General features: G+C 37.4%; 4 protein-coding genes and 1 pseudogene across 5 annotated transcripts; 4 read left to right on the top strand and 1 right to left on the bottom strand.

The window, feature by feature from the left end:
• Positions 1-20,631: 20,631 nt before the first annotated feature.
• On the top strand, positions 20,632-21,540 carry LOC143621982 (uncharacterized). The gene has a single exon (XM_077093246.1). It carries the CDS (start codon positions 20,632-20,634, stop codon positions 21,538-21,540), a length of 909 nt encoding a protein of 302 aa, XP_076949361.1.
• Positions 21,541-31,898: 10,358 nt separating this feature from the next.
• On the top strand, positions 31,899-37,258 carry LOC143622021 (filament-like plant protein). The gene is made up of 3 exons (XM_077093277.1): positions 31,899-32,074; positions 34,856-36,090; positions 36,703-37,258. Exons 1-3 carry the CDS (start codon positions 31,903-31,905, stop codon positions 36,952-36,954), a joined length of 1,659 nt encoding a protein of 552 aa, XP_076949392.1. The 5' UTR covers positions 31,899-31,902; the 3' UTR covers positions 36,955-37,258.
• An 863-nt stretch (positions 37,259-38,121) lies between these two features.
• On the top strand, positions 38,122-42,190 carry LOC143622020 (F-box protein 7-like; annotated as a pseudogene). Its single transcript, XR_013151620.1, has 11 exons — positions 38,122-38,182; positions 38,241-38,333; positions 39,657-39,769; positions 39,851-39,967; positions 40,070-40,166; positions 40,235-40,308; positions 40,394-40,447; positions 40,539-40,640; positions 40,897-40,955; positions 41,596-41,806; positions 41,933-42,190. The product of XR_013151620.1 is annotated as an F-box protein 7-like (transcript).
• A 4,122-nt stretch (positions 42,191-46,312) lies between these two features.
• Positions 46,313-52,045, top strand: LOC143622019 (serine/threonine-protein kinase MPS1-like). The gene is made up of 6 exons (XM_077093275.1): positions 46,313-46,524; positions 47,715-48,101; positions 48,321-49,048; positions 50,907-51,107; positions 51,185-51,346; positions 51,423-52,045. The coding sequence occupies exons 1-6, from the start codon at positions 46,377-46,379 to the stop codon at positions 51,975-51,977; spliced, it is 2,181 nt and encodes a 726-aa protein (XP_076949390.1). The 5' UTR covers positions 46,313-46,376; the 3' UTR covers positions 51,978-52,045.
• A 373-nt stretch (positions 52,046-52,418) lies between these two features.
• LOC143622018 (uncharacterized) lies at positions 52,419-55,245 on the bottom strand. Its single transcript, XM_077093274.1, has 3 exons — positions 54,995-55,245; positions 54,793-54,882; positions 52,419-52,712 (listed from the first exon to the last, which is right to left on the bottom strand). Exons 1-3 carry the CDS (start codon positions 55,238-55,240, stop codon positions 52,599-52,601), a joined length of 450 nt encoding a protein of 149 aa, XP_076949389.1. The 5' UTR covers positions 55,241-55,245; the 3' UTR covers positions 52,419-52,598.
• Positions 55,246-72,089: the final 16,844 nt, after the last annotated feature.

Here is a 72,089-nt window from a genome sequence, read left to right as displayed (position 1 = left end):
ACCCGTGTAAGGTAGGGGTTCTGCCAAGTATTATTTTATTATTATATTATATGGCTTAGACCATAGTCAGGGTTATAGCCCAAACCTTGATCATAATTGTGTTTACATAAGCTTTTACATACAAGAAGATATAGTCAGAAATAGTTTCTTCACGATTAAGAAACATTGTATGCAAGAGATATAGTTAAAATTTATGAATCTTCATGATTAAGAAATGTAAGGTTTTACGTACAAAAATTATAGTCATTCAATGTTTCTTCTTGAAGAATAAACCTATCAATATATGTTTCTTCATGAAGAAGAGACTTAGCACATGATTTGTAAATAAATTGAAGGGCTATAGGTATAAATATTTTACAAATGATCAGTCAATGTTTAAAGCTATCAAAACCAAACTAAAGGTCTGTAGCTGGATCAAGAGACGATCCGGGAATTTATATAAACCTATTTTATTATAGGTCAATCATCATTCATTCACAAAGGTTTTCAAACGAAATCACCACATCATTCTGAAAAGACAATCACATGTGAATACATTAAACCTTTTACAGTCAGCCATTAAGATAAACGAGTTGTTTATCTTAGCAAGTCAGTCAGATGTTTATATGAGAGTACATGATCTCTAAATTTAAGGGATTACGTGATCCCTAAGTCACAAGGTAGAAAATAAAAGCAACTCAGACCGAGTACACATGTGTCTGGATCCAAACATATTTGTTTAGCCTATCAATCAAGGCTATGTGGCCGCAGGCTGGCAGTCATAACGAAAGTTCTCCAATGGGCATCAGTTCCTGGAGAACCATAATTGTGTGTGTACGGCAAATGGCACAAGTTCCTAGAAATAAGAAGTGTTTCTGCTGAGTTTGTTCAAGAAACTATCTTGTCAGTCAAAGATTTATTAAATGTTTTTAGAGTCAACGATTCACCAACATATCGCTGACGTATTTTTCCCCTATATTTCAGGGAAACAGATGTAGCACAGATAGCAAAGAATTAGAGTCATTCATGGAGTTAGATGCTCACTTATGGAGATGGCTAAATTTTGTATTATTAAAATATTACAAACAAGATCAAACAAGGTTTGTAAACCAATCTCTCGGATATTTATTATCCGAGAAGTTCTCAAAATAAATTAATATTTTATTATAACCAAAGACTTCCGCTAAATTACCCGCTGCTCTGATATATTTACAAAACATGTACCAACTATGGGTAACACGCCTAGTCCCTATGTCGGGGTGTGACACCATAGAACTTCTGCATTCGACGGAATAGAAAATGATGAGCGTGAAAGTCGTTTGCAGAGAATGTTGTTTAAATTAGGGCTTGTTTGGTTTACAACCAAATGAATGGTTTTTAACAATTTTTTAAAATAAATAACAAACTTAAATCAACAAGCATTAATATCATTAATTTTTAAAATTATTTTTAATAACGTTTTCCACATAAATGTAAACAACTTATATTAAATTTGATCCGGTATTAATTAATGTATTTATGGAAAATATAGCTTTTGGTTATTAAGATTTTTTTGAGTAAATTATTATTTTCTTTTTAAATTATTTTATTACCAAAAAATTCTAAGTGTGTTTGTTAATTTTGGAAATAAAGCAATCAATCAACCAATAGAAAGAGATCATATTGTATTCCTTTAATAGTATAGCAGGCTATTGACCTGTGTACGATACGGGTGGAAATATAGAAATCGTCTAACAAACACATGTAACTTTAAATGACAAGATAATTTGTAGCATATTTTTTGGGATGGCAACATGATATTTATTACGTGCGTAACTTAAATACACAAATAAATGTAATATAAAATATAGAAACATGAAAAACTTGTAAAAATATATATAATTCAGAAATAAATGTTGTAATAAATACTGCAAACACATAATATAGAACTTAAGGACTTAACATAAGAAATTATATTGCCAAAAAGATAACTAAAACTTATCATGCCGGTCGTCCTTACGAGACATCATGCCGAAAAATACGTACACATTATATAAAAATTATATTGTAATTGGATTTAGGTGAATTGGCTAAGTATTTATAATGGATACAAAAAATATTGCCAATTGCTATGATAATTGCTTATAGGATTGTTTGACCTGTTAATTGTGAGAAAGCATACGTTTTCCCTTAGTTGAGTCACACTGGCAGGGACCGTTTGATAACCAGTGCCGTGTGTTAGCGAGCGTGGATGCCTAAGGTTTAACCGGTTAGTCAGTCTGTAGTTGACACAGGATAGTTTATGAGTTATGTGCATGAGTTTGCTGTTAGTTTGCTTACTTGGTTTCTGGGTGTGATTTGCTTTATCTAATTGATTGAATACCTGATTACTTGTTTGATTATTATAAAACTCAATTTCATTTGCTAGTGTGATCAACACTTTGATAGAAGTCACTTCATAATGTTAGGAATCGATTTCACTGCACACTGACCACATACTCCTCGTGGTTCGACACCCTACTTACCCTACCTAGTTTAAGGTGATTAGGACACTGATTTAATAGTTTTTGACTAGATAGCGACAGTCTAGCATCAAAATGGCGCCGTTGTCGGGGAGTTAGTGCGCTTAGTGTTTTTGTGTTAATTGATTTCTTTGTTTAGTTTAGTTTAATTTAGTTGTTATTTTTAATTTTAGTTTAGTTTTATTTTCCCATTTTACACGGGGTGTGTTATTTGTGCAGGTAACAGGATTATGCACACTCGTCATTCAGGAAGAAATTACCCACTGATTTACGAGCCAAAAATCGAACGCATAGCTCGGCAGAACCGAGCTCAGATCAGATAGCCAGATATGGAAGGTCAGAACCAGAACCAGGATCAAAACCAAAACCCACCACCTAAAGGTTTACAACCCGAACAGAATCCACCAAATAACCAAAATCCACCTAATAATGACCTATCACCACTACAAAATTCAGCCCGACAATCCAGAAACCGAAACAGAAACCATGACAGACCCGGACCATCAGCCCCGAACAGTACCCCTCATCACCGATAAACGATTATTCGAGATTTAGATCATGTCAGTATTCACACTGAAGACGAAGAATAGGGGGATGAGGAGGAACGAGAGCCAAGAAATGTAGATCAGGGTATTCGGATTCAAGAGGTTGGAGAGGTTCAGGAACCGGTTAAGGTGACAGGTGGAGGAACAGAAACAGAGACAGAGATGGTATTGGAAGAATTCGGGAGGAACGCAGACCGCCGATTCAGGTTAACAGGGGAGGCTTTAAGGAACCGAGGGCCAGACGAAGTTATTATGGGCCTCCGGCTCAGGGTGTTAACAGTCGGTTCAGACCGGCTATTTCAGATGGTGCTTCACCGATTGTCCCACAGGTTCATGAGCCGGGGCAGCCGACATTTAAATCCCGTCCATCAGACATTAACATAGTTCCACATTTTCACGGACTGGGATCGGAAGACCCATATTCACACTTGTCAGATTTTTCAGCTATTTACGGGTCTATCGGTGATGGTACATATGATCAGAACGAGGTTTGGTTGCGGTTGTTCTAGTTCTCATTAAAAGACAAAGCAAAACACTGGTTCAACTCGCTACCGATGCACAGTATTGAGAGCTGGGCTGAGATGCAGCAGGTTTTCCTTAACGAATACTATTCGCAGTCGAAGACTAACGAGGCCCGGATGGAGATTCGACATTTTTCACCCGGGTGAGTTATTTCATGAGGCCTTTACTCGTTATAAGGAGATGATTAGGAAGTGCCTGCACCATCAGATTGAGTTGTGGGAGTTGGTCAAGTGCTTTGTTGATGGGTTGACTTATGAAGACAGAAAATATTTGAAATCATCGTGTAATGGTATATTATTGAATCAACCCGAAGAGGACGATTGGGATTTTCTGGAGTTTATGAGTGAGGGTTCCAAGTCAGAAGCAGCTGCTGAACGAAGACGAAAAGTTGGGGTCACCAGATCAGTTAAATCAGCCTCGAGCGAGTTAGATAGAATTTTAGAATTGGAACGAGAACTCATGGGTTATCGAAAGGAGAAGAAGAAAGAGGTTGGTAAAGTCGGGGTGAAATTCCCGGTTTGTGCAGATTGTGGCGAGTTGGGGCATAAGGTTGAAAATTGCCCTGGGTTTGATGATGACGAGTATACCAATGAGGAGGAAGTCAGTTACGCGTACAGGGAGTCCAAGGTCCAAGGGTTCAATTCAAACCCTTATCACCTGAGCCTAAGGAATCACCCGAATTTCAAATACGGGAACGCGTCGAACCAGTCGAACCCGAATTTTCAGGGTCCAGTCAGAACCGATAGCAGAACATCTACCGACAGGGTGGTTCGAACAGTCAGTATAACAGTCGGGGATATAACAGAGATGGTTACCGGGGTAACAGTTCGTCAGGTAATCAGAATCAGGACCAGCAAAAGGGTAGTTCGGGAAATTCAGATGAGTCAATACATTCAAAGTTAGATGCGCTGTTAAAGGTCGTGACCGATAATCAGAATGAAACGCAGAGACAGTTCGAGTTGAGAGACAAGTCAGTAGAAGCAATGTCAAAACATATTGGTCGGCTCGCAGCAGACATGGCAAAGTTGCAGAAAACCGCGGGTCAGTTACCGAGTGATACCACAGTGAACCCGCAGCACCTCAGTTCGAGTTCGAGTTCGAAGAAGCACGTCAATCAGGTAATATTTTAAGAAATGGGAAAAGTATGATAATAAGGTTGGGGGTCCACCATCTCGGGTCGATGGGGTGGTGGAAGATATTGATGAAACAGTCGTCAGTGACGACGAACCAGAACCGGTTTTAATTGAAAATAATAAAAGTGAAATTAAAATAAACGAATCAGTTCTGAAGATGGTAACAACAATTCTAAGTACACGGGGAAGGCTAAAACCGTCCCCTATCCCGATGCCTTGTTGTCACCATCAAAGGCGAAGATGGCATCTAAACGGGGCCCACAGCAGGAGGAAATGTGGGAAACATTTAGACAGGTTAAAATTAACATTCCTCTTTTAGATGCCATAAAACAAGTTCCCGCCTATGCGAAGTACTTGAAAGATTTGTGCACACAGAAACGGAATCGAAAGATCCCTAAACAGATTGATTTAACAGATAATGTGAGTGCAATTCTTTCGGGTGCTCTTCCACCAAACCTACAAGATGCGGGAATGCCCATTATATCCATTCAAGTGGGTGATTTTAAAATGACACGGGCACTCCTAGATCTTGGAGCTAGCATTAGCATCCTCCCGGGAAGTCTGTACGATCAGTATGACTTCGGTTGCTTCTGGCAGCCGCAACTACGGTTGTTCTCTCGGATCAGAACGAAACTTCCCCGGGGAATGTTACATGACGTGATCGTTAAGGTGGAAGATTTTTACTATCCAGTTAACTTTTTGGTTCTCGATTATATTTCAGGTGAGAGAACCAAACAGCCCACGGTTATCCTCGGTAGGCCAATTTTGGCCATAGCAAATGCTAAAATCGATTGTCGAACCGGTACTGTAGACGTGGCATTTGGTAACCATAAGCTTAGACATACTGTTTTCACACATGTAAATAATTCTCCGGTCGATGATGAATGCTTTATGGCGGACATTATTGACGAGTGCATTCTGTTACACGACTCGGTCGTGGATCCTGAAGGCACAACGGAGACGTGTTTTATGTTTAACAGATTACAAGTGGAAACTGATAAGTAGTTGGAAGAGGAGGAGAAGAAGCTGGAGATTGCAGCTTTACGGGGAGATCGACCCCCGTGGTCGGTTCAGGTGGAACCGCTTCCCGAGAAGATCGATACCGGGTTGAAACCATCTTTACAGGAAGCACCGAAAGTCGAGCTGAAGGAGCTACCGAGGCATCTGAAATACGCATTTTTGGGTAAGAATGATACATTTTCAGTTATTATAGCTTCTAACTTGTCTTTGGAATAGGAATCTGATTTACTGAAGGTGCTGGTTGCGAATAAGGAGGCGATCGGGTGGATCATCACGGATCTGAAAGGGATTAGTCCCTTCAGAGTTATGCACAAAATTTTGACAGATCTGGATGTGAAACCCGCGCATGATGCACAGAGACGGTTAAACCCGAACATGCGGGAAGTTTTGAAGAAGGAGGTGCTGAAGTGGCTCAATGCTGGAATTATTTTTGCCATTTCAGACAGCACATGGGTGAGCCCGACTCAGACAGTCCCAAAGAAGGCGGGCATCCAAGTCGTCAAGGATGACTCAGGTAATGAGGTTGCCACCCGGCCGGTAGCCAGGTGGCGTATTTTCATTGATTATCGAAAACTGAACGCGGCAACATCGAAAGATCACTTTCCGCTTCAGTTTATCGATCAGATTGTGGAAAAGCTATCAGGTCAAAAATTCTATTGCTTTTTAGATGGTTATTCAGGTTATAACCAGATAGCTATTCATCCTGAAGATCAGAAAAAGACTACGTTCACATGCCCGTATGGTACTTTCGCATTCAGGCGAATGCCATTCGAACTGTGTAACGCCCCCTGCCACCTTTCAAAGGTGCATGATGAGTATTTTTTCCGATATGGTGGGGGAGTCTTTAGAAATCTTCATGGATGATTTCTCAATCTTCGGCACATCTTTTTAATCTTGTTTACATCAACTTGAAAGAGTTCTTGAAAGATGTGTTGAAACAAATTTGGTTCTTAGCTGGGAGAAGAGCCATTTTATGGTCCAGGAAGGTATTGTATAGGGCCATGCTGTGTCGAGTCGTAGGATCGAGGTGGACCGAGCTAAGGTTCAAGTTATTTCCACCCTACCTCATCCCAAAAATGTCAAAGGCATTAGATCTTTCCTCGGGCACGCCGGGTTTTATAAAAGGTTTATTAAGGGTTTTAGTGACATCACCAAGCCCTTATGTAACCTATTGTTAAAGGATGCCCCATTTGATTTTAATAAGGAATGTGCTAAGGCCTTCAACATTCTGAAACAGAAGTTAGTGGAAGCCCCGATTTTGCAATCACCCAACTGGAAATTGACTTTTGAAATTATGTGTGACGCGAGTGATTATGCTGTCGGGGCTCTTTTGGGTCAACGGGTTGAGAAAAAACCCGTTGCCATATACTATGCAAGAAAAACCCTCTCGAACGCTCAGTCGAATAATACCACAACCGAGAAGGAGTTGCTTACGGTAGTGTATGCTTTGGATAAATTCCGTTCTTACATATAGGGTAGCAAAGTAATTGTTTATTCGGATCATTCTGCAGTTAGGTACCTCATGGACAAGAAAGACGCGAAACCCCGGTTAATCATATGGGTTTTGTTGTTGCAGGGATTTGATTTGGAAATCCGGGGACAAAAAAAGAACAGAAAATGTCGTTGCACATCATCTATCCTAGATTGTTTTAGAGGATGGAGACCGGGACGGACCCATAAACGAGTCTCTCCCCGACGAACAGATTTTGGCGGTTTCTCAAAACCCTTGGTTTGCGCATATTGTCAATTTTAAAGTTGCAGGTGATTTGCCCGAACACTGGCCAAGGAGGAAGAAGAAACATTTGGTGTCACAGGCGAAGCAGTACATTTGGGACGACCCCGATCTGTTCAATATTGGAGCTGATCAGATGATTAGGAGATGCATACCTGAGGAGGATGTTAGATCAGTGTTGGAGCACGTGCATTCGTCTGCGTGTGGTGGTCACTTCAGCGGACAGAAAACTGCGAGAAAAGTGTTAACTAATGGCTTTTATTGGCCAACACTGTTTCGAGATGCTCACGAGTTCACGCCACGTTGTTTAAAGTGTCAATAACTCGGGAGTATTTCCAAGAGGGATGAGATGCCCTTGAAACCGATCCTAGTAATTGACATCTTTGATGTGTGGGGGATCGATTTCATGGGCCCATTCCGGAACTCGTACGGTAACTTATATATCCTAATGGCTGTCGATTACGTGTCTAAATGGGTCGAGGCTATAGCTACTAGGACAAATGATCACTCTGTAGTTTGTAATTTCGTACAAAGCAACATTTTTTCAAGGTTTGGAATTCCCCAAACTATTATTAGTGATGGGGGTTCTCATTTTAAAAAATTTAAATTTGGAAATTTGCTTAAAAGATATGGAGTGGATCATAGAATTGCAACGCCTTACCATCCACAAACGAGTGGACAAGTTGAGGTTTCAAACCGGCAGATTAAACAGATTTTACAGAAAACTGTTCGGACGGACCGGAAGGATTGGTCAACTAAGTTGACCGATGCCTTATGGGCCTACCAAACCGCTTTTAAAACGCCGATTGGAACCACACCATATAGACTTGTGTATGGAAAGGATTGCCATTTACCAGTTGAGATTGCACAACGTGCTTATTGGGCTACTAAGGAAGTTCATACAAGCTATGATGATGCAGGTAAAGCTAGGAAATTAGCGTTGTGCGAGATCGATGAGTTGCGGGATGAAGCGTATGAGTGTGCATCGGCTTACAAGGCGAAAATGAAGAAAGTTCATGACGCGAAGTTCCGGTTTAAAAGCTTTGGGATTGGTCAAAAGGTATGGTTATACAACACTAGGATGAAGCTTTTCCCGGGTAAGTTGAAGAGTAAATTGACGGGCCCATTCTTGATTGTTGGAGTTGGTAATCATGGACAATTTTAGATAGAGGACTTCGATGACCACATTCGGCAAGTGGTAAATGGCTATAGGTTGAAGCCATACTTAGAGATGGATGATATTCATAAGATGGACAAAGAATCAGTGAGCTTCATTGTGACCTCACCGGTTTATGAGGATAATTGAAGCATTTGAGGCAGTGTCGAGTTGTAGACACACAATTCAGCGCTGACCGGGAGGCAACCCGGGCTTGTAAGTATGTTCCATTTTATTTTCTGTTTGTCGAGTCGTTGTTTGACTTTTGTCTCGAGTTATGTGAAGCAAACCCAATGTGTGGGGAGGCTTTTGCTGAAGTGTGCATCATGGAGATTCGGTAAGTTTTTGGTCAATTTCACGGTGTTCTAGGTACGCATTGCAAATTTCGACTTCGGCAACGTGTTCAGGGTGATGTCGGGATGTCAAAAAGTGACCGGGTCAGAAAATGCCCGACGCAAAAATGGCAAAAACTTTTTGTTCACTGGGTACCATCGCGCTACGCGATGGTTGCTGAAACATCTCAGACGTCTGACATCATCGCGTAGCGCGATGACGCCAGATCAGCCACCATCGCGCTACGCGATGGTGGCTAAACCCTACAATGATTCAAATTGGGTTGCGTAGCGTGACCCATGCTTGCCTGACCCATCACCGCTACGCTATGGGTCGTGGATAATCAGATTATTTTTATTTTATTTAATATATTATAATTATATATATATATATATATATTTCCGTTGTCCTTCCCTCTCCCTCTTCTCAATTCATCCCTCTCTCCGACCACCATCAACCACCACCAATCATCATCATCATCTTCATCTCTCATCTATCATCATCATCTTCTCACCACCATCCACCATTATCTGGCCACCCCGTCCTCACCACCGGCGACCACAGTCACCACCACCATCGTCCGTTGCCACCACTGCCAACACCACCACAGTTGCCATATCATCACCGAGCTCATTTGATTTTATTGTTTCCCGTCATCAAGGTTAGTTTGATTCTTAGGTTGGTGATTTAGAGTTGTCGGGTTTACTCGGTGTCGATTTAGTTCAGTTAAATTGTTAAACTGTGTTTATGTTAGATTGTTAACAACTATGGTTCGAGTTTGATTGTGTTTGGTGTAAGACGGATTTTAATCAAGACATTGATCGTGATGTTAGTTGTGATTATGTTGCCGGGTTTTGATATTTTTGTTAGATTTTGGGAGGGCGGTCTCGGGTCGAGTTTAAATGTAAAGATACGGGTCGGGTTTCGTAGTTCGAAAAGAAAGATAATAATAATAAAAGTAAAATAAATAAAGAAAAAATAAAAATTTTAAAATTTTAATATTATTTAATATATTTTTATAATATAATATTATTTTAATATAATAATTTAAAAACTTAATTTTAATATTTTAATAATATATAATATAATATAATAATATTTTAACATTTTAATTAATACTAATAATAATATTAATAATATTTTTTTAATTTATTAATATAATTTAATATTATAATAATAAATAATCTAATATAATATAATAATTTTATAAAATTTTATCATTAATAATAATATCATTAATCATATCTTTTCATAAAACTTAATATTTTAATAATAAATTATATAATATGAATTAATCTATAATTATAATAACTTTTTAATATAACAAAATAATTTAATTTAATTTAATAATTTTGTAATAATATTAATGGATTTCGAGACCCGATCCGTCCGATTCTGTGAGTCCCGATTGTGTTAGTTATGTTGCACGTTTTTCAAGACAATAGTCAGTTGTGTCTATTTTCATGTCGTTTGAGTCAATTTTATTCGATTCGAGTCGTATGTAGTGTCATGGTTCGGGATTTGGAGCGTAAATCATATTTGGGTTATCCGCCCGTACTCAATCTCCATTCGGGCGGAGATACCTGGTTATTTTATTTGTATATAGGATATCCTGAACTTTTTTCTCGTTTTTCGTGTCTTTTGTTGATTTTCTATCTTTTTCGTGCAGTATGTCAAACATCCCAGGACCTTCATCATGCGCCGCCGGGCGCAAGAGACAGAGACCAGCCGTCGCGGGACGACGTGGTCCAGTAGCCCGACCAAGAGGTTCTCTAGAGCCCCCATAGCCCGTGGTGCGCCCACCACGGGTCATCAGGTACAACATAGATGAGATCCCGATCACTCCCGATACGGTTCAGGAGTGGATCGTGGGGAACGACCGCCAGATCCCTCATATCATTCTTCAATTCACTCCCTTATCGGAGGAGCAGACATTGTATCATCGTTTCGCGGCGATGCAGCTGTTCCGACATCGGACGATCGACTGGCCACTGCTCACTGCAGTGGACCAGGAGGTGGCCGTCCTGGCTATGCTGAGTGCTCGGTGGGTTCAGGTCCTCACGGTTGGCTCGGCACAGTACGTCGAGCTCACCCGTGAGTTCTTCGCCACATTCCGTCATGCGCCCACCAAGTTCTCCGAGCCCCATGCGGTGTCATTCGCCCTTGGCCGACAGACATACGAGATGTCCGTTCCTAAGTTCGCCATGGCCACCGGCTTTTACACCGCCGAGGAGGTGCTGACCCCGGCTTCCTTACGAGCGTTCGGGGTTATACTCTCCGATCACAGACCGATCGGGAATTATGGCTGACAGAGGCCCAGTTGGCCCAGTTTTGGGCCACGATAGCGGACAGGGCCCACTCGAGCTCTGTTGTCGAGTCGTCCATTCGGGACCCTGTCCACAGATACCTCCACCGCGTTGTTGCTTGCTCTATCGTGGGCCGTCATTTGGGCCATGAGAAGTGCAGCAACATCGATTTTTTTTGTTTGCTATCGATGATCACCGGCCATGAGGCCAACATAGCGACGCTGCTTCTCGCGTCGTTCTCCCGGAGCCGAGGTTGGCACGGGCTGTCAGCCCAGTTATCTATGGGTCCTTATATCACCTGCATTGCAGAGAGCCTGGGGGTATTCGATCGATATCCCCATGATTATTTTACCCCAGGCCCTGCTTCGACCCCATATGGTTTGGAGGATGCTCGGAGGGCCGGGTATTGTGAGCTTCATGATCCACCCACGCTCGTCCCGGCCCGACAGGGTCCTCAGGCACCACCACCTCTGGGGACAGACGCGGCTGTCGCTCTCCAGATGGGCATTCCTACGTGTCGACAGCCCGTATATGTCCCCCACATCATGAGACCCCAGCAACAGCATCCTCTCCGCCAGCCACAGCAGTTGCAGCCGCCAGTCACACTAGAGAGCATACATCAGCAGTAGATGGAGATGCGGGCCCACATGGCCCGCCAAGATGAGTATTTTCATATTTTATTCACTCATCTGCAGGTACCGATCCCAACATCTTTACAGACAGCAGGCTGGAGATCAGGCGGAGGCATTTGGGTTATGTCAGGCAGCTGATCTGCCTGACCCCGCGGGAGGAGATTAGTTGGCAGCAGACTCCGATTATAGTTTTTGGTTGTTTTTCCTTTTATTTTGTCTTTATTCATATGGTCTGTATAATATTATATTATATTTGGGAAAACATGTATGGGTAACCGGTTGGGTAACAGTTGTATATATATTTTGTGATGTTTGTCTGCTGTATTTGATTTGTATATTTGTATAGTTGTATATATGTTTGTGTTGCTTTTGAAACTTTGTGGGTGTGTTCACTATAAACCCTCACGAGACCTCACTCGTCCACCCGGGCTACCGAGGGTCTTAAAGGGCTTGTTGCATAGCTAAATGCAACCGTGATTCCTATGAAAGTGAGTTAGGTTTTTTATTATTTTTAATTAATTAACAAATTTTTTTATGAAACTGAATAACTCGGCTCGGTAATGATTTTTATAATATAATAATAATAATAACTCTCGAAAGACCTAAGTCTTATACTTGTGATTGGTTGCTTATATATGTCTCGAGATTTGTGCAGATTTGGTTAGACAGTATTGGTCAATGGTGGAGACGTGTGTCACGAGTGTGTTGAGAGTTGTAGGCTAAGTTTAGCATTGCGTTGTCATTGTTATCAGGTGATTTCAGTTTCATAAACTATTTTGTTATTTTTTATTTTAGTTTTTAGAAATGTAATTGTATAATTTGCTTTAGTTCATCACATTTATTCCCCGAGTTTTTAAGTGGTCAAACTGTCAGTTCAACCCCGTCCCCCAAATGATTGTTAATTATTTTATTATTTTAATATTGAGGACAATGTCAATCTCAAGTGTGGGGATGGGGAAAAATTTGAAAATTTTTAGCCCGATAGTACCTCGAAGAGTATTTAGAAACTTAAGTTGTTAACTGTCACTTATTGCTATTAATGCCAAGTTAGAGGTTTTTGGTCATGGTTGGTTTTTCAGCTTCTCGATAGTTTTCCCGAAAAATGTTTTTAAAATGAGAAGTTGAAAATGGAATCGTTTAGGCGGGGATAACGAGTCAAGGGGACGGGTATACATGTTTCATATCGGCAGCCCTTATTTCCAGACATATTGTGAGATTAGCCCCTATACTTAATACACATATTATATAGTAAATATAAAACATGTCTTGTCATTTATTGAGGGAAACTGGTATGTTTTACAGAATTAGAACTTGCTTGTCACATGCTTTTCGAGATCTTAATACCACCACCTGTATGGAGATTAGGACTTTAGAAAACCCGTTCCGTACATATTTTCCTCAATAAATAGATTCCTTACCCGACATTATCCCCTAGGAGCCCGTTTGAACCATATTCCTTTTTCGTTTGTTAAACTCAACATTACATACCATTTCAGCCTTGGCCTTTATTTTATTTTTACCCGTGTGACGAAATCCAGTTCGTTATCGAGTTGTATATATCAAGTTGTACTTAGTCAGACGAGTTGTAAAGTTGTCAAGTTCTGAGTTGTAATTATCAGTTAATTCAGTTATTATTGATGTCTAAAAAAAATTGAAAAATCAGCAAAAAGACAAAAAGAAGTTATCAGTTTGGTATTTCAGTTATTATTAGCAGTCGAGTATGTAATTAGCAGTTGATTGTGTAATTAGTCCGTTTGTATTCGTGAGTTTGTATATTGGTTTGTTTAACTGGGTTTCATCCACCTGAGTCACTAAATACGCCTAATCTGCACCCGAACCTGAGCCTCAGCAAAACCCTAGTCCGAGTCTTTATGCAATCGGTGGTTAATGGGTGGAGATAAGACTGACCTGCTAGCGTATTAAGTTGTAATTCATATTAGGTATTTTGAGGGCAGAGACATATACTAGCACATCTTTTGCTAGTCAATATATTAAACCGAGAGAAGTATTGATAGTGTGAGGGGTGTGAACATGTATGCCCTAACTGGAAACAAAGTACACTTGTCTAGGCGATTCTAGGGTTTTATTGTAGCATTAACTTGATTTGTGGGTTGTCAATCTAGAAAGTGTAAGTCTGGTAAATTGGGTATGACCTTAAACCTTACTAGTATTAATGGTAATAATTGGTTGACCTATGATGGCGGTTAATGTTTACTTTAGAGTTTTGCTTGAGGGCAAGCAAAAGATAAGTGTGGGGATGTGATGTTCGGTTTATTTGTACATATATTAACGTGCTAACTTAGTTGTTTTATTAGTTTAGTTTTGGAACTTTGGTACTTCATACATGTTTATTGTGTTTCAGGTAACAGGTACTTAGCACACTTAATTTGGACTTGTACGAGCATGGAATGAAGACTTGGGATGTCCAGCACGCGAATCGAAACATTGATATGGACTTGTTGACTGAAGTGACCCATCGTGTAGCGTGATGGGTTTTGAAGGTGGGGCATCGCGCTACGCGATGCCCTGTAATTTATTGGCGTTGACTTTGGTCCATCGCGTAGCGCAATGGACCAGGAGAGGAGACCATCGCGCTACGCGATGGTCCCCAGAATCATGAAAGTTAGGGTTTGAGTTTATATTTCATTTTGACGACCTTAGACGCCATTATTCACCATCCAGACGATTTTTAGAGCAGCAAGGAGGAGAACCATTGATCCAATCATCTCAAGGCCCCGTACATGATCCAATCCATCATAACCGAAGCCCGAGATATGCCGAGACGCGGCTAGATCCTTCGAGTCATACCCGGGATGTATAGTTTGTAATCTTTCAGTAATTTTCTCATGTACTAGAACGATTGATTGTAATTATTTTGATGTTAATCTATGAGTATTGATGTCTAGTATTATTGTGCATAACGTCAGTTTAGGTTTATTTCGATCAGAACGATTAGTGTGCCAGTTGCTATGATAATTGTTTATAGGATTGTTTGACCTGTTAATTGTGAGAAAGCATACGTTTACCCTTAGTTGAGTAACACTGGCAGGGACCGTTTGATAACCAGTGCCGTGTGTTAGCGAGCGTGGATGCCTAAGATTTAACCGGTTAGTCAGTCTGTAGTTGACACAGGATAGTTTATCTGTTATGTGCATGAGTTTGCTGATAGTTTGCTTACTTGGATTCCCGAGTGTTATTTGCTTTGTCTAATTGATTGAATACTTGATTACTTGTTTGATTATTATAAAACTCAATTTAATTTGCTAGTGTGATCAGCACTTTGATAGAATTCACTTCATAATGTTAGGAATCGATTTCACTGCACACTGACCACATACTCCTCGTGGTTCGACACCCTACTTACCCTAACTAGTTTAAGGTGATTAGGACACTGATTTAATAGTTTTTGACTAGATAGCGACAGTTTAGTATCAATACCTTAGTCTAGTGGATACGAAGAATAACGGTTAACTTCAAACAGCATAGAGGAATATAAAATCATTAATGTAAAAGTGTATAACCCACCAACATTATGTGTTAAATGTATATGAACAAAAGTTTTAGAGTTAAATAGTATTCAACTTTCAATATGTAATTAGGAGTTACTATTTTATTTAATATCATAATTATTAACATTAATATATGAATTGAATGGTTTACTTTTGAATAATATTATTTACTTTTGAATTATTTAATTATCAAGAAAATTTAAGAAGACTTAGTATATATGAAAATTATAGTGATAGACCAATAGATAAATACCATTTGTCTAAAAAATCTATTGTTTTAATAGTATAAGTAGATATAGATATAGATATAGATAATGATGGCATTTACATGAAACCTTTTGCATCCCATAAGACAGAAGAGACATTTCATAAATGGATGAAGCTTCATCAAGTTGCACCAAACGCTTTAAAAACGGGTCACCATGTTGGTAAATTACTTTTTCTACCCAATTATGAAATACATTTTTTTGTTCTTGGCATGCAACTGTGGCTGTCTATCACTCCTTGTTTATATATAAATATAGATTAAATTATTTTTAAAATACTTTTAGTCGTTGCAATATACAAGTTTTTTTTTAATTTGTAAATTTTATATTTTTAAAGTCATTTTTCTGGTTTTGTCGATTTCGCGTTTAATGGCGAACCGTCTAACGTTTTCCTGTCAAAAATTATTATTTAAAAGTATATAAACACCTTTTTTAAAGTTAACATACATAAGTTTTATGATTTTTTTATAAAAATACTTTTCTTTCTGGTTTCGTTATAAGTTTCACAAAAACAATTCTTTTTAGCGGGTTCGCGTTGTCTTTCACGGCATGAACCGTCTAAAAACACGGTTTACTAACTTGGTTTATTATATGCATTAGTTTGTATAAAGTATATCATATTTTATGTTTTAGAGGCTGTTTTAAAACTGTTTTAAAGCCTTATCAGTTTTGCGTTAAAAAATTGAACTTTTGACTGTTTAAACAAACGACTATCAAATTAAGCAAGGTAAAGCATGTAAATCATTTCCTGGTCATTGTGACACATCTATAACACTTTATTAGCAGATTTTTATGTCATAAAATATTCTCTAGGTACATTTTAATGAATGTGGCAAGTTATGCCTTTTTGAAGATTTAATGTTAACGAACAAGCACTAATCATGTGTTCATCAAGCAAATATTATTTATATGAATGAGCCAAACTTATGATTACAAGATCATTCATAATATTCTATCTTTAACCATCTAGAAATGATATAATCTTACTTTTGTTCAATCAATGTTTGTTAGGGTTTCAAACCCACACGATCTTCATCTATTTTCTTTGTATGGATTGATTTTAGTGTGACATTCGTCATTTTCGTTTAATAAATGTATTTGTTTTATTACCCATCATGTAATCGGATCTCTATATTTATTAAAAACGTCAACTTATCTATTATGTCTTTCGTTTTATCTGTATTGTGTTGATAAATCATTAAAGAATTGAGCAATTGCACTTTTGGACCCTAAACTTCAGTTTAATCAGTTTCTGGACCCAGTCCAAACCACAAGGACTAATTTGCAAAATATTATTTTCTTTCCTTTTCTCTTCTTCTTCCCCGTCAACAGCCGTCAACCCCACCCCCCCCCCCTTCCTTTTTGATTCATTTAATTCCATAAATCAAGATAATTTGATTAATCCATAACCTATGCAAATCATAATCATCATTAACATCGAGTAACGACCGGTTAATTAAGTTAATATAATCAAAAATCGCAAGAACATAGGCCGCGGACGTTTTGATCTTGTTAGCCTATATATATACAAGCCAAAAATCCAATTCACAAGCACCACACCATCGTCTCACTATCACGAAACTAAGCCCCATCCTAATTGCATTATTGTATCAGTTCTTGGACTCGTTTGATCTCACCCTTGGCCGAAAACCCTAGGCCCTCATTCTTGATCAATCCTTAACCATTGCAGGTAATTGAAACATGCTTATGGGTCACGAATTCATCCTCTACAAAATCCCTCTGTCAATTTTGATTTACAGAGGATGTAAGGTCCGATTGCTAATTCTAGGGTTCTTAAGGTCTGGGGTTTGTTTGATTAACTTGTTAAATATATTTGTTTTGGTGTCTATTAACGAGTTAGACACTGGCTCAGATGGCCAGTGCATATTACACTAAAACACATGGCCGGCCAGGGGCGCAGGTTCGATTCCCCCTGGCCCGGTTTTGGTTCTTTTATTTTATTTTGTTTTGTTTGTTGTTTTATTAATATAAAAACTATATATTTATATTAAACCCATATTTTTGTAACACTTGTTTAAATAAAATGAACTCCGATCAGTTTCTAAAATAAATTTTGTATACACACACACACACATATATATAAACACTCATAATCATTTATATATATTAAAAATAACAATAATAATAATAACAATAATAATAATAATAATAATAATAATAATAATAATAATAATAATAAATGCATTTCTTAGCTTCTTTCCTTCATTAACTAAATTGAATCTCCTTAAAAACTATTACATAAAGCATTTTCATATGTCGGTGTATATATTATATAAAGGATTTTCTTTAATAACCAAATATGACTTGTTAATTATTTTCTAATGATTATTTAATAAAACTTAATTACATCTTTATCAATATTCTATAAAGTATAACTAATACGTTAACGACCCCAAATCCGTTGCAAACGCATCTCCTTGTGTCTTGTTCATTTAGTTTGTTTAAATATTTATTTCATTTACACTTTAATAATTAGGACAAATTGTCGGAAATTCTCGCGGGACCAATTAGCTTACTTTAATGAACAGGAGGACGACACTATTTGATTTCATTTACTTTACGCTTTAATACTTATTGCATGATGATTGTTGAATCGCGAGTTTTCTATATATATGTATACGCAAAAACTTATGAAAGCTCGCCAACTTAATTGTTGACAAAATATATTATTTTCAACGTGCTACAGGTTGAATCGATGGTGTGCTAAGGACGAAGATCATTAGTATGCCTTAGGATATTGAAATAAAGAACTTATTTAGTTTTCTGATGAAGTGTTATTGTTTTTCTTTTATTTATGAACAATGTGAGTGCTTTTGATTACATGAAATGAATTTATTATAATTAATGTCGCTTTAATAGCGTTACAAGCTTATGAATGATCTGTACGTTACACCCGAGCGTAATCCGCTTAAAGCCGGGGTGTTACAGATTGGTATCAGAGTCGTAACTATAAGATTGGTTGTTAGACGTATCGGCCTAGTATAGTTATAGTTTATTTTAGGGTCCAAACTGCATGAATACTCTATGTGCTAGGTGCCCGCACTTATATTAAAGTTTCATTCATACGCTTGAATTTATAACATTTCATAGCGTCTCCTGTACACATGTTCGCACACAAACTCCAAGGGATAGGCCTAAAACAAATATTTTCAAAATATTTTTCAATCAATTTTATTTCGGTTTTCCGTTTTCTGCATAAAGACGGTTTTGCGTGGCGAGTATGTAGTAATTGTAGGGGGGCGTGCTTGTTTTCCGAACTCTTGACACCAAGGTTCATGAAACCTAAGGATAAGCAATGCGCATATATCCAATCAGAAGCAGGACCCGCTTGCTTACCTAAAGAGTTCGGAAAGGGCGTGAAACCCTAAGCCAAAGCGTACGACACAAACGCCATACGAATCGTAACTTTATGTTTTCAAACGTGATCATGTCCTCTTTGTGATAAGGATATGGTTACACTCCTTAGGATGTCATATAAGTCATGGTGGTTCATGCGACACGTGACTCCGACCCTCCATGTTTTACAATGTGTTTTAACCAAAAGTCTGTCAAGTCGTGGTGATACACGAATACCCAGCTTTGGTTCGATTTAATTTGGAATTTTGATTTTTGTGCTGGAACATAAGAGTCCATGGTGGTTCATGAAAACTCTAAGTTCCACACAACACTTATTTTATTTTTACAAGTTTTCATATTTAACAAACATTAACAAGAACTCTTACACCACATACAATTCCGAGACTCACGATTCTTATAACGCTTGTTCTCAGAATGGCCTCTCGTCATCTTAACCGTCGTCCTACCAGCCGCAAGATGACAGCCCAGATCGCCAAGCAAATGGTTGCTGTGCTCCCGTAGATGGTGGCTCAAATGCACCAAACCATTGCTACCAATTCGAACGCAGCTGCTTCGGGTTCAAACTCCAACTCTTATCGCTATAAGAATTTTACCGATGCGAAACCTGATAAGTTCGATGGCTCTGAAGGTGCCACTGCCCTACTGCAATGGTACCAAAGTATGGAGAGTACTTTCCTCCATATCGAATGTCCCGATGACAAGAAGACACGCTTTGCTTCAAGTGTCATTGAGAAAAGAGCCCTAAATTGGTGGGTGAAAGAAAAATCCACATGTGGTGCCGATGTAGCCATGGCCTTGCCATGGGAAGAAGTTAAGGAAATCATGACTGCTGAATTGTGTCCACCCAATGAACTTATGAATCTGGAAGTGGAATTTTGGAACCTCAAACAAGAGGGTGCTGATAAAGTTGCCTACACTGCCCGCTTCAACGAACTTAACATCCTGGTGCCACACCTTGTCACTCCTCTCTCTCGTGGGATTAGCAAGTATATTCGGGGTCTACCAAGGCAAATCTAAGATTCAGTTCAAAGTAGTGCTCCTAAGACTCTTCGCGAGGCTATTGTTCTTGCTGCATCCTTGTCTGACAACCACGTCAAGGCAGGAACCCTCAAAATCAGCAAGAAGGCTGCTGAGAAAACCGAGGCCGAACCTTCCAAAGAGGTCAAGGCCAAAGCCACACCCAAGCAAACCGCAACAACAACAAAAACCACTCCAAGAAGCGAAAGTAAAACTATGCCTTAACCCAACCAAACCCACCACAACTCCAATACCCACAAACCCAAACCCAAAATATACAAACTCCCCCTCCAAAGAAGCCTTACCATGGTCCCCATCCGTTTTGCCAAATCTGCCAACGACACCATCAACTTGGCATCCCTTGCCGCCAATGCACCCATTATGGTCGTTATGGACACCTGCTAGGCGCATGTTTCGAATTCATGCGTACCCAACCAACCCTCACCAAACCACCCCGTACTCCCCACGCCTTCAATCAAAACCGTGTCTTAACCCAAGCTCAACCTATCTCTTAAGCTTACCCCATCCCTCGAGCCTGTTTCAATTGTGGAGATCCTGGTCATTTCTGCAACGCGTGTCCTCGACTCGTATATCAGGCCCAAATGATTGCTCAGCCTGTGTATTCTGCTCAAGCCTATCAGGTTCAGGCTTATCAACCCCCGGTTCCCCAGATCATGGAAAATCAAGCTGTTCAATCGGTTCAAGCTAACCAAGCCTCAACTTCTCAAGCTGCACCAGCCGTCCCTAATGCTCGTGAGAGGGCCTTTGTGATCAATGCATATCAAGCTCAGCATAACAACGATGTGGTGAACGGTACGTTCATGGTTAATAACGTCTATGCATCCATTTTATTTGATACCGGTGCCGATATGAGTTTTGTCTCGTTCGATTTTGAGCCTATGCTTTCTTCGTCTCGTTCCAAGCTCGGAAATTCCTTTACGGTTGAAGTCGCAAACGGTAAAACTATCTCGAATGATTCAGTGATTCGTGGTTACACCCTAAATCTCAATGACTATGATATCTCCATCGACCTTATTCCTATGCAACTTGGGAGCTTCGATATCATAGTAAGCATGGACTGGTTAGCTCAACACCATGTCGAAATCGTGTGTTTTGAAAAGTATATTCGGATTCCTCTTGATGACGGTCGGATTTTGCGTATTTTCAGCGAGAAGCCTTCCAAAGGGCTCAAATTTATGTCGTGTACCCAAGCCCAAATATACTTACGTAAAAAGTATAAGGCTTTCCTTTCCACCGTTGTGGAAAAGAAATCAGAAAAGAAGGCAATAAAAGACATCCCAATGGTTCGTGATTTTCCCAAAGTTTTCCCTGGCGACGTTTCTGGTTTACCTCCTACTCATGAAGTGGAGTTTCGTATTGATCTCGTGCCTAGTGCGAATCCTGTTGCCAAAGCTCCCTATCGTCTCGCACCTTCGAAAATGCAAGAACTGGCGAGTCAACTCCAAGAACTCTCCAGCAAGGGTTTCATTCGCCCAAGTTCGTCACCTTAAGGCGCATCTGTTCTTTTTGTTAAAAAGAAGGATCGTTCTTTTCGAATGTGTATCGACTATCGTGAACTCAACAAACTCACGATTAAGAACCGTTACCCTTTGCCTAGAATTGACGACCTTTTAGATCAACTTCAAGGCGCATCTTGCTTTTCAAAAATCGATCTTCGTTCGGGTTATCACCAATTGCGCGTTCATGATGATGATATACCAAAAACCGCCTTTCGAACTCGCTACGGTTATTACGAGTTTATGGCTATGCCGTTTGGCTTGACCAATGCACCTGCGGTATTTATGAACCTTATGAACTGCGTGTGCAAGCCTTTTCTTGATAAATTTGTGATCGTGTTCATTGATGACATTCTCATTTACTCGAAATCTAAAGTTGAGCATGAAAAGCATCTAAAAGATATCCTCGAATTATTGAAGAAATAGAAACTTTTTGCCAAATTTTCTAAGTGCGAGTTTTGGTTAAACGAAGTCCAATTCCTTGGTCACATCGTTAACAAAAAAGGCATTCATGTCGACCCCGTTAAAATCGAGGCTGTTAAAAACTGGAAGACTCCAACTTCACCCACGGAAGTTTGATCCTTTCTTGGTCTTGCCAGTTATTACCACCGTTTCATTTTGAACTTTTCCAAGATTGTTTTGCCTCTCACCGCCTTAACTCATAAGGGTAAACCTTATGAGTGGGGGGCTAAGAAAGATGAAGCCTTTCAAACCTTAAAGCGTATGCTTTGCGGCGCTCCGATCCTAGCCCTTCCCGAAGGAAACGAGGATTTTGTTGTCAATTGTGATGCCTTGAATCAAGGTCTCGGTTGCATTCTCTTGCGACAAGGCAGGATTATCGCCTATGCGTCACGACAACTTAAGGTTCACGAGAAGAACTATACGACACACGACCTTGAGCTTTGTGCTGTTGTATTCGCGTTGAAAATATGGAGACACTATTTGTATGGAACGAAATGTGTGGTATTCACCGACCACAAGAGACTCCAACACATTTTCGACCAAAAGGATTTAAATATGAGGCAACGACGATGGGCCGAATTCCTTCGCGTACCAAAAGGATTTAAATATGAGGCAACGACGATGGGCCGAATTCCTTCGCAACTACGATTGCGAAATGCGTTACCATCCCGGTAAAGCAAACGTAGTGGCTGAGGCCCTTAGTCGCAAAACCCATGTTAAGAGCATTCTTCTCCAAAGCGTTGTTATTCCAACCGACCTTCAGCTATGCATCTTTGAAGCCCAACACATCTCGGTCACCGAAGGCAATATGTACAAAGAGATGTCGTGTGGTGCTGAACTCCAACTCGAAACCAAGCGTGATGCTTTGCTTTACTTTCTTAATCGTCTTTGGGTCCCAGATCGTGACAATCTTCGCATGGTTATCATGGATGAGGCTCACAAGTCACGATATGATGTCCACCCTGGTGCAGATAAAATGTACTTCGACCTTCAAACTACTTTCTGGTGGCCTGAAGAAAGATATCGCTATCTACGTTGGGAAATGTCTAACATGTGCCAAAGTAAAGGCTGTGCATCAAAAGCCTTCTGGTTTGCTTGTGCAACCTGTTATTCTGGTTTGGAAGTGGGAGAACATTACGATGGTCTTCATCACAAAACTTCCAACCATAAAAAGGCAGCATGATAGCATTTGGGTAATCGTCAATCGGTTAACCAAATCAGCCCATTTCATTCCCATTTGAGAGAAACTTCCAATCAATCAGCTTGCTCAAATCTATGCCAACGGGATTGTTTGTTGCCATGGTATACCTTTGAGTATCATCTCTGATCATGATGGTCGCTTTATGTCTCACTTTTGGAAATCGCTTCAAACTGCTTTGGGAACCCGCCTAGATCTTAGCACCGCTTATCATCCTCTAACAGATGGTCAATCGGAATGAACCATTCAAACCCTTGAGGATATGCTAAGAACTTGTGTACTTGACTTTGGTGGTAATAGGGACACTCATCTTCCGTTGATTGAGTTTTCATACAATAATAGTCACCACTCGAGCATCAAAATGGCTCCATTTGAAGCACTCTACGGCCGCAAATGTCGCTCTCCTATTTGTTGGAACGAGATCGGTGAATCCCAGCTCACCAGACCCGAAATGGTACAAGAGACCACCGACAAAATTGCTCAAATCCGTAATAACCTGCTCACTGCTATAAGTCGCCAAAAGTCTTACGCTGATAAGCGACGACGACCTTTGGAATTCGAAGTTGGTGACCTTGTCCACCTCAAGGTTTTTCCTTGGAAAGGAGTAGTCCGTTTTAGTATGAAGGGCAAACTAGCACCTCGTTATGTTGGCCCATTTAAGATTCTTGAACGAATCGAAGACGTAGCCTATCGCCTAGAGCTTCCGCAAGAACTTCAAGGCATTCATCCCATGTTCCATGTTTCAAACCTTCGAAAGTGTCTAGCCGATGAGAACCTTCATATCCCTCTCGACGAAGTGCGTATCGATAAGACAATGCACTTCGTTGAGAAACCGGTGGAGATCGAATAGATAAGGAAACCAAGCGTAGCCGAATCCCTTTGATCAATGTTCGTTGGGAATCTAAGCACAGTGCAGAATTCACTTGGGAACGTGAAGACCAAATGAGGACTAAGTATCCGCATCTTTTCGCTACGGATGTTAATACCTAATTTCAGGTCGAAATTTCCTAAAAGTTGGGAATGATGTGACATTCGTCATTTTCGTTTAATAAATGTATTTGTTTTATTACCCGTCATGTAATCGGATCTCAATATTTATTAAAAACGTCAACGTATTTATTATGTCTTTCGTTTTGTTCGTATTGTGTTGATAAATCATTAAAGAATCATGTAATTGCACTTTTGGACCCTAAACTTCAGTTTAATCAGTTTCTGGACCCAGCCCAAACCACAAGGACTAATTTGCAAAATATTATTTTCTTTCCTTTTCTCTTCTTCTTCCCCGTCAACAGCCGTCGACCCCCCTCCCCCCTTCCATTTTGATTCATTTAATCTCGTAAATCAAGATAATTTGATTAATCCGTAACCTATGCAAATCATAATCATCATTAACATTGAGTAACGGCCGGTTAATTAAGTTAATATAATCAAAAATCGCAAGAACATAGGCCGCGGACGTTTTGATCTTGTTAGCCTATACATACTAGCCAAAAATCCAATTCACAAGCACCACACCATCGTCTCACTATCACGAAACTAAGCCCCATCCTAATTGCATTATTGTATCAGTTCTTGGACTCGTTTGATCTCATCCTTAGCCGAAAACCTAGGCCCTCGTTCTTGATCAATCCTTAACCGTTGCAGGTAATTGAAACATACTTGTGGGTCGCGAATTCATCCTCTACAAAACCCCTCTGTCAATTTTGATTTATAGAGGGTGTAAGGTCCGATTGTTAATTCTGGGGTTCTTAAGGTTTGGGGTTTGTTTGATTAACTTGTTAAATATATTTGTTTTGGTGTCTATTAATGAGTTAGACACTGGCTCAGATGGCCAGTGCATATTACACTAAAATGCATGGCCGGCCAGGGGCGCAGGTTCAATTCCCCCTAGTCCGGTTTTGGTTCTTTTTTTTTATTTTGTTTTGTTTGTTGTTTTATTAATATAAAAACTATATATTTATATTAAACCCATGTTTTTGTAACACTTGTTTAAACAAAACGAACTCCGATCAGTTTCTAAAATAAATTTCGTATACACACACACACACACATATATATATATATTATATAAATATATAAATACACATAATCATTTATATATATTAAAAATAACAATAATAATAATAATAATAAAACCATAATAATAAATGCATTTCTTAGCTTCTTTCCTTGATTAACTAAATTGAATCTCGTTAAAAACTATTACATAAAGCATTTTCATATGTCGGTTTATATATTATATAAAGGATTTTCTTTAATAACCAAATATGACTTGTTAAATATTTTCTAATGATTATTTAATAAAATTTAATTACATCTATATCAGTATTCTATAAAGTATAACTAATACGTTAACGACCCCAAATCCGTTGCAAACCCATCTCTTTGTGTCTTGTTCATTTAGTTTGTTTAAATATTTATTTCATTTACGCTTTAATAATTATGACAAATTATCAAAATTTCTCGCGGGACCAATTAGCTTACTCTAATCTTTACCGTCTTCTCAATACAGTATTCCTCATTCCATGTGAGTTCTTCATAACCCCATTTTAACGTTTTATAATATTTTTGGGGTAGCATGTCACAAGTTTTTCTTTCGTTAGTTATGTGATTGTTTACAAACCATTCACTTATATCGTACATGTTAATATTATTCATGTATATTGTTTATAATTATACGTGAACTTGCTTGCAATGTGTTTATTGTTTTTATGGTGGAAGTTACGCAAACGCAAACGCATACACATAGTGGGAGGGTCCGACGGGACGTACCCGCGCCGTCTAATGTTACGACTTCGGTTTGTTTACATAAGGTGGTTCTCATTTCCCCGACTTCAACGGCTTCGGCTAAATGAACGGGAGGACGACACTATTTGATTTCATTTACTTTACGCTTGAATACTTATTGCATGACGATTGTTTAATCGCGAGTTTTCTATATATATGTGTATACGCAAAAACTTATGAAAGCTCACCAACTTAATTGTTGACAAAATATATTATTTTCAACATGCTACAGGTTGAATCGATGGTGTGCTAAGGACGAAGATCATTAGTATGCCTTAGGATATTGAAATAAAGAACTTGTTTACTTTTCCGATGAAGTGTTATTGTTTTTCTTTTATTTATGAACAATGTGCGTGCTTTTGATGATATGAAATGAATTAATTATAATTAATGTCGCTTTAATAGCGTTATGAGTTTATGAATGATCTGTACGTTACACCCGGGCGTATTCCGCTTAAAGCTGGGGTGTTACATTTAGTATTAAGAACCTCGATTACCAGTTTATAACACACTATTGAGAGCATTGTAAGATCTTTCCCTAACCACCAAGATAATCTTCTCCCTTCTTATGTAATGGGCATATGAGAAAAACACGATCCAAATCTTTTTCTTATAGCATACATAACATGCAAGTAGATGATTGTAAGATGGCACTCTTTTAGCTAGATTAGGGTTTAGAGGAATATGATTTTGGACTAACCTCGATTGAAAACATGCAATTTTGCTCGGGTTCCAATTTGTCCATAGGTTTTTTTTCGGCAGTCATTGATGAGCCGCCTACTACCCTGCTTAAGCTCATTGCTTGGTAAGTTGATCGATCACGAATCTTATATCTATCTCATGTAAGATACACGATGAATACATATTACATAGAATACACATACTTCTATTTACGTTTAGGCTTAGGTTATTCAAACACCATATAGGTTATTTGGACACCAGGCACGCCTATACGACTCATATAGGGGTTATACGAGTCGTATAGGTGCAAAAGAATATCTTTATGTTTGAGTATGTCAGATGGTGTACCCTTGTATCGTATAGCCCCTATACGAACCGTATATGGCTATATGACTCGTATAGCACCTATTTGACTCGTATAGGTTTTTTTTAAATTACTTTAAAAATACAAAATATTGAAAATAACAGCCGAGTTGATTATAAAACAAAAACACATAATTTAAAATAATATATTTTGCTCCATACTAAGACCATTAGTGGTAGTGAGAGAATGGGGGAGAAGGGTCCCACGTGACGCCCAGTTAGTAAGAAGACGGATTGTATTTCAGGGTGTGGTGGTGGAGAGATTGGAGGAGAAGTGTCACAGTTTTAGTGGTTATGTAAATAAAAAATTAATAAAAGTGAATAATGCTTTGGCCGAGAAATATTTCTTGTCACTCCTCTTTTTTTCCCAATCTCCCTCTCTTCTCGTCCATTACGGATGGTCTAATCAAACAACCTACAAACAACATGAGCGTTTCGGGGGTACCGGCTTTTTAGATGTCGGCATACGATCCATTAGGGGTTGACACCTATATGAGTTATCTAAGTTTTCAAACTATAGTTGTTATACAGGTCGTATAGACCCTATACGACTCGTATAGGTCAGATGTGATTGGTGCGTCTATACGAGATAGTAAGCCTATACGGCTCGTATAGAGGCTGTACGACCCGTATAGACTAAAACAGCTGTCACAGTGTCCCCTCCGTACATCTGTCAAGCATGTGAGGGCTATACAACGCCTAATAGAATTACTAATACATGTACATCTGTCACGCATGAGAATGGTGTGTGAATATAATAACCCTATGTTTATTATATTAATATAAAATAAAAATGCAATTTAATAGGTGGCGGCCCATAAAAGTATATTTAAATTTCAACCCTTAAATGCTAAAAAAAATTCAAATCTTTCAAAAATATTGGTAGCTGTTTAAATCAATGTGAGTTGTTGTAATGCATTACAAGCCATCATATTATAAATTCAACCGTTTTATTAATTGATACTTTTCTTTTTTTCTTTTTTTTAACTATCAACAAAAAAAAGGGTTGACGTACAAATTAAATTAACGTGCTAACTGTAAAAATTAAGTAGTATAATTATATATACAAGTAGTGTAATTATGTAATTACATCGTAGTGTAACTAAACTATGTTGTAATTGCACTACATTATAATTAGGGGTGTGCATGGGTCGGTTTGGGGCGGTTTTGAGCCAAACCCATAACCATAACCGACCCGTTATGGCAGTTTTGGTTAATCAGTATTGTAGGTTATAGTGAGTTGGTTATGGGCGGTTAACTGTAACCAAAACAATGTAATTGGCCTAAAGTTTAGTACTAATTATTACAAAAAATGGCATAACATAATCTTACAAAGTATATAATCCTAATATTAATACCAAATATTCAAAAAAAGAATGATATCATGAAATTCAACTTAATTTGATAACAGGGGTTGAACCAAAAACTTTTAATTGATATAATCCAACAATATGTTTGGTGGAAGTTAATCCCAAACATATTGTTGGTTAAATAAATGGGTCGGTTCGGTCATGCCGGTTTTGGAATTATCTTTAACCAAAACCGACCTACATTTGGCAGATTTTAAAAATTCATTAACCGATGAATTGGCTATGTCGGTTATCGGTTAAAATCGGTTCGGTTATGGTTCGGTTTAACGGTTCTGGCGGTTAAGTTGTTCACCCCTAACTATAATTACACTATGTTGTATATACAGTTGCATTACTTGATTTTCACAATTAGCACGCTAATTTAATTTGCATTTGATCCAAACCCCTATCAACAAAAGATTGATTTTATTAATAAAACACAACTGGATTTAGCAAGCAGCTAACCACACCAACAACACCAAACTTTTGACCGTTCGTAGTAAGGAGGGGAAGCGCCCCCTACTTTTTCTCTATTGGTTCACTTGTAAATAGCCCCACCATCAAGAGCATGAGAGCGTTTTGTATAAAACACTGAGAGATGATTTGAAGCCCAAAACGCCCTGAGGGGCGGTGTTAGGAGCGTTTTATCACTTTTGGAGGGTGACAGCACCCGCCACATATGGTCTTACAATCACCCACCCAACAAAAAAATACAAACACTACGCCATTAGTTACCCTATTACATTTTTATCATCAATTGAATGAACACCAGCTCTCCCAAGTCATAGTCAGCATTCTCAACCTATTCCAAACCCATAAAAACCCGAACACTTTGATCTCACCAAATACATAATTTAACTAGGTTGATTTCAAATCAAACATCGTCACATTTCGAGCCCTCCAAATATAATTACTAATTTGTCAATTGACTTAAAAAAATAAAATTTGAATTATATCCTCACTCTATTCTCTAACTAAACTATGACAAAACATCAAAACTAGTCCTTTATGTTTGCACGTTTTTTCAGTAGGCGTGCTTTCGCAAACTTAATAACAGAAAACGTACTTAATGTTTCAAATTCCTATCACTTTACGTCCTTTGACACTAATCCCGTTAATTTATCTCGTTAAATATACTCATGTGCACAAAGGATGAGGGTAGTTTTGTAAATTTACATATTTATTTAATAATTGAAAATAAAAATCATTAATGTATTTAAAAATAAATCTCTCTCTCTCTCTTTATTGCACTTCACCCACCAACACCACCAACACCCACATCCCTCCGGCAACCACCAGTATCCCCGCCACCGTCCCTTTCTGATGGAAACACCAAACCTTGTTTCTGATTTGGATTTTGAATCGGGTATAAATCGCCACGGCCTTGTAACAGATTTGGGTAAAGAGTTTGACTGACGGGAGATCTGAGTTTGACAACTATCAGTAAACCTTGTTCTAGATCTGTCCATGGAGAGACAACTGAGTTCAACATCATTCAAATCGACAACCCCAAATTGAGGTAAAGTCATGCCTGAATTGAATCTTTGCTTGTGGGTTTTGACCATACCATCAAAAAACGGTTGATCGGGTTTTGGGGCTGGAGTTTCCAACTCATTTTTCAGACGTAATCAGGCGGCAACAGTGGCTGCCTTGAAAACTGGTTCATTACCTTTGAACTGAAAAAAGCTATGATCCTCTCCCCTACTCGACGATGAATTGATATAGGGGGGTTATTGGCCGGGTAAGAGAGAGAGAAATTGAAAATGAGATAGACAAAAGTGACTTCGGGCCAAAGATTTCGTTTCATCAGCTCGACAAGTTCGTTTCAACAAACGAAGTCAAAAGTTGCAGGCTTCAAGCTTGGTTTTGAAGGCGATGTCGGGGTTACACAATGGCTGGTTTTAAAAGCTGGGACCCCTCACCGGAAAACCGGTTGTGGTGGTGATTGATTGAATGGAGATGATGAAAAGGAGGAGGTGTTGACGATGGATGGCAAAGATAAGAGAGAGAGAGAGAGAGAGAGATTTTATTTTTAAATCTCTTTATGTTTTATTTTAATTATTAAGATAAATTTACAAAATTACCATAATGTGCAATGCACATGACCATATTTAACGAGAAAACTTAACTAGGTTAGGGTCAAAGGACAAAGCGTTATAGAGTTTTTGAATACAAATGATGTTTTATGCCATTAAGTTTGCGAAAGGACGTCTACTGAAAAAACGTACAAACATAAAGGACTAGTTTAGATGTTTTGTCTTAAACTATATATACCATAATTAAAAATTACCCAAAAAATATAAATGATACTTTTGTCTGTCTAGGATACTTGTATTCTAGACACGTGGTGTTCCAAGCGATATGTCTTGCGGCCACGTGGTATATTTGGAAAAGGAGAAACGATTTGGTCCACAATGGGGGTTCACTAAATCTCTCAGGTTTGGTTGAGGAAACCAAGATGGTAAGTTACCTTTGGATCAAAAACAGAGGGAAGATGCGCGAACTAACTTGGGATGATTGGCGTCGATTCAAGGTGTAATTTCTTTATTGTACTTTGGTGTTTCTTTTGATATTGGCGTTGTACTCTCTTTCTAACTGCTGGCTAGTGTTTAACATATTTTATTAGTCGTTAAAAAAAAGAAAAAAAAGATACTTGTACCTGTTGACCAAGTCAACACCAGCAGCAGAGAAACCTAATCCACGCGGCTACAAGTGGTGTCAGTGTTAGTGTCAGTGTGAGTGTCAGACCAAATCAGCATTCCACTGTTGAGAACCCCAATCCAATCCAAGACAGGAGCGTCTGGTCTGCTGCTATTCATTTCTTTTCAACTTCCATGGGCGGGAAACTAAACCCCAAATCTTTTTAAATTCATTATCATTTTCCTCTATTCAAAGACCACCCATTTCCACTCTTCTCTATCCACCTTTGATGCTGCTAATTAATCTCATCTTCTGGCTCACCATTTAAAGGTTTATATTAACTCTGCTCATCAGATTTGTTTCAAGTTTGTATCTTTTTGGGTATTTTTTGCTTTCATTGCAATCTTTATTTGATTTGCTTATGTGGGTCAGATTCAATTTTGTTTCTTGACCACATTTTGATTTCAATTTGAGTTTAAAGTTAGGGCATTCATTGACTCTGTTAATCAGATTTGTTTCAAGTTTGCATCTTTATGTGTATTATTTGCTTTCAATGCAATCTTTATTTCATTTGGTTATGTGGATCAGATTCAGTTTTGTTTCTTGATCTCATTTTAATATTAATTTGGGTTTAAATTTAGGGTTTTGGGTGAGATGGAGAAGAAGAGTTGGTTGTGGAAGAGGAAGTCATCTGACCGGAGTCCCGGTGAGACCGAAAGCTCCACATCTGTATCGTCACATTCCGAGAGCAATTCGGATGAAAAGGTACAAAATAAGTTGAAGTTTATAACTTCTAAAGAGAGATTATGGTTTTAGGTCAATTTAATGAGTTATTATTCACATATTTAGGCTGAGCAGGAGAGTTTGAGGAAATCGATGAATCATTCGCAGTCACCGGAGGTTAGTTCAAAAGCATCCAACACAAATTCGGACGCTAGTGACAGTTACAAGAGTTTGACCGAAAAGTTGTCAGCTGCTCTTGTGAATGTTGGTGCTAAAGAAGATTTAGTTAAGCAACATACTAAAGTTGCAGAAGAAGCTGTTGCAGGTACTGCTGCAGGACTGATTATCTAGATTCACATGAAAATTGCCCGTTTGTAAACAAGCTGAGCTCGAGCCAAGGTTGGCTTGCTTCTTGGCTCGCTTAATTTAAAGCCCAAAATCACAACCCAAATTTAATACGTATGAATTATGAATTCAATAGTTTATGAGTTTTGAGTTATGTGTATGTTAAAAATTTTATTTTTTTATACATGTCAATATGCGTAATAAAGGTATAAAATTTAGATTTTAAAAACAAACTAGACAGCTTAGCTTGGCATGTGGCTTGCTCATTGGCTTGTTTAAATTAAAGCCCAAAGAAGGCGGCCTTTAAACGGATGTATGAAAGTCTAGAAACAAAAGAGGGGGAACATGCTATGTTTAAGATTGCCAAAGCCAGGGAGCGTAGAAGGCAAGATCTAGGACCGGTGAAGTTCATAAAGGATACAGATGGGCATGTACTGGTCAAGGAGCAGGACATCAAGCTAAGATGGCAAACCTACTTCCACAATCTTTTTAACAATGGGAGAGCTTACCAAGAAGAACATGACAACACAAACTTTCAACGACAACAATCGAATACCTGCTACTGCCGACGGATCACACGAGAAGAGGTGAAGGATGCACTTAGGAGGATGGGAAGGTCTAAGGCGGTTGGCCCAGACAACATACCCATCGAGGTGTGGAAGTGTCTGGGGGAGGAAGGAGTCATGTGGTTAACTACTCTGTTCAATAGTATTCTCAAATCAGGTAAGATGCCAGACCAGTGGAGGAGCAGCGTTGTAGTTCCTATCTATAAGAACAAAGGAGACGCCCAATGTTGTGGTAACTACCGAGGAATCAAACTACTAAGTCATACTATGAAGCTATGGGAAAGAGTGATTGAGGGTAGACTTAGACGAGAAACTCAGGTTATGGTCAACCAATTTGGCTTCATGCCGGGGCGTTCCACCACAGAGGCAATACACCTTATAAGAAGATTAATGGAAAAGTATAGGGAGAAGAAGCGTGATCTACATATGGTGTTTATTGACCTAGAAAAGGCCTACGACAGTGTGCCACGACAGGTGCTCTGGGAGTGCTTGGAGGGTAGAAGAGTGCCCAGGAAATACATAGAGATAATTATGGATATGTATACCAGGAGTGAAACAAGTGTCCGTGCGCCAGTGGGGGATACTGATTTCTTTCCTGTAGAGGTAGGTCTTCACCAGGGGTCAGCGTTGAGCCCGTTTCTTTTTGCAGTAGTCTTGGATGAGTTGTCAAAGTCGATTCAGGGGACTCTCCCGTGGTGCATGATGTTCGCAGACGATATTGTGTTACTTGCTGAGAAAAAATAAGATCTAAACATGAGGCTTGAGGACTGGCGAACAACCTTAGAGACAAAAGGTTTAAAGATTAGCCGATCTAAGACGGAGTACCTCCGCTGTGATTTTGGTGGGATAAACGACAATGAAGACGCACAGATCACAATTGAAGGGCAGGTGATCCCGCAGGTAACGAAGTTCAAGTATTTAGGATCATTTCTACAAAGCGATGGGGAATTAGACAGTGATGTGACCCACCGAGTTTAGGTAGGATGGTGTAGATGGAAAGCAGCCACAGGTATATTGTGCGACAAGAGTTTCCCGACTAAACTAAAGGGAAAATTCTATAGGGTGGCAGTTAGACCTGCAATGCTATATGGAACAGATTGTTGGGCCATCAAGAAGGCACAAGTGCGGAAAATGGAGGTAGCAGAAATGAGAATGCTACGTTGGATGTGTGGGCACACAAGGCTAGACCGAATAAGAAACGTTGTGTTTCACGAGAGATTAGGGGTGGCGAACATAGCAGACAAGATAAGAGAGGGGAGATTGAGATGGTTTGGACATGTAAAGAGAAGACAGACGACGAATCCTGTTAGATCCGTAGAAAACATTACTATAGAGGGGAGGAGGGTAGAGGACGATCGAAATTGACTTGGGATGAGAGGATTAGGCATGATTTGATAGACCTAAACCTCTCCGAGGACATGGTTGAGGATAGGAATTCGTGGAGAAGTAGAATTAAAGTTAAGGATTTTTAGAGAGAATTGAATACCTTAGGGCTTAGACTTAACTTATTTAGGTCACATACCATAATGGTATTTCCCTTACATATATTATTATTATTATAATTATTATTAGCTTTTATATAGCTGTTAAACTGTGATCTTATTATTAATATTATTATAATTAGTAGTAGTTTTTATATAACTGTTAAACTTTGATTTCCTTTATTTTGCTTCATACACATGTAATTAGAGCCGAGGGTCTCTCTGGAAGCCACCTCTTTATTCCTTTGGATAGAGGTACAGTGTGCCTACATCCCACCCTCCCCAGACCCTACTTATAGCTTTGCTGTCGGTGGGATTTTACTGGGCATGATTGATTGATATATATATATATATATAAATTATTACATAAATTTTAATATACATAAATTTTTAACACGAATTTAGATGTAAATTATGAATCTGTAGTTTATAAGTTTTAAATTATGTGTATGTTACATTTATTATTTTTAGTTGTTATACATATCAATATGTTATTATATAAAAAGATTAAATTCTTTTAAATATAAACGGGCCATTTCTGCTTGGCTTCGCTCGTTTACAGCTCTAGTTATTGCAATTTGAAATCACCATGTTCGGTTTCTTGATCTTTGGGTAAGCATATATTACTTCTAATTAGCTGATTACCTAAAGAGGCCAAGCAATCATTTTTCAACAACAATCAATTACATGCACTTAACATATTGTTGAATTTAGGCTGGGAAAAGGCGGAAAATGAAGTTACAAAGCTGAAACAAGAACTCGAGGCAGCTGTGCAGCAGAATTTAGCTCTTGAAGTTAGAACCAATCATTTAGATGGTGCTCTTAAAGAATGTGTTAAACAACTAAGGCTAGCAAAAGAAGAACAAGACCAAAAGATCAATGATATTATAGTAGACAAAACACAAAAATGGGATTTGATAAAAAACGATCTTGAAATCCAAATTTGTACTCTTCAAGCAAAACTGCAGGATCTTGAAAGCTGTTCGGTGACTGATCCAAAGATTATTGTAAAGCTTGAAACTTTAGAGAAAGAAAACTCAACCCTTAAGTTTGAACTTAATGCTCAATCAGAAGAATTAGAAATCAGGACAATTGAGAGAGATTTGAGCACACAAGCAGCAGAAACTGCAAGTAAACAACAGCTGGAAAGTATAAAGAAAGTGGCTAAACTTGAAGCCGAGTGCAGAAAGTTACAATCTTTGACACGTAAATCACCTGCGGTTAATGATAATCATAAAGCCGTTTCGATTTCTTCATTTTATGTAGATTCGCTTACCGACAGTCAGTCGGTTGATTCGTTTAAGATGAATAATTTGGAGACTAACGAAACCGAACAAGGGTGCTCGGATTCGTGGGCAGTGGCGTTAATGGCTGAGCTTGATCAGTTCAAAAGTGGGAAACTTGGGGCTAAAAATGTAAATGCAAATGTGACATCTTGTTCTGAAATTAATAATATTATGGATGATTTCTTGGAAATGGAGCGGATTGCTTCTTTGTCAGAAGGTCAGAACGAGACCCCTCGTTGTAGTTCTGAAACTGAGCTTGAAGTGATGAGTCAGCAAGTGAGTGAGCTGAAAGAAAAGTTGGAGAAATTGGAAGGTGAAAAATGTGAACTTGAGAATGCTTTGAAATCATGTAAAGAGTCTCTTGCTTTGTCAAATGCTGAGCTTGCTGATACTAAAAGGCAAATGGTTGACCTACAGAAGGAGTTGACATTGGTCAACGAGTCAAAGGTTATTCTCGAGTCTCGAATTGCTGATATGGAAAAGAATGAACGAATCATGTCTACAGAAGTTTGTTCGATAAAGGAAGATGTTGAAAACGAGAGGCGGTTTTCGTCTGAAATGAAGAGTAAATGTGAGCAATTGGAAAAGGAACTTGTGGATAAAACTGAGGAAGTCAAACTTCAGAAGTTTGCTAAGTCAAATGAGGAATTAAAAGTCAAACAGGTAGACTTTCTTACCTTACATTTGTATTTGTATTCTTTTGCATTGATTACTTTTGATGTTTAAACAAGTAAACGGCGCATTTCAACTCGAGCCCATCTGGGTCAGAACCAAACTGATACCAGTTAGTCGGGGGTGCATGAGATGGTTTGGGTCGGTTATGGGCTCAAACCTCATAAAAAATCGGTTTTTGAAAACCTTTGTTTTCGGTTTTCAGTCTCGAATATTTGGGCTACACCATTTATTAATTTTTTGTACAACAATTGACATTCAAAAATAAAATTGTAAGTTGTAACCCATAAATTCAATAACAACACTCGATTTTTTTGGTGTTCACAGGTTCAGTTTGGCTACAAAAGTCGGTTTGGTTTTTACGGTCTGGTTCAGTATTTATTGTTTTTCGTACTTTCAAAACCAAAACCGAACTGGAAATTTAGTTTTTGAGAAAACATAAAACCAAACTGGTTTTGGGTTGTCGGTTATTTTGGTTACAGGTCAGTTATTTCAGTTTTAACCCTTACTTTTTGCATTATATAGTTAATGCAATAAGCATACTTTACTTACTTTTGAACCAAACTGCTACATTTTTTTAATAATTTAATGCTTTATATACAGAATCTTGAAGTAGCAGCAGCTGACAGGCTATCTGCATGCCAAAAGACAATATCTTCACTTGCACGACAATTGGAATCTTTAGCGACACTTGAAGACTTCCTTATCGACACTGCAAATCTACCTGGTTTTTCTGGAAATCAATCTGTTGCAAAGACAGGTGGCGAGCTATGGAAGTTGCATTCAAACGATACATACATGCCTAAAAAGACCATAATCTCTGCAAAACAAGTGGAAAAAAATTCAAGTGTATAACTGAATGGTGATAATGATGGGTCACCATCGTCATCTTCTTCATCAACTTCATCATTAAATCATTTTGGCGGTCGTTCTAGAAGCAAGAACGGTTTTGAGAAGCTGTTTTCTAGGAATAAGAGTGGGGTTCAAGGTGAAAGTGGTGAAGGGTAAGGGTAAGAACAGACATATAATGTTTAATAATATTGGATTAAACTGTGCTTTGCTGCTGCAGCATGATTTTAGGATGTTATATTGTTTTTGTAACAATTGAAGTCATCAAATGTTTGTGCATCATGGTTGTTTGATGTCAGTTCAAATATTAGACACTGGATTCTTTACAAGATCAAGTGAATTTATTGCTTGTAACTTGAAAGTGTGACGCTCTTGATAAAAACTCCTGACCTGAAAAACCATACCTGATCGTGTTCTTACCTGAATCATAGCAACCATCAAAATATGCATCAAGATAGCGTTATCTTTAAGGTTATATTTAACAACCACTTAATTGGTTTACAGTGCTCTTTCCTCGAATTAGACATGAACATGCATGTTGTCTGGCTTTGGGCCAAGATTAAACTTGGTTAGTGATGTGTGACATTTTCCTAAAGGTAATGTTATATCCATCTAATGAGAGAATAATAATATGACCAAAATTAAGAGAAGCAATTATGTGAGGTGAAAACCAACAGTTATGATAGCTTCTTTTATAAGTGCACACATTTTTTCTCAACTTTATTAAAAAATTTCTTAATCTAGGCAGTTGATGATGATATGAATTCATCCTCTAATTTAGACTATTTATCCATTTTATTCTATTTTTTTGGAATGACCAAACTTTTACACTCTATAGTATATGCTTGTGAACCAATGACCTCCAATCTCACATCATAATAACCTTACCATCCCACAAACTGGAAATGGTTGTAAACTATTAATATACAGTAATTAATAATCCTCCAAAAGTTAAGCTAAGAGGTTAGTATTATTTAAGTTAACATAACATAATATATGGGGCTAGTTTAAACTAAAGTACATATCCGTTCCAAGGGTGGTTCTGAAAGTGTTGACCCCTAGTTTCGATTATAACTTATTATTAATTAATTAATATTGAGCCGGGTCAAAGCGGAGACATACGAAGTCGGTGGTACAAATACGAACCACACACACAGACCAATCCCCCATAGAATTAGGTCGTTGATACCCAATGAGAAAGCTCTTCCAAGATCATCGCTAATCATGGCTTCAGGTACGATCTTAATTATTATTAACAATCAGTTTCTTATTATATTATTATGCTGCTGCAGATTATGCCAAGAATAATAATATTGTTGCGGAACTCGAATCAGCCTCGCAATTGCGGGCTGCTGGATTCTTCATTACCCGAAGACCATGGCTTGGTAATTTCTGTCTGACCCAATATTGTATTATTGTTTGCCATTCCTTCAAGTTAGCAACTTTTTGTTCATTTTTATTAGTAATCAAATGAAAACAATAGGAAACAGAACAATCTCTTTCTAAATAAAATAAACTAGCAGGGTGTGCAATTTGTGTTTGGTTACATACATCATATCATATTCATTTGGTTTGGTTTGGTTAACTATGATTGATCTAAAGTTTTAATGATGTGTCCGTTCGCAAACCTTGAAAAAGAAACTCATAGACCTTAAGGTAAAGTCCCTTTATTATATATAGACAATGTACAAAACTCTAAATTTATTGTTCATACGGACATGATATTACTTATGAATTTAAACATGTGTGTAAAAATAATTAATAAAGTTATTTTCAAGATAAAGGTCTATTTCAAAAGAAGATGGGAAAATAAGAAATATATGAATAACACGTTTTCTTCCATGTTTTCCGGCAACGGTGTTGGCAGCGCGTATCAGCCCATATAAATCATCGAAAACAATCAACGAAAAAAAATGCCATTTGGCTTGAAACAACATACTTTGACTCACGCGGTCAAACACGATGACGACGATTAAATCGTTAATATTTTAAGGTTTAACCATCGGTTGTTGCGTGATGCTTAGCCATTACCACAGTGGTTGGTGGTAGTTTATAATGAGATGTAATTAGGGGCTGCTATTTATAGGCATATTGCACCCCCAATGAACCGATGCTACCCTTTGAATTTTGCATGTGTAAATGGCGGTTGTTTGTTGAAGCGTTGCAACAGTTACAATTAAATTAAAATGATAACACGTGGCCTATTAAGAGAAAGAACGGTTACTATTAATCTAACTGTAAGAATATTATACATACATGTAAATTAATTCAAATTAAATTAAACTTTGCAAATAAAGGTATGTTTTGAAAAATAGGTGTGCATTGAATTCTAAATGTAGTAGATAGGATTCTAAACATAAAGAAAATTAGGCATTAAGTAATTAACTTTGGTCTCTGAACTTATCATCTTGTTGAGATCAACTTTCCACCCTTGTGTTTTCCTCATTAAGGCTGCTTGTTGTGGGGTTTCAACACGGGCGGTAACAGGGCTTTAACAAGAAAATGATGGGGCTTTAAACCACAACACGGTGTTAAAGCCTCCCTGCTTACGTGGCAGTGATGTGGCGCTTTAACCTGACGTTTAAAGCCCCACCACACTAGCCTAACTGTTGGGGTGCTTCACGTAGGTATTATCATGGTACTTTTAAAATTGAAATTAGGTATATGTTACTTTTTCACAAACTTCTTTTTCATGTGAATGATTGCAGATCTGTATGGGGTTAATGTAAGACCAGTTGCCCCGTTTGGTAGTACGTATAGTAAGCCGGTTGTTGATTCGTCGCTTATACATAGATGCTTGCCAGATGAACTACTGTTTGAGGTATGCAATATGTTAAGCTGTTAACCATCTGTTTATTCAATTTATTATGTTGCTACTTTATAGTAATGTCTGCCTATGTAGATTTTTGCTAGAATGACTCCATACAATTTGGGGAAAGCAGCCTGTGTTTGTCGAAAATGGAGAAATACCGTGCGCAACCCTTTGTTTTGGCGCAACGCGTGCTTAAAAGCATGGCAGGTATTATCATTATTATTAATGTGCGAATTGCAATCCTGCTTTACCAAATTTTAATTTAATTAGTGTTTTAAAATATGTACATTGTATTTTGAATTCTGTAAGATAACTGGTGTGGTGGAAAATTATAAGCTTATGCAAAGCGTTTATGATTCCTCATAGAGGAAGATGTGGCTATCGAGACCGCGGGTCCGCATGGATGGTAAGTTTTAAATGTTTGTTACTCGTTTTATGAGTTTTGTGTTTGTGAAAATATCTTCTTTTATGAAGGTATTTATGTGAGTCGGAACACATATATCCGTGCTGGAGTTGCAAAGTGGAAAGTCACCAATCCGGTTCATGTGGTACGTTGTAATTTTATAAAAACACTTGTTGGTAATTTGAAATCTTATTATCATGAAAACATATGCTAAAATAATTGTCTTGTAGGTTTGCTATTTTCGGTATCTCAGGTTTTATCCATCTGGAAGGTTTTTATATAAGGTTATTCATTTACTGTCTTCTTGCATGTAATTATTTACATGATGAAAAAATTGAAAGTAATATTATTTCTGGTGTTGTATGACATTATTAGAATTCGTCAGAGAAATTAAAAGATGTGGTGAAATACATGAACTTTCGGTCCACAAAGGCTGAGATTTGTCATAGTGGTCGCTTCACAATGTCTGAAGACAAGGTTGGTCATATATACCCCTGAAAACTTGCATAATATCATATTTATTCCGCCAAAAAATTAACATTAGATACACCGATTCTGAATACTTCAAATTTCACATTTACCCATTTCGTATTTTCATTAAATACATGTTTGTTATAATGTGACAATCATGCCCTTCTCTTTCTCCTTACACTCCGAACTCTCATATCCTAATGAAAGGGTATAAATGTCATAAATTTAAAAATGGATATATTTGAGGTCATTCTATTTGCAGGTTGAAGGTGCTCTTTTGTATCCTGGTTTGCGTCCCACTATTTGGAGAATCCGCCTGAGGTATTAAATATTATTTTTTATTGTTTAAATGTTTATTTTTGAGGAAATTGCTTAACTTGTTCTTGTGGGTTGACGATATTACAAGTTTGGTCCTTAGATTTTATAATTTTCAAACTTAGTCTAAACATTTGTGAGAAGGTTTAGTGCCCACTGTTAATTATTAATGGAAATGTGATGTCATGTGTTGTTCATGTGAGGGTAGTTATATCTTCTCAAATTTGGAACCCTTACAAATAGTCTTTCAAACCCCAGAACTCCTGACGTCAACTTCATCACCTTCAAAAGTGCAAAATTGAAGGTTCAATGCATAATCCTAAGGTGATGAGTTGGCGTTAAGAGTTCTGAAGTTTGAAATTGAATGAGTATTTGTAAAGGTTCCAAATTTGAAAAGACACAATTAACCTCACATGACATTACTTCTTCATTAAAAACAAACTGGGATTAACATTGAGAACTAAACGTGCAACCCTCTCACAAATGTTTGGATTAAGTTTGCAGTTTTTAAAAATCTGAGGAAGAAACTTGCAATATGATCAAACCACAGGGACCGTTTTTGAAATTCTTTTTTTTTATTTTATGCGTGGAAGGAATGCAATACGCATAGACTTATGATGTCATGGTGGTTTTGATGTTTGAAAAGGTTACGGGGTACAATACCCGGTGCTAACAACCGGATGGATCTTCTTTCAATTGTGACAAGTGGCGTGCAAGAAAGTGAGGTCCCGGAGCCCGATGGGGACATTCTCGGAGTTGTTGAAGGGTGGCAGGATGATGAAACACATAATCCAGAAGTACCTGCTATTTCTCATACCAGAGGTTTAACACCTTTTGTATTTGTTCCATTTGAAGAGGTATGCTAATTTACGCAATTCTTGCATTCTTGATATGGGTCAGTTGTTTCATACGGCTCAAATCAGTAAACGGGCCGAACTTACCACATCTTAGTATGTTACTAACCCTTAATAATTACTTTTTAGGCGGACACTTCAGTTCTGAATCTGCCTGTAGAGCGCATGGATTATTATGTGCCTGGTTGAATGGGACTGCATTTGTAAATAAAATTGTTTACTAAAGGCTATGTATGTTTGAAGTTGTATGTTATAATATATAATTATAAGGTAAGTCTAGGAGGGGAAAATGTGATGTGGGATTGTAAGGTTTTGTGGACGTTATGGCCTTATGTCACCTAGTTGGCCTCTATGATGATAATGAACTTGTTATGAACTATCTTTGTTAGTTGGTAAAATTTTTTCTAAGTATGGCTTATTGTGAGTTATAGTATTTTTATTTTATTATTGTATTTTATTAAAAATTAAGATGATCACTTCCAAATCAGTGAGAAGTTGGTGATGCGCACTTCCAAAATATAGCAACTTCTGGTGGAGTACCAATGAAGGTGGATATGTCACACTATACATTATTATGTTTTATGTGGTTATATGTAATAGAGTGAAGTGCGGTTTCGTTCATGTAGTTTGTTATTTTAGTCTAAAAGTTTAAGCTTTGCTATTTCCTGGAGTTTCACAAATTGTTGGTTTTTTTGACTTTTAGCACAAACTTAGATTTTTTCAAGTGCGTGTAAACTTTTAGCACCAACTCGAAATTCACTCTTTTAGCTCTTAAATAAATGACACTATGAATAGCACCGGTGACATGCCATGTGCATATGCATATCTAGTGGTGACATGCTATAGGCTAAGAGGGAGGGGGGGGGGGGGTGGTTCAATATCGGGTCTCCTAATCAATAGAAAGTGGGATGTTTTTATGAAGCTTTTTCTAGATCTCGACTAACTTAATCGATACAAACTTAAACGCTAAACACTAACTAAAGTGCATGTCATAAACGAGTTGACACATAATAACATGATTAAAACGCGTTTAAACTGGTTCAACTTGTTTATGACACGCATAACACGTCATTTATCATGTTAAATAAGTTAATGGGTCTACATGACTAGTTTATCAAACAACATGGTTTTATAGTTCTAAATAGTTATAAATGAATTGTAATATTAGGAACTTTTATTATATCATGCTAATTGTTTTTTTTTTTTAACTGTGTTTACTAGTTGTGTTAAACGTGTCGTGTCATCCTTGTTACTAACCATGTTAAACATGGCGTATTGTGTTAATATTGAAGAGGATGAAGATGGTTGCCACGCATTTGCCACATAAGCACGTTTTTGACACACATGCATGCCACATCATCAACATACTAACGTTAGGGTTCCGTTAGTATGAGATTATTAGGAGAAAATAGATTAAAAGGATGTTGCCAATAAAATTTTAACTTTTATTATAACTGATGCGATTAGAATAATAATTTTAACTTTTATTATATTTTATCGTAAATGGATGTTGCCAATAAAATTATATGAATTTTGAATTTTTAATCATGGTCAATGCTTATAAAGTAAGGGTCAACGCTAAATGTCAAGATTTTCAATCTGTAAGATCATTCGGATTGTTTTGAGTATGACAATTGCTTCCAAAACAGAGGCCAAAATCAACATGAATCACAGACCTGGCTCTACTTGCGGTTGGAAGAATCATTTAAGAATATGAAAAGGAAGAAGATGGCAAAGGAGGTTCAAATGCGAGTTAACCATCAGGAAAACAGGTACAATTTTAGAGAATTCAAACATAAAATGTTAAATAATAATACTATAATATAGATTCAGTTGCATGAGGATTGGGATGGGCTTAAAGTTATGACTATTCTGATTAAGGTGAACTATTTTAGAAGTTGTTTGTTTATTTTCAATTTTGACTTTTGCAATAAAATTGACTTTTTTTTTGGTACTAAATTTGACTTTTTGGGAGTCAAAGTTTACCTTTTGAGGGTCAAAGATGACAAGAGGCAAGCTCTTGTGTATTAGCAAATTGATTTGAGTTTTGGAATTAAAAACAAACATGTAAAAATGCAGCTAGCTGCATGGCTTGAATATATTTGAGTCAAAGGTTCTAGAGCAACAAGTAGCTGCAAGAAACAGTACCCCAAAGCTTCATACATCTATCTAGAAAAGGTCATTTGAGGTACATTCTTATTTTTCTTTTTCTTTGTTTTTTTGCCTTTTATAGAAAATAAATCTCTAAACAACTCTTATTAAGATGATGATAGTTCACCACAACATATTGTGTATTTTTTTTATTTAAAATTTGAATTCTACTTTAGTTATGAATCATTTTGTAAACTAGCATTGAATATTGTGTAATCATACTTTTATAAAATTTTATAACTTAAATGCACAAAAACTACAGACAAGGTTGCGTGATTTGGGGTTTTTTGTTTGAGTTATGTTCAACTCTGTGATGCATATGATGATGATATTGGATGTGGTTATGATTATTGTTTGATTCTTGGTGATGATTAAGTTTTGAAGTTTGATTATTATCAATTTATTCAAATCACCTTAATTTCATGATCATTACCTATGCTGCCTTTTAAATTTTAATAAGACTTATCCATATTGATGTTTCCTTTTTGCAGTTGCATTTACTTAGGTCTCCCGTGGGTTCGGTACGAGTTTGGTAGTCGAGTTCGGGTCGGGTGGTTTCGGTAATGGATTACAGTAAAAAAGAACACCGGGTTAAATTAAAAAGAGCATCAAAGAAACTCATGGCTTGATTTTATAGATGGATCATGTAATATCTAATATTTGCTACTTGCTAATTAAGCTTATTTACGGAACAACTAAGAGATATGTTTTATACTTTGTGCAATAATAAGATAAGGAGCAATGACATCGCTAAGTAGATTCAGCAAGAAATACAAACCTGAATTTGTACAGTGTATTAGACTTGATTGCTAACGTTGCTTTTTTAGCTGGTCGATCGGGTAATGGATCAAGAATGCTGTCTTTTTATACGGGTAAGACCGGAAACGGTGAGGAATTGTTTGACATCTTGGGCCACATTAATTGATAGATGCATGAGAGACCGTTTGAGGTCATCTATTAAATAATATATATTGTATGTTCCTCATAACCAAACAACCCTAACAAGTCCATACAGACGTAAATAAAATAAAAAACTAAAGTTGGACTACAACTAATACCTAAATGCATCATACAAGAATGATATATATTCATAATACTATTAAAAAAACACTAAAAATAACCCGCGTAACACACGGGTTAAAATCTAGTGTGTGTGTGTGTATCATTGTTCATTTGTTTGTAATCAGTTAGTTATAATTTGTCAAAACTCGATAGATACCTGATGGGTTTTTGGTCGGATATACCCGATAGGTACCAGAAACCCGACGGGTAATTAACTGACAAAAACTCTACCGGTATGGGACGAGTTGTACTAATCGAATATGAGTTTGGGAATACTTAAACATGTCCCAACCCTACCTATTGCCATCCCTAAACGTAACCGATATCCACTGAATACGTGTCAGCTCGGTGCCACAACGCTCGGGTTTTACCGACCGAATAAACATTGTTTTAAATACCAATATGATTTTATATTACGCTATACGAGTGCCGCTGTTTTTTTTAATTTTAATTATGTTAATTTGATGGATTTATTTTTTAGATCTCGTTCAGTATCGTAACAAATATAGCAACACCGACTGAATTCATCTTGACACGTTGCTACAACTCCCATGTCTTACCAACTGAATTCGCTGCACAAAGTGCACATGAAAATCAAGGTCGTACTGCTAGATCTTTTTAATATGCTAATTTTTTGAATTATAAGTTATATAAGCGTTGCTACTGTTTTCAGTGCCGACAAACTAATTTTAAAACTCAGTGTCGGTATGTTAATGAATTTTCTTTTTCTTTCATCGTACTCAGTATATTCCACCAATAGCAAAGCTATAGTAGGGTCTGAGGAGGGTAAGATGTAGACAGCCTTACCTCTACCCCATAAGGATAGAGAGGCTGCTTCCAGTGAGACCCCCGGCTCGATAGTAGTTTTGCATCAAGCCTTGGACATAAGGCACATAGCACTCAATCATCGGGACACCGGCTGATCGGTGCATGTACCCTTGTCTTTCGGCTATCAACGCCACTACATGATGCCTGATTAACCGTCCGTCACTTTTAACGTTATTTTCACGAGATTAGTAAAATAACGTCAAAATTAGTGCAATTTCACTTTTGCCCACCCGAGGGTTCACACATATATACATCATATGTGCGCACCGCAAGCAGGGCTAATGAATTTAACCATAACAATAGAATTCAAGTCAGTTGTTCACCGTCAATACAACAGAACAGGTACATAAAACAGATTCAAACGACCTAGCCGGGTAAAAACGAGTGATGTATAATTATAGACGCAAGAGCGCCAAACATAAGTTTTGAAATCTTTAGCCACACAAGGGGGTGGTGCTCCGGCGTAACCTCATCTGAATCCTCACTTTCCGGCGGATTTATGCATCCAAAATGCCTGTAACATCCGTCGTCCATGGACAGCAGGCAGGATAATAATCTTCCGTCAGATCTCAATCTCTACCGTTCCTTCAACGCAGCAGCCACGTCATCTTCTTCATCTTCCTTCAACTCTTCTCCGCCGGACTTCCTCCGTAACGTCCAAGCCGCCTTCAAACGCCACCGTACAATCAAACTCTCTCTTATTATTATTAACATTATTGTTTCAGTGTTTAGTTAGGGTTTTAAGCTTCTAAGCACATCACTACTTACTGATCCAGCTACTAGATTAGTGTTTAGTCAAAATTAGGGTTTCAGTTGACTTTAATTTAGTAATTGAAATCAGAGGACTCATTTCTAGTATGTCAATTAGTTGAATCAGAAATATAGAGCTGCCAATTTAGGGTTTTATCTCTTTCTATTAAGGGCTAAGCAGTTAAATGCGGAAAAATATTGGATATCGGTTATTGTGGTGAGATATCGGTAATTTTTATATCATGCAAAGTTCATATGTACAGAAATTTAACACTAATATTTAAGTGTACTTTCCTACCATTAACTAATTAACCTTTTTCAACTTGCAAAACATTAACAATCATAGCATGTAGGAACTGATTAAGACATAAAACACTAACATTGAAAATTGATAATTAAGACAAAAATATTGATATCGGGAATACCGGTGATATATCGGTCAATATCGACAATATAATCTGTACCGATATTTTACCAAGGGATCAATAACCGATATATCAGTGATATATCGGTGATATATCGGCAATATCGACTACATAGATTAAAGGTGAGCATCAAATTGAAGTAACCAAAAAACCCGAACTGAAGCATTAACCGCGGCTAATTTTTTGATTTTTTGAATAACTGATTTTTCAGTTTGGTTTTGGTTAACCATTTTTTTAGTAACCAAAATAATAGAACTTGTAAAACATATATTAATTTGTTTCATCTGACTATGACTTTAAATTTCATTTATTCTCTTATATAGTGGCTTTGACAATTAGCTCTTCACCTGTTAAAACTTAAAATTAAGTTCATGAATAATCCTTTATGTATATTTTGAAACTAATGTGTATAACCTAATTGTTTATAATGTTCATGGTTTTGATTTTAGTAAAATTCTTAACAAAGGTCAAGAAAAATTTAGTCTGTGTTAAAACTTTGGGTTTAGCGGTTAATTAACCGAACTGAACTGAGTTAACTGCTAATAACCGATTAACCGAAACCGAGCGGTTGTTGTTTTTTAATAACCGAAGTGTTCGTTTATGGTTTTGGTTATTGGCGTTAATCGAACCGAACCGTGCACACCCCTAGTTTCCATGGAGAAAATCATTTATGCGAATTCTTTTTATTATTGCAGGCATGCCCAATCTCCAACCTAGAAGGTTAGTGGTTCCTAGAAGGGAATTATCATCGAAGAGCTCGGGCGTTGTAACAGATTCCAAAACAGATGAATCTCATGATGCTTCAGTGAATCATAGAGTGCAGGATTCCAGTACACTGATGAAGAGTACAATGACCGTTAATTACGAATCTGCTTCAACCACACCACCTTTGGTTACAGATACGCCTACTGAGGAAGGCAAGTTTATGTCAATAGATGGTCAGAGAGGTCGACCTGGTTTTGGCTGTGACTGTAGAATCAACAATATGATTGATTTGCCATGCTCAAAATGCAGAGATAATAATCTTGTAGATGGTCTGAAGAAGGTTCAGATTGAATCGGGAAACGACACACAACCTCATGGTAATATTTTGTTCGTTAACTTTTTTGATATGTTTAAAATCATATTAAAGATTGATATTTGATCTCTGTATAATGTGATATACAAACATATGGTAGTGTCACATACCCCTATCAAATCCAGTTATTGTATGTACTGCACAATGTTTATGCAGGGTCTGTTGACCACAGACAAAAGAGTAGACAACTTATTGACTCACATGGGTTCAATTGCATTGACAGAAACGGAGTGTGTTGTTAATAATCAATCGGATGTCTTAACTGCACCAAATCATGATGTGAATCACCAGAATTTCGAGAATCAGGTCAACCCTTTGAGGAACTTTCTGCGGAGTGAATTTGGCCACCAGGTGACATCATCTTCAGTTGTTGGCTCAACTTGTGCCACAACGTTAGTGAATTCAGTTAACGCCCCCATTCTTGGTTCAACAACTTGCAATTCTCAGCCTTCTCAACTTGATACGAGGGACCCACCACAGTATAATAACAAGATAGTATCTGATCGAAATCTTGTGAATAGATATGAGCTTGCTAGTGGTCAACAAGTCAAAGAAGCAGAGTCAAGTAGTACGGTTAAAGATCCTTCTCTTGTTGCCAAGTCAACCAAGATAAATGATCAAAGTTCTAAAGTGACATCAGTAACTTTAAAGTCTGAGAAAACCGAAGAGCCTGCTTCTAAGAAAGATGCAGCAGCACCTCGTAAGAGAAAGTATGATCCTGATGTGTTCTTTAAGGTTAATGGGAAGTTGTATCAAAGGCTTGGAAAGATAGGCAGTGGAGGAAGCAGTGAAGTTTACAAAGTTATTTCTCAACACTGTTCAATCTATGCATTGAAAAAGATAAAGCTTAAAGGTCGTGATTATGGAACCGCGTTTGGGTTTTGCCAAGAAATTGAATATTTAAACAAACTCAAGGGAAAAGATCATATTATCCAACTCATTGATTACGAGGTACGTGCTTTAGATAGATAATAGTTAACCTGTGGAATATATGTTTTCTTGCCAAGTGACCTAAATGCTTTCTAGTTGAAAACATGCTATGATCTTATACATCATACGAGAAAAGCTATATATCTTATATTTGATTAGGCTTTTCATGATCATCTAGAGGGAATAAAATTGTGAGATTGTTGGTGGATCAATATGATGGTTTGTACATAAAAGAAGCTGTAAAACTGTAACAGTGTTGCATAAAGAGAATTAGATACCTGACAAGTAATTTCCTAACTAATTAGATGGCCTCCAAGCGGTGTTTTCATACCTGGAATATTGTTAAAATCACCTGGGCAAGGGTTTGGTTGTTGCACAACCGGGGGAGGGTGTTGTTGCACCAACCAGGGGAGGGTTTAGTTTTTGCACGCTAGGAGGAGGGTTTGGCTCTTATACGTTGAGGAGAAAGACTTAATTGAAAGCCACATTCTGATCGAAGCTATTATCGTCATCCCATAGATCTTCAATGTTAAGGGGAGGGTTTGGTTCTTGCATGTTAGGGGGGAGGGTTTGGTTCTTCAACATGTATGTGAACATGAATGCGAAGATAAATTGTTTTGTCGATTTGCCATGAGCGCAAACTGAAGATGAAAATGTTAAGAAGTAATGATGTTTGTTGCGTATTTATAGGCCTTGAATACATAGCCGTTAGAACATAACTAAAATATAATTAAAACATAATTTGAAACATAGTTAAAATATAATTAGCACAAAATTAAAAGTAGTCGTTATATACCTATTTAATTAATAAAAAAGTAATGCGACATGGAAATAATAAGGTTGCATGTGAGAATGATGGGTATGGTAGTGTTTGGGGTACAATGAGTGTGTGGGAAGAATGGGTGGAACGCTGATGTGGCATGCTAGCTAGGCCTGCATGTGGGAATGATGAGTTGTAGCGTTGCAGGCAATCTTAATATTAAGAATAGAGGCCTTTAAGCTGTACTTAGAGTAGTCAGAATATTTAATATAAAACAGTGTTCTAACAACAATTGTTTTAGTTATTTTCTGTTATCCTGTTGAATGAATAAATGCCAAATTCATGTTCGAAACTCACGTATTATCACTTCATTTTGGGTTGCAAGTAGGCCTGCAAACGAATCGAATGTTCTTTCCTGAATCGTTTGGCGAGAAGTTCGGTTATGTTCGTTCATTTAATAAAGAAACGAACATGAACAGAAAATTTGTGTTCATTTAATTAAATGAACGGGCATGAACACATATTGTGTTCGTTCATTTATGTGCGTTTGTGTTCATTTAAGTGTGTTAAATCTATGTTCGTTTATCTTGATTTGTGTTTGTTTACGTTTGTTCATGTATGTTCATTTATTTTTGTCAATTATGTTCGTGAATTGTTCGATTAGATTTTAAATGAACGAACATAAACGAGCACAAACATGTTCATTTTAAACGAATGAACATGAACACAAATGTTTGTCTGATGAAATATCCGTGTTTGTTTAGAGTTAAATGAACGAACACGAACATGCTCTTGTTCGTGTTCGTTCGGCTTGTTTACAGGCCTAGTTGGAAGAATAATCATACCTGTATGAGCCTTTGAAGATAAAACATAACTCGATTAACGGTCCAGTCAACAAAAAGTGTGTATTAATTAAATTTTAAATTCTGGTCTTTCGTGAGCAGCATTGATGAAAATACACAAAAAGTCTGTGAAGACAGAATTACCAATATTATTACTCGCTGCCACCTTATAGCTTCTATAACAATACCATGTGTAACTATATATTATGATTGCAAAATACGCAACTGATGTAATTGAATGATTCTTGACTGCTTTTAACATTCATCTTCTTTATAGGTGACAGATAAGACTTTACTGAAGGAAGTTATGAGTGGCAGTATGACTAATAAATCCCTGACAGTTAAAGAAGACGGGTTTATATATATGGTACTTGAGTATGGTGAAGTCGATTTAGCTCACATGCTCTCCCAAAAATGGCGGGAACTCGATGATTCCAAGTCAACCATAGATGAAGATTGGCTTCGTTTTTACTGGAAGGTTAGTATATTTCATGTGTTGTTTCATGTTTGTTGTTAAGTTCCATGAAAATAATGTAATCCTATTTGTTTTTGCAGCAAATACTTTTAGCTGTTAAAACCATACATGAGGAACGTATTGTACACTCCGATTTAAAGCCAGCTAATTTCCTCCTTGTTAGAGGGTCGTTAAAACTAATCGATTTTGGTATTGCAAAAGCTATCATGAGTGACACTACAAACATTCAACGGGATTCTCAGGTTAGTTAATTATATTCAATAGTTTTGGTATTTATTTTGTGAATGAAAAAAATAATGTATATTCATTTTGGTGCAGGTGGGCACGCTAAGTTACATGTCACCTGAGGCTTTTTTGTGCAACGAGACGGATGCAGATGGAAACATAATTAAATGTGGTCGGCCGTCGGATATTTGGTCACTCGGCTGTATTTTATATCAGATGGTGTATGGAAGAACGCCGTTTGCTGATTACACAAGTTTTTGGGCAAAGTTTAAAGAGATTACAGATCCGAATCATGAAATAAAGTATGAATCGTTACCGAATCCATGGCTTACTGATTTAATGAAAAAGTGTCTTGTCTGGGACCGGAAGGAAAGATGGACGATTCCTCAACTTCTTCAACATCCTTTCATTGCACCCAAAGTTCCATCTCAATTGCCACATCAGCACCGTGATTTTAGTCAGTTGGTTGCTGATTCTTGTAATGAAAATGAAGATTCTGAGACAAGTATGATACGTGCTCGGCTTCAACAAGTGGTAAATAACCCGATGCCAGGTGTCAACGGTTCTGTCTCCTTGGATAAGATGTGTTCACTTCTTGATGAAATGTCAAAGCTTTGTATTCAACTAAAAGAGAAGCTGCTAATGTGATTAGTGGAGATGGTGGCCAGTTGAACTGTTAATTTGTGATTATTGAGAATGGATTTTGTGTTGATCTTGTAATAATATAAAACACTTGATGCTGTGAAAATAGATGAAATCTAGCTTGTGGTCAAAGACGTTTACAACAGTAATTACTGTAATTGTTATTTTTGACAACCAGCATGCAGATTTATGGCTGCATATTTGAAAAACATCATATCATCACGGTCATGCTTTATCATTCACGTATTTATTAACAACCGAAAGCTTTAACTTAAGGGTGAGCAATAACTGAAATCAAACTAAAAATTGATGAAACAAAACCGAAATTAACCAAACCAAATTGTGCAAACCTCTACTTAAATTGTAGAAGACCGGCTTCTGGATATGATGATACAAAGCCATAGAACGGCTGAACTTCAGTAGGTCTTTATCAAACACTTGTTTTAACTTAAGTATTAAGTAAATCATCAAACTTAGTTTTCATTTAACTCAGTGATCCAGACATGGAAGCCATGAAACGGAAACAATATATGATCAGAACATTTTGATAGTATGAATACAATCAAGAAAAGACAATTATCCTGTAATGTACAATGGTTTGGTTTGTAACGAACAATGTAGCTTGTTTTATGAAATGACATGGAAGCTTAGCGGGGTCTGACTGTCTCGACTCAATGCAGCTGCTAACTTTGAGTGGATGTGGTCTACTCCAGCGCGTGGAGAAAATCTAGGAATGACTTCCTGCAACAACATCAACATCCCATCATACAACAGGCAAAACTATATATTAAACATATAGACATAAGAAATAAGCAACATCAAAAGATCCAAAAAGTTGTGGATCCAATTAACACGCTAACAGACAAATGATCAACTAATAAGCAGACATAAGAAACATTCAACATCATGGCAACTTGCCAATCTTTCCTCATTGTACAGTTTACCAATTTTACTCAAGTTCAGGTCTGTTTCGTCTAATAAAATACTCAAATTCAAAGTCATAATTTATTGCCTTTAAACCCTCCAACGTTTAGTGTATTCGTGAAAGCCTCCACAAGCGTTTTCTCCTTCAATTCTAGTTCATTGCCATAGTTTCTAACGTACTATGATCAAATTTATGCATGTCTAAGTTTGATTTATTTTTTCTTGTCGTTATGGTTAAATGTATGTAACATTAGATATAACAAGCAAAAAGGTAAATCTTGTGTAGACATTTTACTATTTTAAAGTCTAGACATGCATTAAAAAGAAGCAACCCTGAAGTCGAGTTTACATTGAATAAAAGATAAAGATAATTTAAGAAGATTGGCAAGTTGTCCATGATATGTTGAATGGCTGAAACACTGTTTTGATTAAAACAGGTTATAATACAGAGTGTGACTACCAACTTCATAGTTTAAGACTTGAACATCAAGGTACATGCTAGTGTGCCATGCTTTTGTACAAATTTACATAATTGTAGCATCTTATTACTTTTAGGGTGCGTTCTTTTCACGGAATTGAATAGAATTGGAATTTGCATAGGATTTGGAATTGGATTTGGAATCTGAACATTCCAACAGGAATTGGAATTTGAAGGAATTGAAATCCAATTCCATTCTTGATGTGTTCGTTTGACAAATGAATTGGAATCATTTTTTTTTAACCGAGGATAACGGCGGCAACATTTTAGTTTTTTTAGATTTTTTGTTTTTTATTTATATTTTGTGTTGTGATTCATTTTATTTTATTTTTTTGAATTTTTTAGGGGTTTTCTATTAAGATAAAAAAAACCCCTAAAAAAATATTCAAAAATAATAATAAAAAATTCATAACTCAAAATATAAATCGAAAACAAAAAAAGTTAAAAAACTAAAATGTTTTATTCGTTGTTCTCGTTAAAAAAAATAAAAAAATAAAAAAAAAACTCGAGAAAAGATTCCAACAAATTCACTTGAAATCCTCCACATTTTGGAAGGATTTAGAATCCCTTTATTTAAAGGAATTTGAAGGAATTTAATTCCAATTCCCGGCAACCGAACACACCAAAATGGAATTAAGATTCCAATTCCAACGAAACGAACACGCCATTTCATGGGATTTTAATTCCAATTCCTTTGAATTCCCACGAATTATGTGAAACGAGCGCGCCCTTAGTATATTAAGAGACAGCTTAAGGGGGGGAAAAACTGGTTTACACACTTTGACGATTTCAATTGAATGATGGTAGATAAGTCATAAAGCACCTCCACAAATTATCCTCTAGATTATTGTTTTATAGTAGACCTAAAACAAACAAAACCCTACAAACTAAATGCCAATATGACAACTCTTATATCCCTCTTATCATTTATGTTATGCATCATTGCATTCTCTAGATAACATACCAGACACAAACTTCGAAGTTTTCTAGGTGCCAATTGCCAAGCATGCCACATTATATACCACAATGATCATTATTCAACTATAATTTTAGCCTCAAAGATTAAAATTATAGAACTCATATGCAAGAGGTGAATTCATTAGGGAACTCATAAAAAATGGTGAGCTGGAAAGAGCCGGCTCAAACGTACTCCGATTGAACTCATTTCAGCGGTGTTGGAACCGGCTCGTCGAACCCTGAAAAATATAAGCCCTAAAAGCTAAACTCTAAAGGCTAAATCGTAAAGGTAAACCTTAAAGTTAAACACGAGAATCGAATCGTTCAAGAGCTGGTTCCAATGCTGCTATCATGGGTTTAAACCGGAGCTCATTTGAGCCGGTTCTTTTAGAGTAACCAGCACCTCATACATATTATTTAAAGTGGAAGCCTAAGAAAGCAAAATTGAATCCAAGAACAAACCTCGGTGCCATCGGGTCGGAGTCTGGTCAAGACCGGAATCTTGTACTGGTAGGCACTTTCCCATTCAGGATTGGTAGTAATATCCCTAACCTAATAATGCACACACACGCCCAAATGAATAATAATAACAACAACAACAACAACAACAACAATACTGAAGCCACAATCATAATAAAGTAATTAAAGTTTTAAAGGCAGGTACCTGCAAGTCGACGTCTTGAAGGGAATTGGTGGGAGAAGAGAGAGAGAAAGCAGAATGAAGCTTTTCTTTGAGGCCGTCGCATAAACAGCAGCCAGGCTTTGAGTAAAGAATCAACTGCTTTATTCTTGATGCGGCAGATGAGTAATTGCAGGAGGTAATGTTTAGTCTGCGAGTGAAGAAGTTTGTTACGGTCGCAGGTGATGTTCTTCTTGCTGGTAGCAGAGCAATCGCGGCGGCGGCGGACATGTTTTCACCTTATTATTCGATGATGGTGGCGGAAGATACAGATTTTAGACGAACTGGTCTGATATATGAAAGTTTTATAATTGGAAAATTGGATCGCATTATATTCACCCACACTATCAATCAATGTTATTAGGACCAAACTATTGATAATTTTTAATTTCAAATAACAATTTGACTCGTCAAAGTCTTAACTTTGAGTGTTGTTATCCATAACGATCCCACCCTAACGAATAGTCAACTCCATTCAATTTTGACGATGTGACATCGGGATTGTTAAAAGTCAAATTGTTAGTTAGGATTAATTATGTCCAATGATTGATAATTTGAATTAATACAATCCAGTGTTTCATTTTTATATAAAAGATTAAAAAGCTTTTGTTATTATAGTAATTTTGATTTTTTTTTCTTTTTGAAAAAATGTCATATAAAAAAGTTGTTGACGTTTTAAAATGATGGAAGAATTGACATAAAGTCAACAAATGTGTGATCTCTATTATGTTATTCCCTTATTTAACATTTGATTACATTAATAAACTAATCTCAACTATTCATGTCTGAAATCAATAGACTAGATTACTACTTATCCATCTTACAAAAACCATACTTCCTATTATAACATAACCCATGCTATAATTCAACTAATTTAGTATAGAAACTGATCGTAAGAGCTGGCTCATTAATTTTGAGGACCGAAACAAAATAAAAATATAGGGTCTTTTTTCAAACTTCATTAGTTTAAATCTTCCGTCAATTAGTTTGTTTATAAGATTTAAATTTTCTAACTAAAGCATTCAGTTTAGTTTCATAAGATTAAGTCCTTAGTTCTAAAAACGGTTTACTAAAAAACAATAAGCAATGAAACATTAACATGTCACAACTCACAACAAAGTATATCTATGAGGGAAGCTTAAGTTAAGGGTTAATAGAAACCGGAATAGATCACACCCTTCACAATATTACTCTAATACTTTAACATGCCCAAACTAAAAAGAGTGAGGTTTTAAAGATTGGTGGCCTAAATCCCATGTCTTATTTGATTGGTCCTTCAGCCTGTCTTTGTTGATCGTAGTGGGATGATATCCTTGCCACCTCACAAACAATTCTTCAGCCAACCATACCATTTCACCATTATTAAACATGCGCTTCAAACAAGATAAAATCTCCTTGGATGCTAACTAGTTAACGGGCTGAGGGACAGGGGTGTAAAGTATTTTCCAATAAATTTCTCATACCTACATTTTTGTAAATAAAAGATAAATAATAATTGTGTTTTCAGTTAAACCTTACACGTAGAAGTTAATGAAGCCCTCATGCCTAGGTTACTAAACATTTTCTACTCTTTAGTTAAACCACCAAATAGTTCAATAAGTTACAACTTTATACAAGAAATATCTTTTGTCGAATTAACGCTAACACTAATAGCAACTACAACTTTTTTCTAGGATAAACATAAAAGCTTTTCTTGATATCTAAACTAAAGCATATGCTTATTTTTTTTAAAGACTTATTTTCTTTTTGCATACTATAAGGCTATCTGTAGTGAAGGGTACAAATAGGGGGATTTTCGACACGTGGCGTCACGTCAATAGAGGGGCTATTTTCATTTCAGTGGTGTTCAAGCCAAAAATTGCCTCCCATTGAGTAAAATAATATTTGTTTTAACCCCAATCGGCGACAAACCTATATCGTCTCCCCCCCCCCCCACCACCCACCCACCCTTATTGCCTGAATATCGTCAGGGAGGGGGGGGGGGGGGTTGAAAGCCCTTATCACCCAAAATCCCTCAAACTTGTCGCCACTACGCATACTCTAAGGTTTAAACTCATGACTTTCTATGCCACATCTTAACCACTTTACTACCCCACCCCGATGACGTGGTTACCCCCACCCACTCACAAAGTGGAGCTTACAAAATAGGGAGCTTAGGAATAAAGAAGCAGCCATCACAAGTTGCCAGACAGGGAAGCTAGAAGCTTCCCCTATAAGATTCCTAAGTTGACTAGGAAGCTCTTACTACAGTAAATGGCAGAAAAAGTCATGGCTGCCAAAAGGCTAATGTCTGCCATAAAGTAAAAGCAGCTACAAGACAAATAAAAGCTGGACGAAGGTTGCACGAAAATGGCATACACTCGGTCTGCACAAACTGAAAGAAGAGCTGAATCCTTCCCTTTAAGAAGCTTAAGCTTCCCCCAGAGAAGCTTCCGACTACCTATATAAGGAACATTTCAGCCATAGGCATTCTCATTCTCATTTAATCTATTTCTCTCCATTCTCTCACTATACTCTCTATCTAGAAGAATACTCTCCAGAATATCATCTCAAAAGTGATGCTCACTAAGAGATCTCCCTCTCTAAAAAGTAAATATCATTCAATGAGCTGTTAGTCCTCTGAGCTGCTAAGTCCACAAGCTGCTGAGGCATAACACTATCAGCTCACTCCAACCCCAACGACCAATCACCAGTTAAGCAACTGAAATCACTTCAGCTGCTCTCTAACCGTCGGGTCTCAACCACTACCTCCTCTTGCATTCTCTATCTCAATATACATATCTATATTTACTCCATATATACTTTCATTGGATAAATTACTAATGTTGAGCGTCGGAGGGTGGTCAAGAGACCCCGATCTTTGGTCCCCTTCTAACGAGTTTTTTCGTGTTGTAGGTACGAGCAGGAAGCTGGAAGGTGACCCTGGAAGCGTCCATGCCATCGCTTGACCATACTCTAATTGTTAGCTATCTCGTTGTAACAACACCACCAAAGTGGGAATGGCAAACCAAAACATATGTATCTTTATTTACTTTTTCTTCATTTTGGATTTACAGGTATTAAAAAGTCTAATCCTATAAGTAAGTTATTGATCAGTCTGATTCAAGTCACAACGTATAAGCTTCTCTATGAGTTTTAGAATGCTTGTTGAAAAGTCTGTTCTTGTGGTCACGTTTGAGGGATGATGGAAACAATAATGTAAATCTCTCGACTAGAGGTATTGAACTCTCAATGGTTGAATCCTCATCATTTTGTTAAACTCATGTAACAAAATTAATTTAAACTATTTTATCAACTATCTTAGTTTATATTAAACTAGCCTAATCAAACCCTCATATATTGTGCTTACCTTAGGTGGGACACAATGATATAAATTATAAATATCATCATTATTCATCTACATGTATCTGAAATCTAAACTCCACAAACCATTGCCCCTTTTTGTTGATATCGTTGTAGGAAAAAAAAACACTTTTTATAAGTATGTTATTCTCCAATTCCAAATTTTTCAGTTTGTTCATCTTTGATTATGATTTTCTTTTTCATTGCTTTGTATTATTTGTTTCATTGATTCTACAAAACTGTTGCATCCTAGAGCATACGGGGGTTATTTTCAAATTTCAACTGTATAGCTATACCCAAGTATTCTTAAATGCTATTTAAATTTTTAAATATTTTTATATAAAAGTATATACTCGATTACTACACGCAAGAATATGATTCTTTTGCTTGAGTATGAATCTCGGCCTTGCGTCAAGGAGCGCAAGAGTGGAGATATATACTGATAGCAATATCAATGGTAATGGATATGAAATTCGATTAGAATATAAAACGGATAGATCAACGGATCGTTTCAGATACAGATACACCACTGAACCAAACCGAAGGGCGTCTAACACGCGTTGAGGATACAGAAATCACCACCTAAACTTATGATTAGATTCCAAAGATCACCGTCCAAGTTGTCACACTTGAACTAGGAGAATTAATTTCAACTCAAAATCTAGTGAGAGAAAATTAACACAACTATTTTTTTATCAAACATAAAACTCCTTTTTTCCATTCCACCATATATTCGTACATATAGGAAATAAACTAAAAGTAACTGCCTAAAACACGCCTCCATGAAATAAGCTAACAACTAACACAATTTGAATCGTGATCCATGACTAAAATAATAAACTAAAACATATAACAAAATAAAAGAAAACAAAAACAAATGTTGCATGGTAGAAAAGAATGGCTAGAACCGGGTCACGGCGGGTCGTTGGGTAGGAGTAAATGAATCAGCCGACTCACCTACTTATTCTTCAATGGCCGGTCCACAGTCACGGGTGCGGGTAAATTTGAGACCCAATTAACCGATGTCATTATCTGCACCTCATGTATATCATATATGTTACTCCTTGACTCAAAAGAATGATTATACTATGCTCATCTTCTCATTGAATTGACTTTTAAAAATCTAATGATCAATTTCATGATTTTCGGAGGGTGGTGGTAAGAGAATGTGTAGTGGGTTACAAATTTGAGCGATATTGGGCGATTTTTAGAGGGAACACCCCCACTCTCCTGCGATAAGAGGGGCGACAGAGGGGGGGGGGGTGAGAGAATTTGTCATCGTGTGTGTTTGTTGATTTAATATTATTAAATTAAGAATATGTGTGTAATATATATATATATATATATATATATATATATATATATATATGGGAAGGATCATGAGAGAACTCCTCTTTAGGGAGAGAACTAGAGAACTCCAAAGTAGAGGATTATTTTTGTAAAAATGCAATCCAATAAAATTAACAATATGCAGTCGGCTTCCCCTGTGCTTGTATTCATAATGTCATCACAATATAATGATCCAGATTAGATATTGTTTGAATTGATTAGTGATTGATGATATACTAATGATTTCAAGATGATATGGAACAGATTCAATGCTCAATTTCATGTTTTAATCATTTAATTTTCAGTATTTAAGTACTTGAGTTCGTCGTTGGTCAAACTTGGAATGAAATTGTCAAAATTATGGTTATGTTAATGAAATTGAAGGTTGATCGAGAGTCGCTTTATGATTCCGAGTATGGTGTATCGATTTCGTTAATCAATGTGAAGTTTTGATGAGTCAATTTGGAGAATTATGAACCAATTATGATTAGGGTTCCTACAATACTAATATTGCACATACGCAGTACATCAGTATTATTGCATATATGCAATACAACATAAATGTATATGTGTGCCATACATCAACAATACATACATGCAATGAATCAGTAATACACTCATGTTACTCGTATACATTGTAACAATAATGCATGTATGCAGTAAGCCTCGACCGCATATATTTGTAATACATCAACAGTGCATATATGCAACGCATCAGTAACGCACTTGTGTTTTAATGTTTTATGTGTTGTGTGTAGGTCAACCTTGTTGTGCGTGATAAGTCAATTCTTGTTATCGGCTACATGTGTAGACAAATGGGGACGTTTCATAGTCAACTCATAACCTTTGATTAACCTTATACGTTTGTATAACACATGTGTATTACATGGTCAAACAACATGAAACGTAGTGTGCAACAACAGGTTATGATTTATCTATGTTATGTTCTGATTTAACAGGTTATGGTTTTGGAATGTGCAGATGCATGTGTGGTTGTTGGAGTGTGCAGCAGATTATGCTTGAGTTCGACACAAGTAACATGAACAATTAACATTAAGAGCTGATCTTGATCCAAGTAGTATTGCGCAACAGCTGATACGTATTAGCGCAGAAAAAATGCATACGGTTCTAGCCACAAAGACTCGGACCCATTCCCGCATAACCACTTTAAAGACCTGAACCGACCCATTTGTAATAGGCCAGGTTCCTGGTTTGAGATATCTTGCAAAGCGGTTCCAATTCCAACTAGTTCCGGTCCGGGTGGGTCGTACCCGTTGCACAATCCTATTGATTGTGCTATAGTTAATTGTTTTATTTATTTATCATGGAATTAGTTATGGATGTAGGAAATATATGGACCCATGCTTACCTAAAATCGAATGAGATAACATGTTGGAAGCATAATGTACCAGAAGAGTGCATGCCTATCGTTGGCACGATTTTAAAAATCGAAAGTTGTTGTCAATATGTATGATAAATATATGCTGATCTAGGGTTATGCCATGTGTATAAAACTTTTGTTTGTTTAAAATGACTCGGGCAATTGTAAAAAGGTTCAAGCTGCTAAAGAAGCTGCATATGCTATTGCTGCATCATTAGCTTTTTTGTTAGGTGTTTGCCTCGAAAGCTATTGCACCTGCTATTTGTATTACACATGTGTAGTATATTTTTAACTTATGTTTTAAATATTGTACGTGTGAACTCTATATTATACACCAGTTGCTAAACATTGTAGTACACACAAGGCTCGTACTCCTCGTCCAATAATGTGGTGTTTTTCAATAACATTCTTTCAGCTACATGTATGCACCACAACTGAAAAGGCTACAATACATATATGCACCGCAACTAAAAAATACACAGTATAAACAAACATTTTCAGATACGCTTACATTACATTTTCAGCATTATGTTTTTGTACTCCATAATGACCTTCTTCCACCCTTACAAGATCGTTTTATATATGTGTATTATAAGTTTTACTTCCATCTGTACTACTTACGTTTATGCACATATCAATGTAATTTTAAATTGTAACAGTTGGCTACGAATTTCATACAGTCTTCAGCGCCGCCACATGAACATTCCATAATATTCATATTCGTAATATTCTAACATATCCAGTTCTGAAAACTTGTACACGAATTCACCCAATTCTACCAAACAATTGTTATGTATTTTAAACCTAATTCTACCAACCAATTGGCACCTTTTTAATTAGTCCCGCCGTTGCTTCTTCATTTCTTCTTTTCTTGCATCTTCCAACAGCTGCTTTATTTAATTTTCTAACTCTTTTTTTTATACATTCTCTGCTTCATACTCAACAACACCTGTCTGTAAAATTAATGTCGAGAGTTAATATCATAAGTATTGTATATATGTAAAAGTGATAATATGTGATGCAATTATACATTCTATAGATCGTACCGTCATCTCTCATCGTTTTCTTCGCCGTGCTCATATTCCTCGTCCAGCAATGTCACCATTTTCAATTTTCTTGACCTTTTGACCTTCTCTAGTTTCTTTTCCAACATATCATTTTACATTTTGTTATACCTTATTTTCTTTAAGCTTCATCATTTGATTATAAACTAAAGTCAGCAGTTAATATCTGCAAGTAATAGAGTAGTACTGTATATATGCAATAAAGTAGTACTGCATATATATAATTCAGTAGTGCTGCATATATGTATTACAACAGTAACGCATAAATGAAATATAACTAGATGTATGCAACATTATGTACTATGTGTATGCAATATGTCTCAATACGTATGCCTAAAACATAAAATATATTCAATACGCACTACGTAATGCCTTTACTTATGTACATGCGTATTGCATATATGTAATGTAACAGAACCGTGCATACGTATGTAATGGCATATATGTAATATAACATAACTACATATACGCGTAATATATTAGTAATGAAAACATGCAATACACATGTGTATTGCATATTTGTAATACATCTATATTGCGTATATGTAATACATCTATATTTCGTGTATATCATTAACACATATACATGTAATATGTTGTATTGAATATATGTGTAATATAACAGAACCACGTATACATTCAATACATATGTATCACGCGTACATCGGTAATGCATATAATACAATGGTATTGCATATATGCAATACATTTGTATTGCATATATGCAATACACCAGAACCACGAATGCGGTAGCTTTATCTATGCTCGATTAGGTGCATAACAAACCTAAGCAATGAAATAATGTGTGAAATTGAACATTACAAACGCTTACTTGCTATTTTTTCTTCTTACTTATGTTTGATTTCGCAACGGCGTTTCTGAATTAGCTAATAGTTGTTCCTCGCGCACACGTATTACATGCCCAGGTTCGAATTCCTTGTCCAGTATCATCACAGCTTAACATTAGTAGCTTAATATATATTGCATATATGTATTAACATCAATAAACAAAATACAATTACACTTTCATTTAATTTTAAGAGTTCCATTATAACAGTTTGCGATAGATTAAACAGTAATAAAATTTAATTAAAATGAAATGAAATGATAAACGATTCCATCACAAATCATTAATAAATCCACATGAGTACCAAAACAGGTTGTAAAAACCATTACACGACAACTAATAATCAATTAAAGCTAGCAATATACAGAGATTAATTCAGTCACCAATCTATCAAGCAAACCTAGCATTAAAAACATATCTCAAACAGATAAATATCATATAGCATAAACAAATCACCGCATCAAGCAAGATCTACATAAAAAATCACCAAAACATTAACATAACAGTCAATACCTCTACCTAATTCTGCCGTGAACTTGCTTTTAGTAAACCCTAATTTCCGCGACACGCGCTTTAATGATGTATAAATCTCTTATGTTGTTCGATTAACAAGAAAAAACAAAAACAGGGGAACATGATTTCATTGTAATACGCCTAATTTATGTTGATAATGTGTGAAATTGACCGATATGATTGTTTACCTGATTGTGTTCTTCGTTTTTATACATGAATTCATAGTCGATTGAATGAAACACATGATCGATTGGAAGAATTTCAAAAGCCCTAGGTTTGTTGGTCTGCTGCGATGAGTGAATGAGGAGAGAAGAAAGACCAATTTTGTTTTTGTGTATCTTCCAAATTTACCCTTCTTCATTAAAAACCCACATTTATTTATTTTTTTTCTATTTCTCCCCTTCTCATTTTAGCCATTAATCATGTAAAATCAATAGTGTTTTGGTCAAAAATTGACAATAGTGATTTTACAACCAAATTAGTAAAATGGGACTTGGTGCTAATAAAAATGGCTTGAACACAAAGATTTGGTGCGAGGAAAAAACTCGTTATCCTTGGGATAACAAGCAAAAAACCCCGGGTGGTGAAAACTATCACCACCGGTTTATTAATAATAAAGGTGATTACAAGTGTGGAGCTCAAACTTGATCGTGATTACAAAGAATACGAGTACTAGTAAGTTCTCGAGTGCTAGAGTGTGTGTGTTATGATCCGTATAGAGCTCCATTTATACAAAAAAAAACTAACAAGAAGTCCTATATTTTAGGAAACTTTGGGATGAGTCCAATTAACCGTTAATTCTTTTAATCAACACACTTCCTTATTGACCATGCTCTAATAAATGCAAGTGCGAGTCCTTGGGAGATCATGGCAACTACCTTTGACCTGGTAAACAAGGAAAGTAGCAGACTATGCGTTAGTTATATAACATAATTAGGATACCTGTTACCTTAGAGGATACCCCATCCTAGATTTGTTCTGAATATAATGTTTGCTGAGGATATTGAAAATTCGTGCCCTAACAAATAGATCTAGTGGAGTTCTCTAGTTCTCTTTTTTAAAATGAGTTCTCTTATATATATATATATATATATATATATATATATATTATTGGGACCAGGATTCTTGATCCTTGAGGATCAGCTATTTTTGGCAACTGTTTCCAGGATTAAGGATTCTCGATGGATCAAGGATCCTCAACAGTCGACTTCAGTTATATTCTAATCTATTTTTGCAGGTTAAACACGTGCTTAACAGAAAGCCTACTTTTACGGAGAGCATATTTTACCAGGTCTTCCTTGCTGTCCACGCTCCTAAATGGTCAAGATGAAAGAGTAAACGAACGTGGTCGGATTTATAGGAGTTAGTTAGTAGACGTTATCTTCTTTTGTATTTATATATTAAATATAAGGCTGATCATAACTGTTGGGACCGAGATCTTTTATCCTGGAAGATCAATTATCCTCAGCGTTCGTAAATGTCTGCTGCCAGGACCAAGGATCCAGTACGGTTCAAGGATCCTTAACAACTATGTCCGAAAATATTTCTATCTTATGTGCAGGTGATTGATTTTGTCAATTACGTGTCCTACATTCGTGGAAGCCGGATTTACCGAGTCTTTACACACGTTTTCTCCATTTTGCAACGGCCAATAGAAGATATGGAAGATTACAACCGGATTTTTAGCATAATTAGTTACTAGTCATTTGTATTTCCTTCTATATATATTGAACAAAGCTAGAAAACACACACAACACATAACATACGAGAATAGCTTACTTAGAACTTTCTACACATCTTTGTATTCATTTCTAGCTGAAGTTCATCACTTGTAATAATGATTTTCATTGATAATATAGTTGGTAGTGATAGTTTTCACTACCCGAGGTTTTTATGCCGGCGGAATACTAGTTACCAAGGGCTTTTCCTCGTATAAATCTCGTTGTCCAACCTTTACAATTACTACTTTGATTATTTTGTTCATACAAGCACCAATCCTCACATACGAATTTGGTTATGTTATCCTTAGACTGATTTTTGACCAAAACAGTTTGGCGCCCACCGTGGGGCTCTTGGTGCTTTAATCACAAAAAATCCTTACCTTTATTCAATCCTTTGTTATCACTCACTCAATGGCCTCTCAAGGAAAAGCTATTCCTACAACCGCTGCTCCAAGTGTCCCGGCTCAAGTAACCTTACCACCGTTACCTGGCACTACGAAGCCACAAAAGCCAGTAGCTGTTACTCAGAAGAAGGAGACTGCTGTTTTCTCTGGATCGAAATCCACTACTGTCTCCCAAACGGTAACTGCAAACAATGATGTCTCTGTTTTATGTTCATAGATGAGGAGCTATATGGAGCAGCAGAACAAGACTAATCAGAGGATCCTCTACGAGATCAAGGAAATCAGGAGGACAAAGAAGGCCGCTGAAAACACAAGCCCCATTATGCCGAGGATGCTTGATTTCAGCACTCCGGATTTCCCGGACCAAAGGTGCCTAGCATCCATGTATCCTTAACAAGGATCCTCAGACCTCTCCCAGAGAAAATTCTCTTATCAATATTCGCAAGGATCCTCCATCCTTCAACAAGGATCTTTGGGTCAACCTTTAAGACCCTTCAATCACCATTTGTAAGGATCATCAGCATGCCAACCCGAACCCTTAGGAATCCGTCAAGGATCCTCCAACCAACAACTTTAAGGATCCTTAGTCTTTCAACCAGGATCCTTGGGTTTTCCAAACAGAATCCATCATCCATCAGAATCCAGAATCCTACTACCCTTATGGAAAAGAACCCCTTAAGGAACCCCGATCCAGACCACTGGAGGTCCATTTAGGTGACTTCATACCCATGCAAACCACTGCTCCTACTGGACCAACTCTTGATGCTGAAACAATGTACCCCGGATGCAGCTATGGAGCGAGATCTTTTGATCACGCAAGAGGTAACATTTATGATAATCTATCTTTTGGCACTAATCATGGTGGTATGCAGGATACCGGGATCAACCAAACCATAGCCCGTGAGCTACAAAAGCTCAAGGATATGATATCAAATGTACCAGGAGTCATCAAACCTATTCCCGAATTACCAGCAGGAAGCCATAACATATCCAGGTTCGCTCCACCAATTTGTGATGCTGAGATACCAAAGCACTTCACTGCCCCTAGTATGAACTTATATGATGGATCCACCGATCCTGAAGAACATGTGGCCTTATACCGTGAGAGAATGGAAATTAACCCAATACCAGATAGATTGAAAGAAGCTTGCTTGTGTAAGGGCTTTGGCTCAACCTTCACTGGATCTGCCCTCAAATGGCTGCTAAGTCTTCCTCCTTATTCTATTACTTCCTTCTCTCATTTGATCAATCTATTTAATAGTCAATTTTCATGCAGTAGATCCTTTGAAAAATTAACTAGTGTTTTATATAGAGTTGTCCAACCTCGTGGGGAACCTTTTAGACAGTTCCTTACTAGGTTTGGAAGAGAGGCCTTGGAAATTCCAAATCTGGATGTCCCGACAGTTGTTGAGGCATTTAAGATGGGATTACAGAAGGACTCTCCATTTTATCAAGATCTTGTGGTGACCCCTTGCAGGAATTTAGATGAAGTCCGAAACAGAGCTTTAAGATTCATCAGGTTGGAGGAGGATCAAAGAATACAAGATCAAATGAATACTCCAACAAAAAACGAGTCTCAAGACAAAAAGTCCAGGACCCAGGATCCTGAACCAGTCCCGAAAAAGGTTGCTCCACCTCCCCCAGACGCTCAAGTTATCAACATGATCTTTGGAGGCTCTGATATATGCGGAACTTCATATTCAGCTGCAAAGAAGTACGCCAAATAGTGCAAACTGGAGAATGGTGAAAGGCTGATTAGGACTTCTACAACAGCTGAGCAAAGAGTTATCTCCTTCAATGAGGATGATCGAGTCAATATCCAGGATCCTCACCACAAAAGTTTAGTCATTACATTATTTATTTCTACCCATTATGTTCGCAGGATACTCATTGATGGAGGAAGTTTAGTTAACATCATCCAATTGGAAATACTCAGAAGGATGAATATCCCAGAGTCAGAAATCGTCCCACGATCCTCAGTTCTTGTAGGATTCAGTGGGGAAACGAAGAATACATTGGGGGACATCAAACTACCCATATATATAGAGGGAGTAAATTCTATTTAAAAATTTTGTGTTATCAATTCCTTGTCTTGTTGCAATGTTATTCTTGGCAGGCCTTGGATACACCAAATGAAGGCGGTTCCCTCTACCTACCACCAATGTGTAAAACTGCTTTAAGTGCAGTCCTGGTAAAGGATCACGAAGGTAACCAACACGCTATTTACTATGTAAGTAAAAGTCTCCTCGATGCTGAGTCCAGGTACTCTCATTTAGAACAACTTATTATTGCTCTAATCATGGCTTCAACTAAGTTAAGAAATTATTTTGAAACTCATACTATTATTGTAAAAACTAATTATCCCATGAAGAATGTCCTTAGAAAACCGGAAATATCGGTTAGAATGGCCAAATGGGCTGTGAAAATAAGTGCATATGATATTCGATATGAGCCTATAAATGCGATTAATTTCAGTAGTGACATAGAAGAACATGCCAATCTTGAAGTTCAACAGCTTGAAGAGACCAAGGATCCTTGGACACTCTTCACTGACGAAACCTCAAATGTCAAAGGAATAGGATTGGGAATACTACTGAAATCGCCACAGGGGGGACATACTACCCCATTCGATAGCTTGTGAATTCCAGGCCACTAACAACGAGGCAGAATACGAGGTACTCATTGAAGGTATACAACTAGCTAAAGGTATGAAAATCAGGTACCTTCAAATTTTTGTAGATTTATTATTAATTGCTAATCATTTTAATGGCTCATATGCAGTCAAAAGTGAAAAATTAATGAAATATTTAGATATAGTAAAGGATCTTGCAGGATCCTTCGAGTATTTTAATATTACGCGGGTACTTAGAAAAGAGAATGCAGGGGCTGATGCCTTGGCAAACCTGGCCTCAGCCTTGAAGCTCCCCGAGAACATGACGGTTCCTATCATTCATGTCTTATCTACTGCAATCGACGAACTCAAAGCAATGGAGGTAGATGGGAATGTACTTATGGATCCTGAGGATCACTCTCATGCTCATTCATCCTGGATCCTTCCGATAACGAAGTGCATTCAAGACGGGGAGACCCTGAAAGGCAAAAATCCCAAAGCTTACAAAGCCAAGGTATCTTAATATATTATTATACGTAATATGCTATACAGGAAATCCCTGTAGGTCCATACTTGAGATGTATCGAAGAACCCGAGACCTAAGAAGTTTTAAAGGATTTCCATGAAGGAGATTGTAGCAATCATACAGGGGGAAGAGCATTATACTCCAGGATCCTAAGAACTGGGTACTTATGGCCTACTATGAAGAAGGATGCTATGGAATACTCCAGGAAATGCGATGCTTGTCAGAGGCACGGAAACATTCTACATCAACCGGCAGAACCCTTATATCCTATTGTCTCTTCGTGGCCATTCATGAAATGGGGAATAAACATAGTGGGTAAACTCCCTACAGCTCTAGGAAGAAAAATCTTCATGTTAGCAATGACAGACTATTTCTCTAAATGGATTGAAGCTGAGGCTTTCCCTCAAGTTAGGGAAAAGGAAGTTATATCCTTTATCAAACGTAACATTATAACTAGATTTGAATTCCTTCTGAAATTATTTGTGATAATGGTTCCCAATTTATTGGGAAAAGAACTACTAACTTTTGTGACAGCTGGGGAATCAAAATGATCACTTCAACACCAGTCCATCCACAATCAAACGGCCAAGCAGAATCAAGCAACAAAGTCATCATCAACAACCTGAAGAAAAATCTTGGAGCAAAGAAAGACAAATGGGCTGAGGAACTACCCTATGTGCTCTGGGCAGATAGGACAACTCCAAAGAATGCCACGGGACAGACGCCATTCTCATTAGTCTTTAGAGCTGAGGCAGTGATCCCCACTGAAATGGTGTACCCAACAACCAGAACAAGCATCCGTGATCCTCAGATAAATGAAGAAAGTCTTGCTCAAGATTTGGATATTGTGGAAGAACTCAGAGATCAAGCAAGGTTCAAGATGGCTGCCTATCAACAGAAGATGGCCGGTGCATGCAACAAAAATATCAGAATCAGAAGATTCGAAGTTGGGGATTTAATTCTTCGAAAGGCAATCCAAAGTACAACTAATCCCGCTGACGGGGAGTTAGCACCCAAATGGGAAGGTCCTTATTTAATTCAAGCCGAAGCTGGAAAGGAGGCATTTCGTTTGATGAATATGGAAGGTGACATGCTCCCAAGGGCTTGGAATGCGATTCATCTAAAAAAGTATTTTTGTTGATCAGGATCCTGGATCCTAGTTAATTACTTAAGTCCATTACTTGGTAAAATTTTACTTTATGTTTATATTTTTACATTATATTCTTGTTTTGTCAAGTATGTCAAGTTTCAGAAATGCCGAGCAATAGGGGCCTCAAGTGGAAAAAACGGGTTGGCCAACTCTCTCCTAAGTTTAATCGGCCTTGTCGCCAGGTTTATAAGGTCTTCACCTTATCTCCCGAATTAGGGTTTCTACACCCTCGCCTGGAGCGCACGATTATCCAGGTATAATTGGAGGCTGTGGGACCAGTGCACTATACGTGGCTGACAATTTCATGGCTAAAAATTATATCTTGGATCCTACGAATTAAATGGTAGACGTACCATATACACAAGTTAAGGTCAACGCCGGGTTAGGCTCGTCACCGCGTACAATTGGGCCAACGCCAAGGATTGGCTCGTCGCTCGTATTTATTGGGCTTGTCCCCACGATTTATTGGGCTCGTCACCACGTTTTATTGGGCTCGTCCCCACATTTTATTGGGCTTGTCCCTGCGTTTTATTGGGCTTGTCCCCAAGTTATATTGCGCTCGTCCCCACGTTATATCAGGCTCGTCCCCAAGATAGTTGGATTTAAACCCAAATTCTTTAACTATTATTTTATCTTTTGGTGATTTATTCTAACAGGTGAATAACTTAAAAGGAAAAGTTCTAAGGATAAGGAATCCTCTATTCTAGCAACACAGATAAGACAGAAACCAAAAGAGTTATATTATTACTAGTAAAGCAAGAGTTGATCCGGGCATCACCAGTAAAACGAGGACCATCCACCTGGATCAAGCTATGTCAAGTTCATCACACGTTCATAAAAAAAAATAAAGAGAAAGGCGGTTAAGGCTTCATCCCCAAAACAGAGGATCCCTCCACCCTAACCACCTTTCGTGATTGTCGTAAGGATCATCGATCCTAGAATTACAACTACTATTGTCCACATAAAACCACCAACAAAAAACCATTAAAACTTCATAAAAAATGGGCTCCGGCCTTATCTTCATATCCATCATCGCCCATTGCCCCGCCTACTCCTTAGCCACGCCTCTGTCACCCACAACTTGGCCTGCTCCGTAACCTCCACCACCTGCTCCTGAGCTCGGATGTCCACGAAGGCCAGCTTGTCCTTCAAAGATTCCTTCTCCGCCTGAAATGCTGCATTGAGCTTGTCTTTCAGAGTTATGCCGGTACGGATCCTTACCTCCGAAAGCTGGTCAAACACATGTTGGGCACTGTGGACTTCCACATCAGGTCCTTCTTTCTCTTCATGGTGTCCTTGGATCGAGTCATCATAATCTTTGGCAGGGCAAGGCTGGAGCTCATGATGGGCTTCTTTTCAGAGGACCGAGATGAAATGAGGCTGTCAACATCTTCTAACTGGAACTGACCCAGCAGATTCTTGGAAGGCTTGGATGATGACTTCTGTGCATCTGCCCGAAAAAAGATAAGCCCTTTATACTCTATTGTTTTTCCTTATTTTTACTGAGTTTATGATTAAGGAATGAATTCTAACTTACTGGACATGGTTTCTAAAGAGCTTGCAGTCTTCTCGGCTGAATCACCCAATTCTTCACCAACAATCTTAAAGGTCCGGTCAAAAGGATCCAAAGACAGAAACGCCTTTGTCTTCTCAACACCGTCTGGGTCGGCGGAAAGATCTGAAAAGTTGGACACTGCACAAAGAGCAACAGGATTATAATTAATCAATCATTAATAGAAGGATCACATATCCTCTGGATCCGCTATCTTACCCTTGAGGATCCGGCGGGTTGGCAACAAATTCCCATTTGGCATAGAGTCTTTCAGGACGAAGAAGAACTGATTCTTCCAACTCAGATTTCTCGGGATAAACATGACAGTTGTTATCCATTCACACCTATCATGTTTGGGGGCAATTGTTGGGACCAGGATTCTTGATCCTTGAGGATCAGCTATTTTTGGCAACTGTTTCCAGTATTAAGGATTTTCGATGGATCAAGGATCCTCAACAGTCGACTTCAGTTATATTCTAATCTATTTTTGCAGGTTAAACACGTGCTTACCAGAAAGCCTACTTTAAGGAGAGCATATTTTACCAGGTCTTCCTTGCTGTCCAAGCTCCTAAATGGTCAAGATGAAAGAGTAAACGAACGTGGCCGGATTTATAGGAGTTAGTTAGTAGACGTTATCTTC

This window comes from Bidens hawaiensis, unplaced genomic scaffold (assembly GCF_021521415.1).
Source record: "Bidens hawaiensis isolate Kalapana, Puna unplaced genomic scaffold, B.hawaiensis_p1.1 tig00003004_1, whole genome shotgun sequence".
In the NCBI taxonomy this organism is placed as follows: domain Eukaryota; kingdom Viridiplantae; phylum Streptophyta; class Magnoliopsida; order Asterales; family Asteraceae; genus Bidens; species Bidens hawaiensis.
This window is presented reverse-complemented; position numbering and strand designations above follow the sequence as displayed.

Bases quoted from the DNA above. Each gene is read 5' to 3' on its own strand.
- LOC143621982 (XM_077093246.1), top strand. From the start codon at position 20,632: ATGATTGCTCAGCCTGTGTATTCTGCTCAAGCCTATCAGGTTCAGGCT.
- LOC143622021 (XM_077093277.1), top strand. From the start codon at position 31,903: ATGAATCATTCGCAGTCACCGGAGGTTAGTTCAAAAGCATCCAACACA. The intron at 32,075-34,855 runs GTACTGCTGCAG...TGTTGAATTTAG, and splicing joins TGCAGAAGAAGCTGTTGCAG to GCTGGGAAAAGGCGGAAAAT. The intron at 36,091-36,702 runs GTAGACTTTCTT...CTTTATATACAG, and splicing joins AGGAATTAAAAGTCAAACAG to AATCTTGAAGTAGCAGCAGC.
- LOC143622019 (XM_077093275.1), top strand. From the start codon at position 46,377: ATGGACAGCAGGCAGGATAATAATCTTCCGTCAGATCTCAATCTCTAC. The intron at 49,049-50,906 runs GTACGTGCTTTA...TCTTCTTTATAG, and splicing joins TCCAACTCATTGATTACGAG to GTGACAGATAAGACTTTACT. The intron at 51,108-51,184 runs GTTAGTATATTT...TTGTTTTTGCAG, and splicing joins GGCTTCGTTTTTACTGGAAG to CAAATACTTTTAGCTGTTAA.
- LOC143622018 (XM_077093274.1), bottom strand. From the start codon at position 55,240: ATGTCCGCCGCCGCCGCGATTGCTCTGCTACCAGCAAGAAGAACATCA. The intron at 54,883-54,994 runs GTACCTGCCTTT...GTGCATTATTAG, and splicing joins TTCAAGACGTCGACTTGCAG to GTTAGGGATATTACTACCAA. The intron at 52,713-54,792 runs GTTTGTTCTTGG...ATGTTGTTGCAG, and splicing joins TCCGACCCGATGGCACCGAG to GAAGTCATTCCTAGATTTTC.